This window comes from Nymphaea colorata, chromosome 2, assembly GCF_008831285.2.
Source record: "Nymphaea colorata isolate Beijing-Zhang1983 chromosome 2, ASM883128v2, whole genome shotgun sequence".
Taxonomy (NCBI): domain Eukaryota; kingdom Viridiplantae; phylum Streptophyta; class Magnoliopsida; order Nymphaeales; family Nymphaeaceae; genus Nymphaea; species Nymphaea colorata.
In genome coordinates this window covers 20,414,997-20,487,085 of record NC_045139.1, presented here as the reverse complement: position 1 = coordinate 20,487,085, position 72,089 = coordinate 20,414,997, and the positions used below count along the sequence as shown (strand labels likewise).

Genomic DNA, 72,089 nt, shown 5'->3' with positions numbered 1-72,089 from the left:
TCCGACTCAGTCCACCTAGCTCATCCTAGGTTGTCCTCCGCTTCTCTCCATGCCGAGCCCACCTTCTTCTAGGCTGAAGTTGCCTAGGCCGGCTTCACCTAGACATAGTGAGTCTAGGACTCCTAGGTTAGAGTCACCTAGGCCTTTTTCAAACCTCGCATTCTTAACCTCACAAGGGTTTTCAATGCGTCTTCCACTTTCCACCAAACCGCTCCACACATGAGGGTCAACCTCACAATACAAAAGCATGCCATAGTCGCTTGAAGTCATTCTCGCCTTACTTGAAGAGTTAACCACACATGAGAAATCACTGTCCTTCCCTGCAAGCGCCAAAGAGGAACTAGACAAGTTAACCTCCCTAGACTTTTCACCTGTCTCCGAAGCCGCTCCCGTGTTCTCTTCGTCAAACTCATAAACAAGAAAGTTAGCCTAACAGTAAGATAAAGCACCTTCGGTGGAGGTACCCACCTGGAATGTACGGGCTCTAGGTAGGCTCATATCAACCCCACCCTCCTCAGATCGAGCTTGTCCCTGGTAGGATTGAACTCGTTGTGGCCAATGAAACACAAGATGCTGACGCTGATCCCTCTCTAAGATCTAGGAGAAGGTTGTTGCAAATAGGGTTTGAATGTTAATACAAAGGATGGTTCCCATCAGACAGTCACCCCGGCTTAAAATAGGTCAAGTGAGTACAAGTGTGTCTTCACCAAACCTGGCTTGAACCTACTACAAGAAACTAGAATGTAGGTGAGGCTTAATACAACCGTAGCGTACATAAAATTCGCTCCTCACTCAACATACGTTCCATTCACCAAACCATCCTGTCATGCAATCCCTATCCTTCCAAACCACACCCTTAACCCTAGGTAGGCTTAGTGATCCAAGAATCGTGTCCTCATCCAAAGACGGCTTCAAACAAAAACACTCAGCCCATGGTTCTATAGGGTGAACCGGAATATACCTCCCAAGGCCATGCTTGGAGTCTCCACGTGTTCACCGGAGATGAGAAACCAGCAACGAGTAGGTTGCTCTCCAGCATTCCGCTTCCTTGAAGATCCGGGCGGTGGTCTCCTCCTTGATTCGAATCAAAAGATACAAAGGATATCACTGATCTATCAAGGAAAGAACCTAAAAGAGAAGTGGTTATATTCACCAGAATCCCAATCAACCCCAAGAGTAGAACAATGTGTCGTTTGGTGGAAGCTATCATCGATTTCGCCCGACGGATGCGGTTCCTTCTCTTCCGGGCAGCAACATACCCACGGATAGGGGTTGAAGCCTCGTGTTCCCTTGGCTGGAATCAATATAACGTAGGAAAACCAGCAAGTATTAAAGTTTAGAAGGTAACAAGAAATCAACTTCTAGTAGAGGAAAGCCTTCACCCGTGAGGCCAATCAAACCCCGAACTCTGTAATGAATGGTGGATGTGATTGCCGGAGTGTCGACGGACGTTGAGGCTATCCTCAAGATTAAGCTCTTTCTCCACCTTACACAACCTCTTCTAAACCCACGAACCAGCCACGTCCATCCTCAAGGATCAAATAATAAATACGAAATAGAAAGCAATCAATTTTTAGATGAACATGGAATTGAGTTCAAGAGTGTAATTGCACTTCACCGGTTATGCACGACCCCTAGGAAGTGACGTAGATAGGGAAAAGTAAGTCTATTAAGTGCCTAAGCACGCATGTCTTCCTCTTTTCCGACGAAGGGTAGAAGCTCTGGCAAGGTATGTAGTTTGGATTCTGGTTGGTATGCTCACTTTTCTCCTCGGCTCCTTGGTTGATTCACTCGAACTCCAATGGTGGACACCTCCTTCCTCACACGAGCTATGGATAGAAGCTCCCAAACTTGGACGAGATTCCCTTCCTCGATTGCTGGTAGAATCTCCTTATTGGTTGAAGATGATCTCCAAGGATCGCGCAAATCTCCTTGCCTTAGTTGGAAGAAGTCTAGGTTCAATGCACCTAGCCGGTGGATTGATCATTTCCTTAATTGTTGGAGACGATTTAGGAAAGTTGATCTCCCTTAATTGTGCGAGCTGATCCCCCTCTACGTGGCACTCTAGGATGTCGCCACTTAGCTCCTTCCTTATCCTAATTGGTCCTGGTTCAATGAACCTAGGTGCATGAGATCTCCTTCCCAAGATAGTAGAAACCGGTTGAGCAAGATTCGTTCCTTCCTTTTAGGAATAGTGGTGAAGTGGCGTGTGTCCTTCTTTCTTTCCTATTCCACTGCAAATGAGTTGACCAGCTGGTTGGCACTCTTCCCATCCAAGTGACACTTGTCTTCCATGGATTTAGCAGCTAATCCCTTGCCAAGAATATCGCCAAAGGGATGACGGAGGTGGAGCAGTGCCCAAGGGTTTCCTTCTTTGGCGTGAAGCACTTTCCTTTTCAAATGCGGCGCTAGGGTTGATGCAACCTAGCTTGGACAAATTTGACCTTACAATATGTTTAATCAAATAAGAAAATTAACTTTAAGCAATAGAATAGGAATTATTCACCCAAGGTCACGAACTGGCTGGAAATGGCTTGATCTGGTCGGGATGTTTGCCAGAATTCTCGTTCACTCCATGGATTCCAGTGATCAGGCCAGCGACTGGCAGCAACTTGCAGATGAAGTTTCGACAGGCAAACGAACTCCGATCACCGTGAAATTTTAGAATGTTGTAGCAGTTTTGATTACAAATCCAATGGTATATGACTCGCCTAAAAACTCTTAGTGGTTTGCCAGAAACAGCCGATTTATTTGGCGGTACTGCGGCGACTTGTTTGAGTGGTGGTGGCAAAAACAGTCAACTTTCTCTCCAGATTTGGATGCCTTTCTGTGCTCTGATATCCCTGAAGTTTGAGTATGTCAGAGAGGCTGACGAGAGCTTTCCAACGAGCTATGGCACACGCTGAATCTCCTGGAAAATCTCCAGAAATTGGTCTCTGATCAGGGATTTGATCTGGCGCACTCCTGCAGAAAACCGAGATCTTCTCTCCGCGCGTTTTCTCTACTCCCTTCTGCGAGTTGTTTCCTCTTCCTTTTTTCTTCTTCCTCATTCCACATCCTTCCTTCAAAAGATTGGATCTTCAATAAGGATCTAGAACGCCTTATCCCATCGGTGATATTCCTTAGGAAAATCAGAATTTAGGAATTATTCAAGATGAACAATTGGATGCTTCCTTCTTCCTTTGGAGCTACCCACGATAGCATCTCCCTCTTCACTCAATGCCGCATCTTCAATCGTAGTTAGACAAGATGAACTCGAATGCAAGAATGGAAGATACGTTGATGTCGTGAACAAGCTGAAACCGAGAACTCTTCCGCTAAGTATATAGGAAGATGGAAAACCTAGCTTTGGGATGAGTTCTCGCCGGATGCCAAGGTTGAAGATGATGCTGTCCAGAACCACGGACTGAACACATTCTTCAACACCTTATAGTGCAGATGCCTCTCCATACCTTCGTGCTCAAGGTGAAGGAACGACTGCCTATCCAAGGACTCCTTGGTTCGGGAACGATATTGATCTTCGTTGCTAATGGCAACCAGCAGCCATTAATCGATCGAAGAACTCCATTATCCTCATGGCTTTGTGAGTATTGCGGTGTAGTGTTCAAAGAGCCCTGGGGCCAAAGAACTCTCCACGCGTGAAGGAAAGAGAATGCTACTTTTTCATTGATCAAAAATGAGAAAAAAGTCTCGGTTTTGCCTTATATACACGTGCCAAACCGGTTCTTACAATGTCACGAGATGAGACACAATCTAAACCGAATCAAATAAAGAAAATGGTACAAAAGCAATAAAACGAGTCTTTGAATCAAAAGTTTAAAGGAAAAGTCAAAGTCTAAATTTGGGCCGAAGCCCCACCTAGACCAGGTTCCGCCTGAGCTTTGCAATGTGAACCATGAAATGGGTCCGAGCCCACCTTCTTCTACTCTGAACTTGCCTAGGTCTTCTTCACCAAGACATAGTGAGTCTAAGTCTCCTAGTTTATTGTCACCTAGGTCTTCCTCAAACCTCACTTTCTTAGCCTCACAAGGTTTTCAATGCATCTTCCACTTTGCTCCAAACCGCTCCATGCTTGAGGATTAACCACACAATGCAAAAGCATGCCATAGTCGCTTGAAGTTGTTCCCGCCTTACTTGAGGAACTAGAAATCACCATCCTTCCCCGCAAGCGCCAAAGAGGAACTAGAAAATTTAACCTCCCTAGACTTTTCACCCGTCTTCGAAGTCGTTCATGTGTTCTCTTTGTCAAACTCATAAAAAAGAAAGTTAGCCTCACAATAAGATAAAGTGCCTTTGGCAAAAGTACCCACATGGGATGTACGCTCTAGGTAGGCTCGTATCAACCCCACCCCCCTCAGATCGAGCTCCTCCCTAGTAGGATTGAACCTGTTGCGGCCAATGAAACACAAGATGCCGATGTTGATCCCTCTCCAAGATCTAGGAGGAGGTTGTTGCAAATAGGATTTAAATGTTAATACAAAGGATGGTTCCTGCCGAACAGTCACCCCGGCTTAAAATAGGTCAAGTGAGTACATTTGTGTCTTCCCCAAACCCCGCTAGGACCTACTACAAGAAGCTAAAATGTAGGTGAGGCTTAATACAACCATAACGTTCATAAAATTTGCTCCGCACTCAACATACATTCCATTCACCAAACCATCCTGTCATGCAATCCCCATCCTTCCAAGCCACACCCTTAACCCTAGGTAGACTTAGTGAATCAGGAATCGTGTCCTCAGCCCACGGCCTTAGAGGGACCCCAGCCAATCACTTTATCCAAAGACAGCTTGAAACAAAACACCCAGCCCACAGTTCTATAGGGTGAACCAGAATATCCCTCCTAAGGCCACGCATGGGGTCTCCACGTGCGCACCAGAGATGAGAAACCAGCAACGAGTAGGTTGCTCTCCGGTATTCCTCTTCCTTCGAGATCCGGGCAGCGGTCTCCTCCTTGATTAGAATCAAAAGATACAAAGTATATCACTGATCTATCAAGGAAAAAACTTAAAAAGAAGTGGTTATCTTCACCTGATTACCAATCAAACCCCAAGAGTAGAACAATGTGTCGATTGGGGGAAGCTATCATCGATTTCGCCCGACGGATGCGGTTCCTTTTCTCCCGGGCAGCAAGACACCCACACCCATGGATAGTGGTTGAAGCCTCGTGTTCCCTTGGCTGGAATCAATATGACGTAGGAAAACCAGCAAGTATTAAAGTTTAGAAGATAACAAGAAATCAACTTCTAGTAGAGGAAAGCCTTCACCCGTGAGACCAATCAAACCCTGGACTTTGTAATGAATGGTGGATGTGATTGCCGGAGTGCCGGCAGACGTTGAGGCTATCCTCAAGATTAAGCTCTTTCTCCACCTTACACGACCTCTTCTAAGCCTACGAACCAGCCACGTCCATCCTCAAGGATCGGATAATAGATACGAAATGGAAAGCAATCAATTTCTAGATGAACATGGAATTGAGTTCAAGAGTGTAATTGCAATTCACCGGTTATGCACATGACCCCTAGGACGTAGATAGGGGAAAGTAAGCCTAGGAAGCGCCTAAGCACGCATGTCTTCCTCTTTTCCGGCGAAGGGTAGAAGCTCTGGCAAGGTATGTAGTTCGGATTCCGGTCGGTATGCTCCTTTTTCTCCTCGACTCCTTGGTTGATTCACTCGAACTCCAATGGTGGACACCTCCTTCCTCACACGAACCAGGAGACGCCTTGCTCTCCAACAAAAACAGTAAAATCCTAGACCCTTGTGCTGCTCAATACCCTATGGGCCCTCCAGTGCAGACAAAGGAGTGTGCGACAACAGTGTGCTCACGTGCACCACTACCTCTTGGGACGAAACCAAACACTGGGCAAAACACAAGCTCGCACTCGCATATACCAATGCATACACAGTCCACGTTTCACCTTCGAAATTCGAATGTGAGGGTTTATCATCACTAGACATCATCTATTACCTCTTACAAAAAACACCCTCAGGCTCTATTTCCTAGACAAAAGCAATAAGTCATTTTCAATTTCTAGGAAGTGGTAAGTGGGGACAACCTTTGTAATATACGTATGAAGTATATTCCCCCACCACCCAAACAAAGCAAAGTAGAACAACGAGGAAACAACACAAGGAATATCACGTCCAGAAATCTCAAATAATAATATTATAATAATCATTTAGAGGCACAACTTTAAATTTTTAAATTCTCAAAATCTGACTTTCCTCCTCTAATTTTTGACTTTATTTTCAGAACCCTTTGTTTGAAATTTTAAACCAAACTAAGGGCATCAAGGAGCAATGAAACATAAAATTTTGTTTTTCCACCGAAATTGCAAACAAATTTATAAAAAACTCTTTTTATGATACAAGTACTCTAATTTTTTTTTTTGGTCGGAAGGACCCCGATGGACTTACGATCAAATCCCAAACCTGCCCTCCAGCAGAATTTGACGAGGGTAGGCACAAGGGACAACTATCCTGTCGTCGGTTCTTCAGCCGTTGCAGAAAGCTCTCTAGTGACAGGCGGTCATTCAAAAATTCATATCTCTTCATCGGTTTCTGCAAAATTTTTGAAATTTTATAGAGATAATCTTCAGAATCGGATGAATCCAATGAGATCTTACTCGACATTTTCTGACACCGGAGCTGACAGCATCGGTCGCCGAAAAATGGTTCAGTTTCTGATTTCACAGAGAAGCATTCCAACGACATGCAATTACTCAAAAATCTGTATCTCCTCAACCGCTCACCCAAAAATTATGAAACTTTACAGGAGTAATCTTCAGGAGCAGACAAATCCAAGGAGTTCTTACTCGTTATTTTCTGATACCGGAGCTGACAACGCTGGTCGCCGAGATCCGATGTAGTTTTCAGACTTTCATCACAGAAAACACTCCAGTGACAGACAGTAACTCAAAAATTCATATCTTTTTATCGGCGGCTCAAAAAATTATGAAATTTTATAGGAACAATCTGCCCAAGTTTCTTTAGAATGGGAGATAGCATTGATTTTTAAATATTCTGCGATTTCTGTCCTCCCTGAGTGACGCCTGAAACAGGAGTCGCCTGAGGGCATTTAACTAGGCCGAGTTTCACGGTATTGCCCTCAATATACCTTGTTTACTTTCTGTACACATTTAATTTCATCTCATACATGCATTTATATATTTTCATTTTCAAGAAATCAGAGATAGCTGAGACCAAGAGCACTGCTTATCAGTTCCAGCATACGATACCTCACACCTCTATTCATATCTATTCTATATCCAACGTGCATATCTATAAAACATGCATATAGGAAATCAGAGATAGCTAGAACTAAGTGCATGAAATATCATTCCAACATGCAATGCCTCACACGTCTATTTCTTTCTAGGCGTATAGATACATAGATTCACATGTATACATATCTATAAGAACTCAAAATACACAGGCTTCATGATACATGCATAACTGAATATTCCCCATACCTTTTTAAATCCGAGATAAATTTCCAGCAGCAACCTCTATGCTTTTGGTTCTTTTCCTTGATCTCAACCGCAAGAGAGCAGAAGTGAGAAACTCTCCTTCCCTTTCTCTCGAATTCCCTGCTATTGGACGTTCCCCTCTATAGCTGCAGCAAAAGGAATGATTAATTGCTGTAAAATAGGGTTAAATACACCCTCTACAAGGCCTCCCTCCTTGTCATACAAATTTTGTTTTCAGTTTCTCTCTAGAAATGAATGAGTTTTTAGTTTTCCCTCTTGCCATTTAATCTTTTCAGTTACTTACTCTCAATCAGGTTTATTCTAGGCAACACATTCGTTTCTTTCCAACATTTTCCCCTTGATAGTTTCAATCATTTAGTCTACCATTTTTAATGGTTTCCAAATAAATAAGGAAAGAGAAATCGTGGGTCTTACATCTCCAATCCTAGTTAGACAAGATGAACTCGAATGCAAGGATGGAAGATACGTTGATGTCGTGATCAAGGTGAAACCGAGAACTCCTCCGGTAAGTATTTAGGAAGACGAAAAACTTAGCTTCAGGATGAGCACTCGCTGGATGTCAAGGTTGAAGATGATGTTGGCCAGAACCACGGGCTGAACACCTTCTTCAACACCCTATAGTTGCAGACGCCTCTCCACACCTTCGTGCTCAAGGTGAAGGCACGGCTGCCTATCCAAGAACTCCTTGGTTCAAGAATGATGTTGATCTTCGTTGCTAATGGCTATCGGCAGCCATTAATCGATCGAATAACTCCATTATCCTCACGGCTTGGTGAGTATTGTGGTGTAGTGCTCAAAGAGCCACGTCCTAGGGACCAAAGAACTCTCCACGCATGGAAGAAAGAGAATGCTACTTTTTCATTGATCAAGAATGAGAGGAATGTCTCGGTTTTGCCTTATATACATGTGCCAAACCGGTTCTTACAATGTCTTGATATGAGATGCAATCTAAACCAAATCAAATAAAGAAAACGGTACAAAAGCAATGAAACGAGTCTTTGAATCAAAAGTCAAATAAAGGAAAAGTCAAAGTCTGAATTTGGGCCGAAGCCCCACCTAGACCAGGTTCCGCCTGAGCTTTGCAATGTGAACCATGAAATGGGTCCGACTCAGTCCGCCTAGGTCGTCCTAGGCTGTCCTCCGCTCCTCTCTATGCCGAGCCCACCTTCTTCTAGGCTGAAGTTGCCTAGGTCTTCTTCACCTAGACATAGTGAGTCTAAATCTCCTAGGTTAGAGTCACGTAGGTCTTCTTCAAACCTCGCATTCTTAACCTCATAAGGGTTTTCAATGCGTCTTTCACTTCGCTCCAAACTGCTCTACGCTTGAAGGTTAACCTCACAATGCAAAAGCATGCCATAGTCGCTTGAAGCCGTTCCCACCTTACTTGAGGAGTTAACCTCACATGAAAAATCACTATCCTTCTCTACTAGCACCAAAGAGGAACTATAAAAGTTAACCTCCCTAAACTTTTCACCCATCTCTGAAGCCGCTCCCACGTTCTCTTCGTCAAACTCATAAACAAGAAAGTTAGCCTCACAATAAGATAAAGTGCCTTTGGCGAAGGTACCCACATAGGATGTACGAGCTCTAGGTAGGCTCGTATCATCCCTAAGCTCGTGATTCAGGGAAACAGAGGCAAATATGATACAACTCCTCCCATGGTGTCCCACCATTTGGACCTTCCCACTCAATCAACACTTCATGATGTTGCCTTCCATGTCTCAAAGCATACTGGTGTTTAAGGATTCGATATGGAGTAGGCTGTTGGTCTGGAATTGTTCTGTACATCCTGGAAGAGGTCCATGATGTGGCTTCAATCGAGTTACGTTGAATATGGGATGTACTTGGGCAGCCAGTGGCAAGGCGATTCGATAAGCAGTCTTCCCAATACATTGAAGCACTTGGAAAGGACCATAGTATTTTGGGAGAAGCTTTGAATAGGGCTGCCCCAATAAAGATTTCTGTTTGAACGGAAGTCACTTCAGCCATACATAGTCACCTACACTGAACTCCCTGTCTTTCCGACCCTTGTTGTAGAACTGTCTCATTCGGTTTTTGGCCTTCGCAATGTTCAGTTTAAGTGATCAAGAATCTCTTCCCTAGTGCGAAGAGTGCTACCAAGATCATCATCTGTGGCTGTCCCCTTCTCATAACGTGGGATAGTGAGTGGTGGAAACCCATACACTGCCTCGTATGGAGTGACTCCCATGCTCAAGTGGAGGCTGGTGTTATAAGACCATTCCGCCCATAATAAATGTCTAACCCAAGTGTTGGGCTGCGTCCCAGCATAACATCTCAGATACATCTCTTGCGTCCTGTTCACTACCTCACTCTATCCATCGGTCTGTGGATGGTGAGCAGTGTTGAAATGTAGAGTGGTCCCTACTAGACACATGTATTCTTGCGAAAATGTCCCTAAGAAGATCGAATCTCGATCACTCATGATGGTATTGGGCATTCTGTGGAGCTTCCCCACGTGATCATGATACACTGTTGCAACTAGGGGACCGGGTACAAACATGGTAAGGGTACGAAGTGAGCATACTTTGTTAGTCGATCTACTACCACCATCATTGACTCTTTCCCTTCGGACCTCGGCATAGCCTCTATGAAATCCATAGAGACAACTCTCCATGGCTACGTAGGAATGGGCAAAGGAACTAGATGCCCTGGAGGTCTGACCGCCCCATATTTCTCCCTCTGACATATCTGACAGTCACGCACAAACCTTTAAACATCAGCCTTCAGGCTCTCGCACCAGAATTGGGGTTTGATCCTGCCTATGGTCTTGGTCACTCCCTCATGACCAGATGTGGCCGACTTGTGAAAAATGCCTAATCAGTTCGTCCCTCAAGGTGGACTGCTTGGGTATCACAACCCGGCCTTTGCGGCATAAGAGTCTCCCACGCATTGTGTAGTTGGGAATGGATCCCAGATTCTGTGTGATGGATGCCTTTAGCAATCTAGTGCTATCCTCAGCTTCTTGATCTAACGTGATCTGGTCCCATAGATTTGTGCTCACAATGGAAAGTGTCAATAACATGTGTTCACTCAAACATGATAGAGAATCTGCCGCTGTTTTCTGGACCCTTTTTGTACTCGATGGTAAAGTCATATCCCAACAACTTAGAGAGCCATCGTTGTTGGATATGAGTGGTAACATGCTGGTTCACCATGTACTTTAAACTGTTGTGGTCAGTCCTAACCACAAACTTTCATCCCAATAGGTAAGGATGCCATTTGTCTACAGCTAACACCATAGCAAGGAGCTCTTTTTCATAGGTGGAGAGAGGCCTGGCCCGTTTGGTAAGGGCCTTGGACATATAGGCAACGGGATGCCCTTCTTGGCTCAAAACAGCCCCAACTCCCACATCGCTAGCATCTATCTCAGTCGTAAACTCTTTCTCAAAATCTGGCAAGGTCAACACTGGTGCTGCCATAAGTGCTGCCTTCAACTGAGTGAAGGCCTCCCGTGACTTCTCGGACCACTGGAATGGCTCTTTCTTCAACATATGAGTCAATGGTGTTGCTATTGACCCATAGCCACTGATAAAGCGCCTATAATAACTGGTAAGTCCCAAAAATCCACGTAGTCCCTTGGGGTCTTTGGGCAATGGCCACTGCTCTATAGGTAATAGTTTCTCTGGCTCTGCTTTAACTCCATTCTTGGACACGATGTGCCCTAAGTATCCCACTGATGACTCGCCAAAGGTGCACTTAGACATCTTAGCATATAGTTGGTTGTCCTTCAAGATGGTTAGGACGGTGTCTAACTGTCTTGCATGCATCTCTAATGTTGGACTATATACTAGTATATCGTCGAAGAATACCAACACATAGTCTCGTAGATAACTTTGGAAGAGGTCATTCATGCACCTCTGGAATGTGGCTGGTGCGTTAGTCAATCTGAATGGCATTACTAGGAACTCGTGATGCCCATCATGTGTTCGAAAGGCTGTTTTATGTATATCCTCTTCTTGCATGCGAATTTGGCGGTAACCGACTCATACGTCCATCTTCGAAAAATAGGAAGCTCCATTCAACTCATCCAATAACTCATTTATGACTAGAATATGATGTTTATCTTTAATGGTGGCTTCGTTGAGAGTACGATAGTCAACACAAAATCTCCAAGTATCATCCTTCTTCTTGACCAATAAGACTGGCTAAGAAAACGAACTATTGCTTGGCCTAATAACCCCACTGTCGAGCATTTCTTTGACCAACTTTTCAATTTCAGCCTTTTGGCTGTATGCATATTGATATGGCCTCACATTGATGGCCTCCGCCCCTCTAGTCAAGGTAATACGATGATCATAAGACCGTGTAGGAGGTAAGCCCTTAGGCTTCATAAAGACTGTAGAAAATTGATCCAACACACACTGAATAACCTCAGTAATCTCCTCAACACTTATCGTGGCCGGTACAATGTCCTTCACCATGGACACTAACCAATATGCAGGCTAATTAGCAATGAGTGCCTTTAGGACCGGTTTAGGATCCACGTCTGGTTTGATCACCTCTAGGGTGACTTTGCCTCCACCCTCCTTAGGAAATGTCATGGTCATGTTGTCAAAGTCTCATGATATTTTTTCCAAGGTCCTCATCCACTGGATTTCAAGAACCACATCTACACCTCCTATTGGGAGAAGGTATAGATCCACTTTGAAAGGAACCTTATGCATCACCAAATTTACATCTTTGCAAATCTCATTACAAAGAGCTTAGATCTGTTCCCTATCATAACATTGAAAGAAGCTTGCGGATTGGTCTTTCCTTCTACTAGATGAGCCAACTTCGAATTGAGGAAGTTGTGGGTTGCTCTGGTATCGAGAAGAACTACCACTCGTTTGTTGTTGATCTTACCCACAATCTTCATAGCATTAGGCCCAATATTGGTGAGTGCATGACACAAACCCTATTCATTTTGCTTTGCCTCTCCTTCTACCTTGGCTGCCACAGTGCCCTCGGTGCCCTCATCTTCTTCCTCAACATCTTCATCACTATCAATGACCTCATAAAGCTGGAAATGTTTACACTTATGACTTGCGTGCCATTTGTCGTCACAATTGAAGGATAATCCTTTCTTGATTCTTCCCACTCTTTCTTGGAGCGAGATATATTTGTTTGGGATATTGTTATGGAAAGCTGGTCTATTTTCTGCATTCTTGAAGTTTGGAACGTTTTTCACCAAATTGGACTTGAGTTTAGAGGGAAACCTCATTTTGATAGACCATTTCCATGCCTCTTTCCTTCTTAACTTCTCTTCTATTTTCCGTGTCAAGGCAAAACATTTCCTCAACTCTGTGGGTGGATCCGTGAGCATTTCAATTTGGATATCTTCGTTAAGACACCCGATGAAGTGAGAAATCAATGTTTCATCCTCCCTATTTCTCACCATGCTTGTAGGAGTCTCAAACTTGCGTTGGTACTCTTGTACCATAGATGTTTGGAGAAGGTGTTTGAGCTCTATCTCATGGTTAATGAAAGATGTATCACCAAATTGCAGCAACAAGTCTTCCTTAAATAGGTTCCATGTGGCGCCTCTATTCAAGTCTTCCCACCAACAATACCATTGCATGGCATCCTCTTCTAAGTACATCTTTGCTAACATGATCTTTTGGCCTTCAACGATGTTTTAGCACACAAAATATTGTTCGGCCTTATAGATCCATTCTCGTGGCCTTTTTTCCATTAAACTTAGGAAAATCCATCTTAGGCATAGGGAGCCATGGCTCCTCATGATTTCAGCCCCTCCGTCCGTGATTGAAACCATCATGGTGCTGGCCTCCTCTTTGGCCGTGCAACATATTGATCTCACAATCCAACTCTTCCTCAAAACCGCCCAAAGTCATGGTATGCTTGTGATCTCCCCTCGGTTCCTCATCATGCTGCCCCATGTTTGGAGCTCTTCTTGATTTTGCCTCATCTCTATGAAGGCTCTCTGGTTGCCCATTGTTTCTCCTGGCTCTCTCCCCAACATGGATTGGCTCCCCGGGTTGAGTTGCCCCATTGGTCAATTGAGGGTGTTCAATTTGGCGTTGGTTAGGAGGCTGGTTTTGGGGATATGAGTATGGGCTCGTGGTTGTGGAACTACCCCAATGCCTTGTTGGCTTGCCCTCCTAGCATCATCTAAGAAAGCATCACTCACCGCTCCTATGGGTGCCCCCCTACGATAGTAGGAAGAAGTATGAGAACGGGGTGGGTCCTTCTTATTCTCCAATGTGTGAAGCCGGCCATCTAATTGGGCTATGGATTGGGTCAAAGCTGGCTAATTGGCTCAAGATGAGGTCCAACTTGGAGTTAGTGCCTGAGGAAGTACCTTGCTCAACTATACGGGTCTCCTCTACCATGACTTGTTCACCCTCCACCTCATGGGTTTCGGGTTCTACTGTTTTTCCCTTGTGTGGTGCCATGTCTACGCAACACAAAGCAAAAGCGAACCAAATGAAAGGCAGCTAAATGCTGAACTGAAAGCTACTGCAAATCTGCTAGAAAACTGAAGTGAAGTCTGTCATAAACTATTGAAAAACTGAATGCTAAATCAGTCAAAAGCTGCCTCAAAAACTGATAGAAACCCGTGAGCAAAATCTGCCACAACTCTGCCCGAAACTGCTCTTACGCCAGCCAAGACTAGCAAGCTGAAAACCAGCTGTCCTCCAATGGTCTCCGAGCAGCAAAACAGCAACAAGAAATCCTCCTATGGCTCTGACATCAACTGGTAGGATCCGAAGGCACTTTATCTTATTGTGAGGCTAACTTTCTTGTTTATGAGTTTGATGAAGAGAACGCGGGAGCGGCTTCAGAGACGGGTGAAAAGTCTGGGGAGGTTAACTTTTCTAGTTCCTCTTTGGTGCTTGCGGAGAAGGACGGTGATTTCTCATGTGAGGTTAACTCCTCAAGTAAGGCGGGAACGACTTCACAACATTGTAATGAGGCAAACAAGGTTTCGATTCCCAAGTTTTATTTTTGTAAAGGGCATATATTTCACTAGACATGCCATTGACCTACCTAGAATCTTTTTGAGCTGCTTGTAAATTTATGGGTTTAGAGTCTTCAATAGGGGTTTTGGTTTCACAGAGGTAAGAGAAAAATTTGGGTCTTCGTGTCTCATCTTGAGATTTAGTGATTATAGGGTGATTCCTGATATTTTTGGCATGTGACATGGTGGTTGAAGGTTAGGTTGATGAAGAGATTCATTGTGTTCAATATTGATTTCAATGCTAGTGGATGTAGGCTCGGTATCTTGATTGCTAGGATTTTGGTTGCATGGTTCAATAATTTTGGAACAAGGGTTTGGCAAAGAAATTAGAGGCTTGACTATTGGTGGATCAGGTTGGCTGGACGCAAGCCATTGGACAATTTCTTTGGCTGTGGTAGGTGGTGAAATGCCAGAGTAAAGAAAGGTACTTTCATCAAATAAGACATGTCCAGATATTATGCCACGTTTGTCTAAGGGATTATAACAAATGTAACATTTATGACAATTAGCGTAGCCAAGGAAAATGCAAGCATAAGATTTTGGCGCAAGTTTAGATTTACATTGAGACCCAACAAGAGGGTAAACAGTGCATCCAAAAACCTTAAATGCTCAAGTTGAGGTTTTTCACCAAGTAACTTTTCATATGGAGTCACATTCTGCATGTCAATTATAGGTAACCTATTGATAATGTAAACTGCCATTTTGAATGCATCAATCCAAAAATGAGTGGGCATACTTGCCTGAGCATACCCAATCCCATTTCCACAATATGTCGACGCTTTCTCTCTGCAATGCCATTTTGTTGTGGTATGTGCGGACATGGAAACCATCGTCGAATGCCTTGATTATTACGATAATCAAAAAAGGCATGACTCAAGAATTCTCCACCAGAATCACTATGAAAGATTTTTTCACTTTGTGTTCAAGTTATCGCTCAACAATCTTGTGAAAGTTCTAAAAACAAGCAAAGGTTTCAGATTTTTTTACTAAAGAAAAAATCCATGTAAAACGTGAGTAATCATCTACTATTACCAAGTAATAACTGTAGTCTTCCCTAGATGTGCAAGGAGAAGGTCCCCATAGATCTGCATGAAGCATTTCTAAAGGAGCAGATGCCTTGAAATTTGCTTTAGGGAAAGGTAGTTGATGCATCTTGGCTAAGGCACAAACAGAACACACTTTATATTTATGCATAGAATCGGCAGGAATTAATCTTAATGCAATCATCTTATTCATCAAACGAACATTTGCATGTCCAAAGTGTGTATGCATAAATCAAATAACTTATTAGAGTCCCCTACAGAAGTGTCAACAACTCCCTTTGAAATAGAAAAATAGCTTTTCCAACCTTCATGTTGCGCTTTGTTCCTTGCCCCTGTGACTACAGTGTCTCCAAGTGCACTCAACCACGAGTATAATCCTCCTTTAAGAAGTCCTGAGTGCATTATCCTCCCCGTTTGCATATTCTTCACAGTAAAATCATGAGGTGTGAATTCCATTTTGCAAGAGTTGTCCTTAGTAAACTTTACCACATAAAGTAAGTTCTTTTGTAATGTCGGCACATGCAGAACATGCTTTAAGGTAAATGAAGTATTTTTAGATGATAACAACAAATTACCAATACTTTTAATAGCAAATCTTTCTCCACTGCCTACAACAACAGAATCAGATCCAGAGTAAGGAATAGTACCTTGCATAGACTGATTGGTGTTGGTCATGTGATGGGTGGCTCCTATATCAAGATACCACTCTTGACTATCAACTGTATTAGAGCGAGATGCATCAGTATTGGCTTGACATGTGTTAGCTCTAACATTAACTGCCATAGCCATAAACGCCTTTGGTATATCGTAACACTGACAAGCCGTATGATTTTTGCGACCACAATATTGGCATAAGATTGCTTGAGTAGATTTGAAGTTGGTATTGTTTTCACGCCCACCATTGCCATAAGTATTATTGGTATCATTGTTTCCACGTCCACCATTACCATAAGTATTATTGGTATCATTGTTTCCACGCCCACCATTGCCATAATTATTACGGTCGCGGCCACCATTGCGACCAATACCTTTTCCTCTTGCACAGTTGAAGTTACCTCGGCCTACATAGTTGAAGTTACCTCGGCCTTCCCCATGTTGGGCAACAAAGGCGACAGCAGAGGAGTCATTGTTATTGTATGATGATGGCATAAGAATGCGAAGACGATTTTCTTTCTTGAGTGACCAGCATATCAAAAATTTTGGAAAAACTTGGTAATTGCTTGAAGGTGGTAACTATAGTGATAAACGCTTCATATTCACTCAATAAGCCATTAAGCATATAAAGGACCAGATCTGAATCAGAAATCACATGATTGACAGCAGCTAAAGAGTCATGCGGAAACTTAACGTGATTCAAGTAATCAGCCATGAGCATGTCTCCCTTTTTCACATTTTGTAAATCACATTTCAACTGAATGATCCTTAAGTTAGACTGAGAGGCATATTGTTGTTCAAGAGCACACCAAGCTTGACGGGCTGAGGTGTAAGAAATTAGCTCAGGTAAAATGGGTTCAGACACAGTCGCCATAATCCAACTCAAGGCTAACTGGTCTGCACGTTCCCATGTATCATATTCTGGATTCGGCTTAGTTTGATCAGCATCAAGGTATTCAGATGGAGCATTAAGAGATCCATTAACGTACCTCAATAAGCCTTGACTTTTCATCACACTGCTAATTTGTGAGCACCATACCAAATAATTGTTTTTGTCCAATCTGATAGAGACTAGGCTGGAAAAAGCATTCCATTGAGTTCCTGGATTAGGGGCAGAAGCTACGGAGCTAGAAGCAGTTGAATTTGTAGCAGCCATGACACCCGCAATGATTCGCCTCACAGATAACAGAGTTTTTAACCAAGGTGACAGGGTCCAGAGGGGATTAAAGTTGTTTACCCAAGATCTCTGTCGATATTGGGGAAACAATGAGCCTCGGCCTCGATGTTTGAACTCAAGCGCGTCTCTGCTTCAAAAGCTGCTCAGGAGGAGAGTCCACTCGCATAATATTTAAAAATCACACAGAGCTTTGATTTCGATGAAAATTGGACAGCAGCTGGTATAGGTAGGGAGGATGGGATGCTCAAATTTGCAGCTCCAAATTCATTCCAGGGAGAAAATGTGCTCCAGATGAAGATCCCTGTCGCTTGCGATTTTCTGCTTCAAAACAGGGACACTTCACAGCGTGGCTCGAACTCGTCGAATTTTATAAAATCAAGGAAAACTCTGATTGTGCTGAAATTTGGTCTATAGGAAGTGCAGCTCGGGAGGATTGGGCACCCCAATTTCCAACTCGAACGGATGCTCCTAGATAAAACGTGTTGAGGATGAAGATCTCAAGCACCTACGATTTTTTGCTTCAGAACAGGGATACCCGATTGTGCAGCAGAGGTCCTTCCTCAATTGATTGCACCTCAGAATGTCAACAATTGATGATAAAAATGACTTTAAAACTTGAACAACTAGTGTTGATTCACCAAGGAAAGTTAGAGTGAATCACCAGAAGGAATTAGGCAGAATAGCAAACCAATTGATGTTGGTGATTGACCGAGGGCAGCCATAGGACAAGCGATAACTTCCTCTGTTCTTCACAGTTGCTCTAATGGCTCTGATACCATGAAAATAAACAGAGAATAAGAAAAGCTCAAACAATTAACGTGGTACGGCTAAACTCAGCCTACATCCACGACAAGGAGAAACCTCTCTCTTTTTTCAATGCTTTTGAGAGAGTTCTTTATTGATATTTATAGTTGGAGTTACAGCAGAGATCCAATAATCATGGATCTTGATTTGGATAAACAAGGTAACTCTTTATGCTCAGCCAGTTGGAATTGATTGTCCATCGTTATCTTCATCCCACTGCTTGATTTTGGGAAATGATCTTTCATCTTGATCTTCAATTGATTGCTTGATTTTAAGAGGAGATCTTTCATCCTGATCTTCAGCTACCTTTATTTTATCAGTTGCAGCTCTATTACAGCAATATGCAATAGAACCTAGTGGTCAAAATGAAGTTAAGTTATGTGCAACAGTGCAACCCTATAAACCTCAATCAGGCTAATAATGAAAGAGATGAGTATACCCCAATATCTGATGGAAAAGCCATGATCTCTTCTTCTTTTGCATTCTTACTGTGGTTTGCAGCTTTAAGAGCAGTCTGAACATGTTAGGAACTTCATATCACAGTTCATAAAATAAAAACTAAAATAGCATGTCATCCAAACTTATATTCTGTAAGCTTTGTGTTCTACACTTCTTTTAAAAGATTGGAATTTAATAGACATCCGAGCATGAATATAAATAAATTATTTGATATACATTTCCATGACCGCTTATAGGACTGATTATACCTTGCACAAACAAAAGGACAAATTGGGAGTAGTAAAAGCCTCCCATTATTTTAGGAAGATGCCAGAGATGCTAGATACTTATTTAAGACAGGTTTTCAAATGGTATATCCCAATAACTCTCTTTTGCATTAAATAGGGTGTCAATAGGTTGAGATGAAATCAAATGAAAGACATTCCGTATGCAGTATAATATATATACCTTCTCTGTAATCGAGCCTCTAATGATACACCGTCCCCCAAGGCAGCAACCTAGTGAAGCAAGGAACATTCAATAGACAACTTGGTGAACTTAGTACACTAGAAACAATAACGGGGCAGCTCTCTACAAGGTCAACACCATGAATCGATGGGCTTCTGGTAAAGGCATGTGGTTCAAAAGAAAACTCATGACTACACTCAGACCCGAGTTTGGTTTGAGAAAACATCACATCCAAATCTGTACAGAAGACCAATTCCATTTAAGTCAGACCCAATTAAGGCCCGATTCTGAGAAGCTCAAGATAACCCAAGTAAGGTCCCATGACAAAAGTTTAGAGAGAGGGTTTTTGGGTGAACAAGGAGACCAACTGCTCAACAAAAGCTCCTACCCAACCCGTCATCTCTTTAAGGTAAAGGGCAAACTTTTGGTACCTCAAAATGCCGCCTCCACATGTTTTGACTTACTCATTGGTGGCTTCCTTTTGCTGCCTAGAGAATTAATTTCCAATGAGGATTTGAAACATCCCATCCATTACGCTAACCTTTTTGGGGATAAGCCTATAGAAAGTCTCGTTTAAGCTGTTTTCAGGGTTTAAGTAGCTAATATGGGAACTCATGTTCCTCCTTTTCATTGGAGGGACATTTTTGTCTTTTTATATGGAGACAATATTTTGGGATTATGCTTTTGCCCTTAAGGGGTCTTCGCCATTTCGATGTCACTAATTAGGGCCTTATAACATATGAATTTTTATGCCTATCTGAGAAATTTCAGCAATACTAGCACCTTCCAAAATTAATAGAAAGATAATGGATCTAAAATAAAAAAAAGCCCGCAAATATCTTTCTTTATGAGGATCATTCTTTCTTGAAATTTTTTATTTCCGTAAGGGCAAATGTGAATGTGACAAAGGATAAGATATGGATCGTTCATCAAAATTTATGTAGCGACTGTTCCAGAATGCAATCGTTGAAGCCTGCCAAGCCATGAATCACTCGTCTCTCTTCTTTTGTTCTTGTTGGGCTAGCAGAATGACTTCTTCCTCTTTGTAGTAGGCGCTCTGCGTCATTTGTTGATTGATAAAGATGGTGGACACCATTACTGCGACAAGTTTTGCTGTCCATCTAGTTTATCCGCCTCTCCATCTGTCGAAAGAGTCCCCAACTTTGGTTTCTCCTTCTTCTTCTAGATGGCCTCATGTTCGACCTTTACCCATTTCTCTAGTTCAAGAATGCAAGAATTTGAACCACATCAAGCAAGTCCATACCAGAATCATAAAAGAAAACCATGCTCACACCGATGTTCTTCTTGTTAAGCTCGTCGAGCATTTGGTCAATTTGTCTTATGTACACTATGCCCGAGAAGTGTTCGACAGAATCCCCGAACCAACACCTTTCCTGTTCAACACTATCATTAGAGGGTACGCGTCCAGCGACGCTGGCCAAGAAGGGATGCGCCTCTTTCTTCAGATGCAGGAGAGAGGTGTCTTGCCTGATAATTTTACGTATCCTTTCCTTCTCAAGTCATGCGGTGGCATCTTTGAGGGCAGAGAAGTTCACGCCCACATTTTCAAATATGAAAATCTAGCATCTGACGTATTTGCGCAGACATCACTCGTCAGTTTCTATGCGAATAATGGAGATCTCGAAGCTGCACGCATAGTGTTCGATAAGATGCCAAATAGAAACACGGTCTCGTGGACGGCGATGATTACCGGGTATGTGCAGCAGCAGCGGTTCAATGAGGGACTGGCTTTGTTCCATGAGATGTTGGTTTCAGGGATCGAGCCAAATGAGTTCACTCTTGTCAATGTGCTATCTGCTTGTGCACATTTGGGGGGCTTAGAACTGGGCAGATGGGTTCACGAGTACATTGGTCGAAATGAGATATGCATCAACCAGGCAATTGGCACAGCCCTTATAGATATGTACATGAAATGTGGGTGCATTCAAGAAGCTGCAGATGTGTTCAAAGACATGTCTGACAGGAGCGTTTTCACATGGAATTCCATGATTGGGGGGCTGGCTATGCATGGCCATGGAGACGAGGCTCTGGATCTCTTCTGGAAAATGCAAGAGTGTGATGTAATTCCTGACAATGTCACATTTGTTGGAGTATTATCTGCCTGCAATCATGCTGGTTTAGTGGAGAAGGGCAAAGAGTTATTTCATAGTATGAATCATAAGTACGGTGTCGTGCCTAACATCAAACACTACGGATGTTTGGTGGACCTTCTCGGGAGGGCAGGTCATGTGGATGAGGCTTATGAGATTGCTAAAGGCATACCCCTCGCGCCCAGTGGAATCTTGTGGGGAAGCCTTCTCAATGCTTGTTATATCCACAAAAGGGTGTCGCTGGCGGAGGGTGTAATGGAAAAGCTCATGGAATTGGACCCTTATAATGGTGGGAATTACGTGCTTATGTCAAATATATATGCAGCTGCAGGAATGTGGGAGGACGCTGCAAAGGTGCGGAAGTTCATGAAAGATAGAGGTATTCAGAAGACACCTGGTTGTAGTTCAATTGAGGTGGACAACATGGTGCATGATTTCATGGTTGGAGATGGCACTCATCCTAGATCAAAGGATATCTACTTGATGCTAGATGAAGTTGCTGCGAGACTAAAGGCTGAGGGTTATGTGCCAAAGACTAGTCTGGTAGTGCATGATATCGACGACGAGGGTAAAATGAATGCTTTGTGCCATCACAGCGAGAAGTTGGCTATCGCCTTTGGGCTTATAAGCACAGGTCCTAACACTCCGATAAGAGTAGTGAAGAATCTTCGAGCTTGTGATGATTGCCATCTTGCAACCAAATTGATATCTAAGATTTACAATAGAGAGATAATTGTGAGGGATCGAAACCGTTTCCACCATTTTAAGGATGGAGTCTGCTCTTGTGGCGATTACTGGTGATCAGATTGTGAATCAGCTGTTGTAACCGTATTCAATGGCGAACAGTATGAATCTCTGTGGTGCACATGTCTGAGACCCTACGGAAGCATTTGGAACTCAAGGGCCTCTGTAGCAATGGCACTGGTGGTAGGTTGACTATTCACTTTGGGACATTCACATATAAATACTATGATCAACGCCATTTATAAACCGCAGGACTCTTTCATTGACGCCAGAAACTTAGTTTGATGTTTGTTTCATACATTAGAACACTATGAAAACTAAGAAACAGCATCCTGAGGCATGAAGAATGAACCACGATTGAGAAATCTGGGGAGTTGTATATTTGATACATGTGTATCACCACGAACAAGCATTAAGAAAAAAGATTGTATAGTTTATTTTATTAGCAAGGCTTTCAACAGCAGTTTACCAATAATCTGAGCACGAACAAGAACCATTATTAAAATGGTGATATCTGTTGCAGTCCCTAAGAATTATATTCCTATCATAGTGTTGGGATATCATCTTCATCATGACATGACAGTCTTCACAAACACGGAGATTTTTCACTATCCGAATTGGAGTACCAGGAGTAGTACTGAGGAGTCCAAAGGCGACAGCTAGTTTTTCACTGTGATAAGAAAGGGCTTGCATTTTCTCGTTCGTGTCCACATCATGTAGCGCAGAAGAAACCTCAGGCACATATCCTTCCCTCTTTAGTCTCTCGGTTACTTCTTGTAGCGTTCTATATATTCTTGCACAATGTGTATGTGAGTTATCCCCAGCAATGAACTCATGGACACTATTGTTCACCTCAATTGAACTGCATCCAGGCTTCTTGACGACACCTCTATCCTTCATCATCTTTCTCACCCTAACAGAATCATCCCACCTGTTGGCTTTTGCATAAATATTGGCTAACAGGACATAATTCCCACAGTTGGTAGGGTTCAATTCTATAAGACGAAAGCCAACCGTTTCTGCAAGCTTGACATTCCCATGAATTCTGCACGCATTAAGTAGAGCTCCCCATACAACAACATGAGGTTCCATTGGCATACTTTTGATAAGCTCAAAAGCCTCGTCAAGATAACCAGCACGGCCGAGAAGGTCTACCATACAACCAAAGTGTTCAGACTTAGGCTCCAAATTATACTCACTCTTCATCATGTTGAAATACATGCGGCCCTTCTCCACCAGTCCTGCATGGCTGCAGGCGGTAAGGAGCCCAACAAAAGTGACACCATTCGGCTTTAATCCATGACTCTGCATATATGAAAATATCTGAAAGGCCTCCTCGGCCTTTCCGTTCAATGCCAAGACCTCGATCATGGTACTGTAAGAGAATGCATCCTTCTCCTTAGCCATCTCAAAAACCCGGCGTGCCTCCTCCACATTCCCGCACTTGCCATACATGTCTATAAGTGCTGTTGTCACATACACATCCATCCGAATCCGGTTCTTGTCAATATAAGCATGAATCCATTGTCCTAGATCCATTGCTCCCAGATGAGCACAAGCTGGAAGCACCGCCACCATAGTGACCTCATTCGGCCTAACATCCGATCTCTGCATCTTGCGGAAGAGATCCAAAGCGTCAGTAAAACGTCGGTGATGTACACAACAAGTGATCACCACATTCCATGAGACGACACTTCTCCTAGGCATTTCATCAAAAAGAAGGCGTGCTACTTCCATGTCTCCAATGTGCACATACCCAGATATCATGGCATTCCAAGAGATAATGTCCTTCTTGGGCATTTCATCGAACAATCTACGAGCAGCCTCCACATCACCTGCTTTGCAGTACATATCTATGAGAGTGTTCCACGATGACTCATCCTTCTCAGGCATTTTATGGAAAAGTTCCTCAGCATTTGCAAAGTCTCCGCATCTGCTATACCCTGCTATCATTGTGTTCCAACAGATCACATCTCGTTCCCGCATTTCATCAAACACTTGACGGGCGGAAGCTACGCACCCAGACAGCGAATAGAGATCCATCAGGGCAGTCTGCACGATAACATTCGTCGCGTACCCAGTCTTCAAGACCAATCCGTGTATTCCCTTGCCCTCGCGAATTCTCTTCAAAGGGGAACACGATCGGAGGACGACCGGAAAAGTGAAGGCGTCAGAATCAAACCCACAACTCCTCATCTGAAAATACAAGCGAAGAACCTCCATATGATCCCCATTCTGTTGGTACCCCTTGATCATGGCATTCCAAAAGAAGACACTTGGACTGGACATTTCGTCAAATACTTTCCGCGCGTACTCCATGCAATTCGAAGACGAGCAGCAGATGATAAACTTCCCAAGCACCAGATCGTTTCGGCGCAGCCCAGTGGTTATCATCCGACCGTGTAACGCTCTGAGCTCGCTCAGAGACTTTGGAGATTGGAACGCAGATACCAATCTATTCTGTTGCACAAGTTTCAGGGGAGAGGGAGAGAAGCCATCAGCAATGGCAGGTGGCGGTGGCACCAAGCAAGCCATCATCCTCCGCCAACCGCCACTCGCTCGACTTCGTCGTTTCAGACGACTGTTTTTAAATTGATTGTATCCGCAAAGTTTGGTCCGGAAAATTCAGTTCAATGGCGAGCTCTCATTGGATCCAATCCGCACCGGACTATTTACTCCGTCCAAATTAACCCAGTTCAGTTCGCTTCGGTATCCTTTGCTCGGCTTTATCTTTGCTTTTTGAATTATTCCTTTTTTCCTAAAAAAGAAAAGAAATATGAATCTAAATTTGATTTATGATAACGTAAAGGGAACGCGTGTATATGACACTTTATTTTTCCGAGGGAAGGGTTAAGCATTGAGCAGCTTTTAGCTTTCTTATTTTACTTTTGAAATTTAAAATTCACTGCCGGAACTAATTCTTGGAATTATACGGATCTGATATTCTTAATAATAGCAAAATTAAGAGTTTAAGCCACTTTTTACAAAGTTATCAGTTTTATCATTGCAAAGGTATACACATTTAGTTCTAGTTTGGAAAACTTAAATTCACTAAATGTGTTACCGTCGTTTTTCAACAGCTAATACAAAAGAAGGAAAATTTTCATTCCCCAAGTGAGCAAGGAAAAATTTTACTGCCACATAAAAGTGGTGATCGGGCCTAAGCCTGGGCAACGGGCTGGCCCGGCCTGGCCCTACTCTAGCTCCCTCTCCCTCTCCCTCTCCACTCCACTCCACTCCACTCCGGCTCTCCCTCTCCACTCCCCCCTCCCCCTCCGTCTCCCTCCCTCTCTGCTTCCCCTCTCCCTCTTCCTCTATCTCCCTCCCCCCTCTCTCCCTCTAGCTCCGTCTCCCTCCCCCTCTCTGCTCCCGTTCCCCCTCTCCCCCTCCCTCTCTGCTTCCCCTCTCCCTCCGTCTCCCTCCCCTCTCTCCCTCCCCCCCCCTCTCCCTCTTCCTCTTCCTCTTCCATCCCCCTCCATCTCCATCTCCATCTCCATCCCCCTCCCCCTCCCCCTCCCCCTCCTCCTCCTCCATCAAACTTTTAGGGCCTGTTTGGTAGGAGGGAAAGGGAGGGATTGAGCAATCTCTCATTTGTTTGGTTGGCTAATTAGAAAGGAAGGAAAGGGAGGGAAATGGGCAAAATGTGTTTCGATGCAAAGGGAGGGAAAGGAAAGAAAAGAAAAGAAAGGGATTGTTTAGTGTAAATCCCTTCCCTTCAAATCGAATGATTGAGAAGGAAAGAAAAGAAAGGTAAGTAGAAGAGTTTTTTATTTCCACACTACCCCTCCTTTTCTTTCCTTTCTTTCTAAATTCATGTGTTCTTTAGTTTTTTTTTCCATTTCATTCACTTCCCTTCCCTTTCTATCCAAACAAACTTTTTAATTAACTCTTTCCATTCCTTTCCTTTCCCTTCCCTTTCTCTTCCCTTCCCTTCCCTTCTCATTTCCTCCCTTTCCATCCCTTTCATTCCCTCCAACCAAACGAAGCGTCAGAGCACGACCGGAGGGCAAGGGAAAGGGGCAGAACCCGGGCCGGGCCGGGCTGAGCGGCCCGTCGGGCCGGCCCGGCCCGATGCCCAGGCCTAATCGGGCCTCATACCCACCTATCAGTAATGGCAGGGACTGAGTTGGTTATTTGACCTGTGGGGTAGTCTTGTTAATAAAAACTAGCGGACTAACCCAGTTAGGAATCAGGGACCCAATTTAACCCAATCCATAGTTTGAACTTTATCGTTTGATTATATACACACACATACTTGTATGTATAGAAAAATTGGTATATTCAAGACCACTCAAATCGGAGGCAAAACCCATACCTTTCAAAATCTGTTAAATGATATTTAAAACATATGGACATTCTAATGTCTTTATAAATACTACTTCAACACAAAATAAATCTAGTTGAAGTAGTTTTTATGAAAAGCATTGATTTTTCTACAATTAAAAAATTGATGTCCGAAGAGTCGTTCATTTTTTGTTACTACAGAACATACTAAACTTAAAAAATGACATTATGTTACTGTACTACTCTTATCAATAAATTCATAAGATTATATTTATATGGTTATATTATACAAAATGTAATTCAACAATCAATTTTGAGTGGTATGGTTTTTGTCTCTAGCCTGGCAGTTTCTACTTACTTATATATATATATATATATATATATATATATATATATATATATATATATATATATATATATATATATATATATATATATATATATATATCTATTTTCCTTGGCGATGCTGTGAGCCAGCTCCCTTTCCCAGCCATTGGTTGTTGTCAGTAGGTATGCTTGAGAGTTTTTGTTTCTCTCTTTCCATCTCTTATAAAAAAACGGAGACTATTAGTGGGCTATTGGTGGTTTCTGAGATACTAACAACTGGAGATCAGGTTGGGTAACTAACAGGTATGAAGTCACTATCATGCCCAACCTAATAATTAGGTGGACTGAGTCTGACTGGAAGCACAGTCTTCAGGCCTATCCGAGTCTATCTTTGTCAAGGCTTGGACAGCCCCAACCCGATGCCTTGCCTTACTACTTGAGTGAGTGAGCCGAATCCCCTAGTTAATTTTAAATTGATAACATTATATATGTTAATTAAAAGGACAAAATGAAGCATCATTTTTTTAATCTCATTTAAAAAAATTCTTGCCATGAATAAATGCCATAATCTTTTCACAATATTAATGAATTTTTGAAAATCTATTGATGAGTAAAGATTTTAGAATATAAAAATACAATAAAATATTAAGATTACAATAAGTAATTAATCTAACATACTTTGAGAAACTTTATTCGCTTAAAACAAAAAACAGACGTTCATACACGTAATTAGGGTATATGGGATGTCTACTGTTAAAAGAATTTATTTTATTCCCTGAAGCTTGCACCTCCTCCGTTTCACTTTAAATTTGAATTTTGGTGAATATTTGTGCCTCCATGATATTGGTTTTGAGTCTGTCAGTGTGTTTCACATCGACAAACTTAATTCAACACGAAGTTATAACCTGTTGGGAAGTAAAGGGATAAGATTTCGATTTTTTTGAGATGTTCATTTATTTGGATTCCAATTTTTATCCGAATACGGATGAAGAAAATTTTGTATTAGATCTAAATTTACAAATCTTCATCTGACTTTTAATCTATGTTCAAACCTCAATGGCATGCTAAGATACAATTTAAAAAATATAGACATTGGATATAGGATATTTATTTAAATTATCTGATCCGAATCCAAATATTTCGATCAGACAAATCAGAATGTAAATAGAAATCTGATCAGATGTTACTTCTTAAATCTGAATCCTATGCTGTTTCTTAATCGATATCAACTTTTTTCCATATCCAATTATTGTTAAAGCAATTGGGTCGGAAACCAAAAATAAATCTGATTTATTGACAAGAGCTGTACACGTCTAACAAAACGTAATTGTGGTAACTTCGGATATTCATTATATAATTGGGAACTGAATTATACATGTTTCTCGTTAGGCTAGGCAGTGACTCATGAATTATTACGTTAAGACATTTATTACATTTAGAGAAAAAAGTCAGGATCGTTTGAACCACTTTTAAATTCTTTTTCTTCCTTTTGTACCCAGTCACTCAGATATTGGTACATGTATCGGTACCGTATGAAGATAATGGTATGGAGACAATAATTTTGGAAATTAAGGACATGTGGATCCGACAAGGTGTGTATGTATCTGTGTACGTAAATTCCACAAAAAATATGGAAACTTCCACAACAATATGAAAAATTCTGCAAAAAACTTGCAAAAATCAAAACTTCTGAGTCCAAGTATGTCGCCATACCGGGTCAGCATGTCGACATGGATACAGCAGCATTCCAGCTGTGTTTGAGTTACTTAACTTTTGTAAACTGAGTATGACCATATGCATATATCCTAAAGGCCTAAAACTGCTTCCTAGCTTTATGCAAAATGCCCCATAGGTAGGGGCGAAGCTACAAAATTTTTTTCATGAAGCACTAAATATATAATTAACAAATTTTCAATTGGTCTTGAAGCAGCAGCCCGGGTCTCATGGAGCTACCCCATATAAATGAACCCAGCTCCATGGAGATCCAATATGTAAATTCAACGTTTTAAATTGAGCTACGTGGGGCATACGGCCTACAGAACCCCCACCTATCTAAGCCGCCCCTGCCCATGGTGAGCCTCCAAGTTCTCGCTCAATTTCTTTCTTCTTTGACAAAAGTAATCACATATAGGCTTTTTTAGGAGTTAAGACTGTAGTAACGAGCTGCTCAGTTTGTTTGCAAGCTGATGCTGTGGGAAATAAAACTTGTGGCTAAAATAAAATTTATGTAACTGACTGGACCAAAGCATACCCAAGTACGTTTCATTAAATGACTGGATATAAAAAATGGTTCTACATATACAAACTTTTAATGGCAAAAGTCCTATTCAACTCCTTATGAATTTTATTCTTGTAATCGTAACGTGACCCTTTCTAAATATGATGGCGGCTGTTTCTCTCTATACACGGCTAATCACTAGGCACATCACTACAACAATACTATCTATTGCTGATAGCCAAGACCGCCGGCAAAGACTAGCATTGGTAGTTGGCAAATGCATTTGACTTCAGCGATAGACCCCTCCACTTGACTTCGATTACACACATAACCTTTTAGTATAGATAAGTACTTGTTGCATAATACAATAAAAATAAAATCATAATAAAAACTGTTATGAGATGCACAAGATGAATACTTCATGCAACATACCTCTCAATTGAGTACATCCAACAATACTGCACTGGTCCTTCCAATCTCACATCATCAACAAGATGAATTGTCAAATGTATCGTGATGTCAAAAAATATGGTAGAAATATCATTTACATGTGACACAATATGACTGCACCATGTTCCTCTAATGGTTTAACTCAGATTCTTGTAATGTCTTTGAACATATTTTTCTAAAAAATATGCACAGCTCAATAAGAACAACACTAACTTTGTAGAAGAATATTCTTCTCACAGCTAAAGGAATAAATTGATATAACAACATATGAGACTCATGACTCTTTAGGCCTGTTATTCTTTTTTCCTTCATGCTTATATGATGCAAGATATTAGTTGCATCGTTATCAAGAACTTTTAGACAGTTCAACACTTCGCAAAAAATATATTTTTCTTCTTTGCTCATATAGTAGCATGCAGCAGGTAAATATATTTTTCTTCTTAAAAATTGTGGATGCCGTGCATGATTTATGTTCATGTCTTGTAGGTCTAATGTACATTCAAATGATCTTTTGTCTTCCCCTTTATATCTAATAGTGTGAAATAATGTTGTCACATGTATTTCAATTTATGTGCATTACATCAAAATTGTGACACAACATATTATGCTTTCAATAAGGTAAAAATATGTTTTTCCTTTTCCAAGTATAAGGTAAATTACTATCTGCCTCAATCAATTGTTTCATTACATCTTTCCCAGATAATGGAGAAGAAGCAACTCTCTCCAAACATCACCATCAAATAAAAATTTATTAAACCTGAGCTTATGACCTGCAGAGAAGAACCTTTGATACCCTATATAACAAATTTTTCTGTTGTGCTTCAAATAAAGTGAGCAACTATCCTTATTGCACATAGGACATATTAGTTTTCCTTTTGCATTCTAAGCTGATAGGTTTGCATAAGCTTGAAAGTCATTTAAATGTTCATAGTAATGCAAAACCACATTTGGAAGTATTGTTCTATTGATGCATCATATGTTTTAACACCTTCATCTCATAGCAACTTTAGCTCATAATTTAATGGTTGTAAAAGAACGTCTATTTTATTATCAAGTGTTGTTGGATCATAAATTAACAATATCATTATTGTTGATGTTTGCTTCATACAAACCCATAGAGGCAAGTTATATGCAACTAACAACGTTGGAGGCACTATATGACACACTTAAAATTCGAGCAAAATTAAAATCCATCACTTGCTAGACCCAATCTAACATTGTGGCTGTATGATGCAAATGTTGGATGCAGCTTATCAAAAGATTTCCAAGCTTATGCATCAAGTGGATGCACACAGTTAGTTTATATAGGGATGAGAAAAACCACATCAAAACAAGTCAAATGCTATAGAGAGAAAGAGAGAGCCGAGCGAAAGAGATGTTTTCACATGTCAACAGCAAAAAGAAGAAGCTTGTGACTATTTTAGAAATCTGCAGCTACATAAAGAAAGGGGGAGAAAATGAATGAGATAGATGGATTGGAGATGTATCCACAAATAGATATAGCTGCAGACAGAGAGGTTTCAGAGGGCAGAAGATGCGGCTGAGGGAGAGATGCAGACATTGGTAAAAGTAAATCTAGTTTTGTAGAAACTATCTATAAGGAGCATACTTTTTCTCAGATCCACAACACATGTTCCACATGTTCATGGTGTTCTGGACATCCAAAATGGGAGCGGTTTTATATTGTTCTCTAATTGATTAGGGTATATAGGAAATCAGTTTGTTGAGTTTTCTGATTGTTTTGGTGTATTTTATAACTGATTTTATGCTTTTGACCCATTTTGAACTTGTTTTAATACTTATTTGAACCCATTTAAAGTATATTTGAACCACTCATTAAGAATTATAACTAGTTCATGGACTTTATGCACTTGTTTTCATGTAAAAAATTATGTTTTTATATATTTTATGTTTTCGATTGTATTTTATTGTCTCTATGTTGTATATGCTTATTGTTAATTTTTCATCCATGTTGATAAATGGAGTAGTATCAGACTTCATTGATTTGCAGTAGTTCCCACCAAAATGCTCGGTGTGTTTTGATTGCTTGTAACTATACTACTATTTTCATCATCAGTATATATTAGACTTTTTAAAAATATTGCACCAGCCAAAGGTTGTGTCTTTATGTTTGTAGTTTAATAGGCTAAAATGAAGGAAATGTGATTCAATATATGAGATATGCAAGTTCCAAATGTGTCATATCAACTTATCCTTGGTTATATGTTCCTTTAATTTTGTTGAATAGTAGGAAACATGATGTATTTGTGTGTCATAGTTTCACACCAAAGTGAGACCGTATGTCCCCTCACACTCCCATAAAAGAAGACAAATAATAAAACACATTATATTTGTTTTTCCATTGTCTTGTTTGAGTATGAATGTTTATGTATATCTTTTATCATCATAGTGCCTAGCTCGGTTATTATTAATAACTCAATTAATATTCTCATTTTTTATAACATTAATTTCACGACTATAAAGAAACTGTATTGTTGACATTATGTTATATGGACCTAGACCTATTCCTTCTATATGAATGAGCTTGTCCGTCTAACTGAGATATGATACAGCTGAAAAGAAAGCAAGTTTCGACAAGTGGGAGTCATCTAATGACCTTAGCTTGATGCTCTTGCAATCTATAGTTGCAAAGAATATTTAGGGGCTATACCCACTTATCGAATTATGAAAGAATTTCACAATATTGTAGATGTTCTGCTTGTCAGTTCAAACAAGGCTAGGACTAGTACCCCGATGTTGAAACTGATGCCTATGAAATATACAGGTTGGGGTAGCATATGACAACATACGTTAGAAATGAAAACACGACATCTCATATGCATGATATGAAAGTTAGTATTTCTGACTACTTCTTGGTCCATTTGATTATGTCATCCTTACCTGTTGAATATGATCTTTTCAAAATCTTTTACAACACATATAATGATAAATTCGAAGTGTGTTTAAAAAAAAAGTGATTGAGGAGTGAGAAGGTGTAAAGTGCATATATGGCTTCTCATAGAGGTTAGAACAAAGTTCAACTAAAGAAAAATGTCATAAAGAAAAAGACTAAGAAATTGGTTGCATGAACTCTTAACTCAGCAAGATATCTCTTTTCCAAAATGCTTCTTTTACAAAAAGAAGGGATATAAGTAAGTAGACTATGAAAATTATGTGAACTGTTTGGCTATGAAAGTTAATTTTTCATTTATTTATCATGAATACAATTTAATTTTGATTGCAATTAATATATGGTAGGTTGATTGAGTTGTCATTGTTCATATTGTTAATACATTGGAGATATTTCAATATAAAGTAAACTAACAGAGCGTGAAAGAAGCATCTTCTCAAAAAACAACATGTATTCATATGTCAAGGCCATTAGGACATACCGAGTGGTTTTAGGGAGTGGTTCTGTTTTGGACTTAATTGATACATTTTATGTACCATCTTATAGCAAAAACCTTATTCTATTTCAAGATTTGATAAACTTGAATATTGTTTTAAACATTAAAATTCAAAAAATTTTATTTATAAAGATCCACACTTTATTGGTTCTGCATATATGAATGATGATTTGTATCGTCTAGAAACTATGATCTGTGAATCTCTATCTTGTAGTAATATGTCAATTGGTAATAAACATCACCTATTAAGTGATCAATTATACATGTTTGGTACTGTCATTTACGACATATAGCTAAAAAGAGAGTCCAAAACTTGTTAAAAAAAGAAATTTTTCTATCCATTGATTTCATATATTCAAAAATATGTTTATATTGTATTAAGGTTAAGCAAAATAACACATACAAGAAAAGTGCTAAAAGGAGCAACAACAAACTATAAATTATTTACATTGATATATGCAAACCATTTATCCCATGTTACATAGGGAGCAAATATTTTGCCACATTTATTGATGATTATTTTTAGTATACATATCTCTACCTTTCATTTAAGAAATATGAAGTCTATCAAGTTTTTGAAGACCTTACAAATGAGAAAGAGAAACAAACCGGGGCAGTAATAAAGATAATTAGATAAGAGAGAAGTGGCGAGTATTATGGTCATTTTACTAAAATAGCACAATGAGATGGACCTTTCACATGATTTCTCAAAGAAGAAACACAATGCCTAATAGAACACATCAGAATTGTGTAGCTAAAAAGAGAAACTGAAATTTTGTGTGCTATGTTGAATTATTCAACACTCCTTATTATGTTGTGGGTGAGACTTTAAGGACAACCATACACATTTTGAATAAGGCACCTACAAAAGTTGTTTCTAAAACTTTTTTTGAGTTATGGACAAGTAGAAATTTTTTTATTATTATATATGTACATTTGGGGTTGTCCTACATAAGCCAAGTTATATAACCCCCACATAAAGTCTTTTAATCGTTCAGCAACCGGTAGTTTTTTCATTATTTACATGAAAAGATCGAAGGATTATAGATTTTATTATTCAACTCATTCACTGCATATAGTAGAGATAGATAAAGGTAGATATTTTTAAGATGGTTTTGTTGCGATAAAGAGATGATAAAACTTCTCATTGGAGGAAATTAAGGATGTAATGTTTATGAATATAATGATTGGTAGACTTCTTATCATCATTCACTCAAATATTGGTCTAGTTATTGATATACCTGTCTTAGAAGAACTACCGAAGTATAATGCCGATAAACAACTACATGAAGGCAAGTTCAAATGAACTATTGGAGCCACCTATATGGAGATTCATAAGGATAAGAAGATATGTTATTCATCTAGATTATTTGGTACATTTACAAGAGCTAAGTGATTTCATAGATGATGATGATCTAATCACTTTTATGAAAGTTATTGAATATAAGCAATCAGTACACTATGTAGTAACTTAATAATGTTTCTCTACAAAACTGGTTACATTCACACTTTGTGCATGCACAAGGGTGTGTAATAACCAAAATACTCTCGATAAAGTAAAAGATAGAGATTTTTATAAGGATACTCAATCCGGTTCGGCTCGAAATGTGCTCTCCACATGATGGATCTTAATACACAAGATCTGATAGCTCAATGGCATGGGTAAGCTAAGCAAGTCTTGTAGCAGAGATCATAGAGTCTTTAATCAGCACAGCCATACAGTTCAAGAGTACTAATTTGGGTTGAGCTTGTCAAGATTTCATCAAGAGTAGCTACCTTTTTTGTTGAAAATCGGGCTCGGAAACGAGCCAGATTAGCTGCTGTTGTCCTGCTCAAGCACAGTTGACAGTTTACGCTAAGTATGTTTGAACTTATTACAGAATCTTGGTTCAACAGGTCAAGAGTCCAAAATCCTGTTACTTGGACGTTGAAATAATTTAACACTTTTTGTTAAAAAGTCAGCTTAAATCTCTGCTCATGAGCCCAAACATATGCCAACCACAAGGCACAAGTTTATCCTCCTTAATTGAAATCATCAGCATGGATTTTTCAGTAGGCTTTGAGTCTTTGACGCTTTGTCCTAAATTCCTAATATGTGAAGTCCATTAGCAGTCTAGCAGGGAAACTCGCTTCCCACTTGGCCACTTCCCAGCTTAGCTCTCTTTCGTTTCTCCCTTCACCATGCTTCCCCGCTTAATCCTATCCATTATTCTAGCATTTTCACTTCACATTATCACAAAAAAGACAAAAACAGAGAGAAGTGGAAGTGTGGAACTGAGACTGACAGACGATTAAACTAAAAAATAAAACGAAGGAAACTAAACAACTAAACAAGCGTTGGAAAAGGGAGAAAAAAATGAAAACCCAACACTGCAACGCCAATCTTATTGATGCAGCCAACAAAACAAGCGTTTAATTAATAGGAAATGGGCGGGGAAACAATTCTGGTGAATGATTGGGCGAAACGGGCCAGGAAACAATTCTAGCATGGGCGATATGTTTAAGGCTTTACGCTTGCGGTTGCAGACTTGAAGTGTTGGAGTTGCATCGCTGTTCACTGTGGGGCTTGACCCAATTCTGGCATGAGCAATACATGCCACGATTCTGCCGTGAAGCTCCTTTTCAATGGGAGCTTCATTGCACGTAGCTCCGCTATTTGCTGAGCCATAGCCCATGACCAAAGCACTAACCTGGCCCAACTACTCGAAACCCAAGCCCAGCCTAATTAGAATTAAAAAAATATTTTTAATATACAATAATATATAAATATAATTCATTATAATCCAATATATATACTTGGAAAATAAAATAATCTCAAAAAGTTATCAGCCTGGCTCAATTTTAGCATCCACACCCGAGTTGCTGTGGGTACATGGTATCCATCGAGTACCCGGCCTAATGGCTAACTTAATCAAAGTAAACACTATTTATGTTATCACATTTTAGTAATAAAATTTTATTATTTGGTTGTTGTTTATGTATTAAATATATTTATTATATTAAGAGTATTGCTTAATAAATTATAGACTGATATTGTAGACTTAGAAGTCATTTGATAGTTGTACCATAGGATAGAACAAACAAGACGTCCTGTTTATCACACTATTGTTCTGTCCATCCTGTCAATGTTGTTCTTTGTCCATTGTTTGACAGTTTTAAGAACAAACACCATATTTCTTATCACCAGTGTTTGTTTTATCTCTATCTGTACTGTCTATCTTGTTCGTTCTGTCCGATATTTGTTTCTTGGAGCCTTTTTTTTTTTCTCTCTCTTTCTCTCTCTCTCTCTCTCTATATATATATATATTTCATATCTTTTTGTTTTTGTTTTTCTAGCCATTGTTGATTTGAAAAAATCAAGCACTGACGTCGTTCTTCATTCATTCAATATTTAAGTATCCATCACTTACCAATTTCTTATTTTTATTTCATATTTTAGAAAAGTTATCATGACGTCAAAAATGAGATTCATGATTCTCAATTTTCTCACATCGGCAGTTCAAAGAAACCATGAGGCCCCATCTTGATGATAGGTCACAGATAGTATTTTTGTGGTAACAAAGAGATGCACATTATTCTCTTCTCATGAAAAATAATTTCTGAATGTTAGAAGATGCAGTGAGAAACTTTCATGGTGATGAATGATGATCAATGACAATGAGCGGATTCTAAGAAGATGAACAACAAATGACCAGCGATTCTTAAAATTCTCTAAGCAATATTTATTCATTCTAAGATTTGAGATCAACGTGGAAAACGCAATAAACATTCAGAACATTGAAATTCTGTTGAAATTTACATCCTAATCTCTCTAACTTGTTTTTCCAGCCATCCGTCCCAATTAATGAAATCCATTCTTACAAACTGGTTAATTTGATCCAAGTTGAGCTTTGATTCCCAATGTAAGTGATTTGTTCTGTGTCTGAACCAGGCCCAAAGCATGCACTCTCTGCATAAAATATGTTCCTGGCATCACAAAATCCAATGGCACAAGTAAGTTGGTAAGTTTAAGCCGAACTGGAAACGGAGAAAGGAAAATCAGTAAACTAAACCAAAATCTTTCCTCCAAAACACGTTTGGAAGCTTGGAAAATGATTGAAGTAGTTGACGTCAGGCAGATAATTAGAGAAAATTTTTACAGTGGAAAGACTTTCCCCTTTTCATGTGAAACTTTTCTCCTATGGAGGATGGAGAAACTCTCTTTCTCTATTTTTTCCATTTTTCTCAAATCAGATGTTCTTACAAGAGGGAGTTTTTCTAACATAAAATTCCTCATTGAGAGCCTCCATGTCTAATTTTTTATCACTTTTACGAGGCCAACAATAGTAGAAACAAGGAGAAAAGTAATACATAGTAGAAACAATGTGTAAAATCCTTTTTTTTTTATCTCTCATAGTTGTTCGATCAAACAGCTTATGTGCATCCTTTAGACCATGGATGATATACCTTATCACCTGTTGAAGCCCAGTCATGGTCCCATGCCTAGCTGACGGCTGATGATTTTGCATCGTTGAAGGTAGCATTGTTCGATTACTTCGGACATACACACATGGAAGCCTAGTCATGGTCCCATCGCCTTAATGCATATTGCATGAGACTCGTCTCTCTCTCTCTCTCTCTCTCTTGCCACTTGCGTCTTGGTGCCTAAGCGCCCTAACCCTACGGATGTCAGCCACTTTCGTCTGATCTCCATCTTAGGCACTCCCTATAAGATTGTCACTAAGTTGCTTTCCTTGCGACTTGAACCTCTTATGCCATCTATCATCAACCCCTTTCAGGTTGCGTTCATCAAGGGTCGGCGTTTGCATGACGCTGTCGTCCTTGCCAACGAGGTTGTTCATTCCCTTTACTGTTTGCGTCTTCCCTCATTCATCTTTAAGTTGGACATTTCCAAGGCCTTTGATTCGGTTAGTTGGGAGTTCCTTTCTGACCTCCTCACTCGTCTTGCTTTTGGTCCGTCGTTTCGTCAGTGGATCCTCTCGCTCGTCATTGGGGCCCAGCTTGCGGTCTCCTTCAATGGGTTGTGTGGCGAATTTTTTTGTCTCGGTCGCGGCCTCCGACAGGGTTGTCCGCTATCACCTTTGCTTTTCAACTTAGTTGCCGAGTGCTTTTCTGCCTTATTTCGTCATGCGATTGTCGTTGGTTTCATCACTCCACATTCACTACCTCACTTGCAGGCCTTCTCCACCCTCCAATATGCAGACGATTTTCTCTTGTTTGGCACTGCTTCTCGCCAACAGATTGTGAGAACTTGGCTCATCCTTCGAATTTTTGACCTCGTCTCTAGTCGTTCTATTAATTCCTCGAAGTGTCACCTTTCTCTCATTCAAGCGGATCAAGCCACGGTGCTTCTTGCGGAAGCTTGTTTTGGGTGTAAGGCTGTTGGCCTGCCCATGGACTACTTGGGTCTTCAGATTAGATTGTCGCCTCCTACGCCCTTCTTTTGGGATGGTGTGGAGAAGAAGTTGTTGGATCGCCTCTATTGTTGGCAGGGGAAGCTGCTTTCCTTGCCAGGACGTATTACCCTTGCTAAGCACTGTCTTGCATTTATCCCACTTCATGCCTTGGCGGTCTTTCGACCTCCTGCGGTTGTACTGAGAAGGTTTGACAAGATCATTCGTAATTTTATTTGGGATGGTGATCGCCCTTTGGATTGTCTTGCGCGTTGGGATATGGTTGTCCTTCCACGTCTTCTTGGGGGTGCTGGGATTACCAACCTTAGTCGGGCGTGTGAGTCCTCTTTATGTTCTTGGTGGTGGCATCTGGCAACTGAGTTTTCTCTCATCTCCATTTTCATTTGTTCCAAATATGACATGTCTTCCCCTAGTGATTGGAATATTTTCATCTCTCACACCTCTCCTTCACACTTTTGGAGCGGTCTGCTTTCTGCCCTTCCTCTTTTCATTCGCCTTGCTGACCTCCCACCGCTTGCCCCCCCTTCCTGGCCTCTTTCGTCTTCCCGTGAATTTATTTTTTCCTCTTGTTACCTGGCCTCCTTTGGTTCTTTCGTTGCGTCGCTTCCACCCCGGTCTCTTTGGTCTCCTGGTCCCTCTCCTCGTGCCATTGCTTTTACCTGGCTTCTTTTTGCTGGTCACATCAATGCTTTTGACCACCTACAGCGTCTTGGTATTAGTTTAGCAAACCAATGTTCCCTCTGTCTCGTCGCGGCTGAATCTCGGGTTCACCTTTTTACCTCTTGTCATTTCTTCTATAGTGTCCTTACTTCTGCATGGCCTTCTTTCGTTAACAACCTCTTAAACCCACCATCCATTCGCCTTTTTTTCCTCTTTTGTCCTTCTTCTCACTTGTCTTTTACCTGGGGTCGTGTTTGGAGGTTGTGGCTCATTTCTTCTTTGTGGCGTATTTGGGAAGAGCGCAACAACAAGGTATTCAGGGACACCTTCTCATCGTCGGAGTCTGTGGCACGCCTTGTGCAGGGAGATATTCACTTTGCTATTCGGCTACGGTGCCGTCCTTCGTCTACTGCTGGGTGACTCTGCTGTTCCGTCTGTCCACTTTCTCTCCACCTCTCTTATTACGTTTTATTGTGATACTAACTTGTATATTCTCTTCTTATATTTCGTTTCTGCGGTTTGCTTATGTACTTAGGGAACTTCTTGTCCCCAAATTTTGCTATATATTTTCATTTTATCAGCTATCTCTCAGCTATCTCTCTCTCTCTCTCTCTCTAAGCCTTGACTTGATCAAAATCCTTTTTATGGTTTCCAACAGCTGGTGGAGGTTGCCGACATCACAGATGTTCATGGTGGATGGAATGCAGTTTGTTTCCTTCAAACCCAAGCCAATACCGATGAATTGCCTGCCCTTCTTCGCCATTAGGGCCAGTTCGAGAGTTGAGGAAGAGGAATAAACCTTCCCAGCACATGAGAGAGTGAGATGTTGTGCCGGAGGCAAGAGAATGGGAGAGAGAGAGTGAGGAAAGGGAAAGGGAGAGAGGGTCTGGAAAGAGGGGAAAGGGAGAGAGGGTCTGGAAAGACGGGAAAGGGAGAGAAACAACACAACAATGAGAGAAAAGAAAAAGGGTGGAGAGGGAGGAGAAGGAGAGGGAGACAAAGGGGGAGGCGGGATGGAGACGAAGGAGAAGAGAGAAAGAGAAAGGGCGACGAGGCGGGGCGGAGACGAAGGAGAAGAGACAAAAAGAAAGGGCGAGGGCTCAAGGTCGGGGGTGAGCTTGCAGGGGAGTGAACGAGTTCCTCGAGGGGCTGTCCCGTGGTTTACACGCTTCGACCTTTATACCCCTTGTTCTTTGTCCTGTCTGTTTCAACTGTCTGATGTTTGTGTCGACTTCATCTAAACAGAACATGTCTGTTCCATTATGTAGTGTTTCAATGTATTGAAACGACCTCTTAAGTCTGTCTATTGCATAGTGCATCCTTGTTTGCCATACGAGTCAAGTAAAAGAATGTTGGAATTAACCTGTTGAAGGGTTGAACAGTTGCAACCCTCCATTCTTTCAGCTGTTTACTATATCGAACTCTTCACTTTGCATCAGTTGGAGATGACCATTCATTCTGCAGTGTTTTAATATATACTACAAGATGATCCCTGCTCAACTTCGGGATTCGGCGCCTATGCTCATCGATGATGGCCATCGCCTAAGGAGAATAACTGACCTCATTTTACCAATCTTTATCATGACCAGAACCAACACTACATTGAGTTCGCCGACTTTCCTTGTTGAGGTTAGCCACATTTTGATAAAGGTTAGGCGAGATTAAGCCTGGGCACCGGGCCGGGCCACCGCCGGGTACCCGGTACCCGGCCCGACTCGGGCCTGGCCCAGGCCTTGAAAAATCCTTAACGGGCCAGATTTTATCGGGCCCGGGCTTGATCCAACGTTCGACGACGGCCCGACAAGCCCGTAATTAAAAAAAAAAAAACTTCTTTTTTTGCCCCTTTACTTATGTTAGGGTTTTCGATTTTCACTTCTTTTGAATGTGTTTTTCATACTTTCCTTTCATTCCCCCCCCCCCCCCCCCCCCAGCCGACGCCATGACCTCGCTCACTGTCGTTGAACACCTCCTCCAGTCCTGCCTGTTGCCCATCACCAACGGCTCTACGACAACCGAAAAAAGATGAGAAAACTTGAAAAGTGGAGACCCTACAGCCTGCAGGAGGCCAAACCCGGGCGGATAATTGGGCCTGGCCGTGCCGGGCCTCTGGCACAATCTCAAGCCCAAGGCCGGATACTTCAACGGCCCGGCTCGGGCCTCGGGCACAATCTCAAGCCCAAGGCCCGATACTTCATCGGCCCGGCCCATTTATAACCGGGCCGACTCGATAACATTAACGGGCTTAACTTTTATCAATTTTTACGGACCGGGCTGGCCCGGCCCGACCCGATGCCCAGCCTTAGGCGAGACTAACCAAAGGTGATGATGTAAAATTAACTTGGACATGTGATTTGGCATTCGAGTTCGAGTCCGAGTCAAGGGGCTGTTTGGCAATAAAGGGAACCGAGTACTTGGAGACTCAAATCCCAAAATTGCATTGCTGGTTGGGAACATATCTCCGTCATCATCTCCGGCAAGTTAACTGCCCTATTTTAAGAACACGTCTCCTTTGAGGAGGGTAATCTCCGAATAAATGTTGAAATATTTTTCGGTGCTTTATTTAACCGTCCACCACGAGAAAATGAATAACAGGCAGGCGATTAAGTGAAAAATGGTCAAAACGCGCAGCTTATTTTTGTTATCCGGTTAAAGACGGGGCCTTTTGTAAAAGTCATTTGCAGAATCATATATTTCAACGTGGAAGGAGGAGAGAGAAACCATTGCTTCGATAGCAACTTCTGCAATTTCGTAGGGAAAATGGAGGCATCTAGAAGCAACTGTCGAGAAGCATCCGGAAGCCGTTGCAAATTCCAGAACTTTCGGGAGCTCCCCCCTCTCGCCCTTCTATATAAGCGTGCAAACACCTTGACCAGTGAACGCAAGAAAAATATCAACAATTTCTGACGACTTTCCATTTTCTTGAAAGCACAAGCCCAGAGATTTATTGGCTTTCCCAACTTGCCGAGGTCCTCGACTGAGAGCATCGTCATCGCCTATGGAGAGCACGCATTTCAGGAAGCCCTGGAGGAGCCCGGCTGTGTCCCCGTACTACAGCCCCGCGGCAAGGAGCGTACCGGTCAGGTCCGCGACAACCATGTCGCCAAAGGTCGTCTCCATTCCCGTCCACTTCGTCGCCAACGAGAGTCAGAGGTTGGCCGCGGCCGTGATGATTCAGAGCGCGTTCAAGGGCTACGTGGTGCGGAAGAACGTCCGGAAGATCGCTCGAGCCTCGGCGGAAGCAGACCGGTTGGGGCAGGCGATATCGGAAAGGGAGATGAGAAACCTCCTCCGCGATGATCCGAAAGAGAGGTTGAGGATGAACGAGTCACTCATGTCTCTGCTTTTACAGCTCGACTCGGTTCGCGGGGTCGATCCCGGTGTGAGGGACCTCCGGAAGGCCGCGACCCGGAGGGTGATCGCCTTGCAGGAGGCGGTGGACCTAATACCTTCGCGGGAGACGGAGGCTGAGGAGGTACGGGACGCGGACGGAGATGGATCAAGCGGAGGTTGTACCTGTGAAGACGGCGCCGATGAAACCCTAAACGTGCCGGAGCACGTAGATGCATGCGGTGCCGGAGGCACGATGGAGGAGGCTTGCCCAGTTCCAGTTCGCGACGATGTTGGCCTCAATCTTGCGGAGGGAAACCTAGCTGAAGCAAATCTCGTCGAGGCATCTCCACGTCGGGAAGGTCTTCAACAATGCTGCAACGATCTCATGGAAGAAGAAATCCTAGAAAACGATGGAAAAGAGAGGCCCGGGAAGAGAACTTTCACAGAGAACGAGGAATCGTCACCGCAAGGCGTGGAGAAAACTGTAGAACCCGTGCACAATGCGGAAAGCATTGAAGTCCCCAAATGTGTTCACGCAGAGGAGGACGGGGAGACGAAGGAAGCAATGGAGATCCAAGTCATCGAGAGCACAGTGAAGCCCAGAGGAGACCTGGCTTCTCAGGGAGACCAGATAACGGGTGTCGAGAGGGCGATCGAGTTGGTGATGGCGGAGAACAAGAGGCTAAGGAGCCTCGTCGCCGAGCTGTGCGAGAGGAATATAGTGCAGAGCCGGCTGATGAGCTCGCTGGCGGAGCGTGTGGATCAGCTGGAGAAGACCGCGAGACAACAGGAACTGAAGAAGAAAAAGAAGAAGAAGCAGAAGCTAGCGGTCAACCTCGCCAGGACACGGACGCCATAACCGTCGCACAAACGCATTTGGTATTCTAATGACGTGCAATCTTTTCTTTTCTTTTGTGACGTGCCGACATTTTTGTTTCTTACACCAACACTGTAAAAAAGGCTATCAAATTGCCCTTCCTTCTACTTTTCTAATGGCGAAATTCCGTTCTGTAACGTCTTGTATATGTTGGTTTCTCGTACTGTTTGATTGTTTCAAAGAGTATCTAAAATAAAAAAGGCATCCACTCTTTTCTGGTTATGCCCCATTTCAGATAGCAGCAAAAGGGGAAGGAAAGAAAATCTGTTTCCTATTCTGCTAAAATTGATAAATAAACTTGTGTAAGATGTCTGATCATCTCGACACTCAAGAAAGAGATCCAGAAGTTCCACGAAAAATAAACGTAGTTCAGGTCATCGTTCGCGCCAGCCTTGTCTGCTGGTGGCGCTCTACCTTGTTCTCACCGACCATTAATTCAATTTAAACTTTTTTTTTTTTTGGGATAAATACGCAATGAGAAAGGCAACTTTTGGGTGCATATTCATTTGCTCGCTTTGACAGGAAATTAGATCGCCACGGATACAGAACAATAAAGAGGAATAACAAATCTCTTGTCTGCAAATTGATTTGACTCTTTCCACGTGAGCTTTTTCTGGAGCCTTCCAGGGCTTTCATAAACTGTGACCACCATGAGGACACTCGAATGATCAATCTCTACAAGGAAATCTCTCATTCCTCTTCAAACTCCACGGCATGAAAAATATTTGCGGTGGCATCTACGGCTCAACCCAGCTTTCTTAAGCATGCGATACCTTCTTCCTGGTAATCCTCTTTAGTGATCCAGAGCTCGGGAGCCGTCTACAAACATTATTGAAAAATCACAAAAACTTGAGTGAAGCGATGTCCATTCCAGAAGTTAATAAAGATAGCCCAATAATCTAATCAGCGGTCAATCTGCGAGGCTTCTCACATGAAGGGGCGTACAATGCCTCCTGTTTCAGATATTTAAACCGCAGTATTGAACAGATCATACCTTCATTATGCTTGCAAGTACTGCGCCTCCCAGATAGACCAGGTGCTTTCTTCTTGGGGGGTCCTCTATTTTCAGCCTTAGCTTCTGCCAGCACAATACAGTCCACTTCAACCATGCAAATAGAAAAATGGATGTGTGTATGCGTGAGAGAGAGATAAAGAGACCTTCAAACCATCCCTATTTCCTTTCAAGACGTGTTCCACATACCGCTCTAGTATCTCTTTCTCCAAGCTGCACAATTGATCACCCACTTATTAGAGAACATCTCACGTTGCCGAAAGAGAGAAATAGAGAAGAACTCAGTATAGTGTGTTTTTGAGATGCAAGCCTGACGAGGGTTCAGCCCTCCACCTTTTCTTTCTCGGAGATACAGTATTGTTTCAACAGATGAATGAAGGGCAGCAACCCCAAATTCTTCATCATGTTTTGTTAGCTAACAAGGCACTCCAGATCAATCTAGGATTACTCCTGAGGGATGTGCTTAAATGAAGATAAAGCAATTTTACCAATTTGTACCAATGATACGGTCTTGGCAAGGCATTTAAGCTCACCCATCTCTTTCTTTTGCATCATCCCTTGATTGGTTGGTGCATCTCAAGTAGCACCAAATAATAAGGTTAACACATATCAGTGTTGCCAGATTTCCACTCAGGAAACAACTGAGTTACTAGCATCATATGTTCGCTTAATATTGACTAGCTGGATAGTTTCATTCATTACCGACTAGGCAACCCAGGATACATGGTACTTCCTCCGCTAAGAACAATGCTCCGGTAAAGCTGCACAAATAAAAAAAAAAAAAGGAAATTGGTGATGTATGCTTTTATGATGGTAGCATGAATTCCTAATCCGACTTTGTTTCTGATGTCGCATTTTGTTATCCAAGGTACCAAATAGTAGAATATTTGAAGATGAGCTTCTGGCGTATCAAAGTCAACCGTGAAGCCTAAAAGGATAACTGGTCTTTTATGAAAATCTTAGAAACATGCGCTAGCCACTTAGTAGTACAACAAAAACATGATTAAGTTTGGATTTCTTCATTTAAATGAAGAAAACAATCGGTTAAATGAAAGAAAGCCAATTTTAAGTATGCTTTTATCATAAAACCTTTAACTCTTTCAGGGGATATGGGAGCAAGCCTGGGAGCCTGAGATATATCTTGAAGTTGATAACACCAATTCCTAGATACACATCTAAGTTAATTTAATACTTTATCTGCAACTCTATTATGTGCCCAGCTTTTGAATATACAGAGACACACGCGCACACACACAGAAAATAACATCAAGCAAACAAATATATATATTCATTGTTTACATTCTTCAAATATAAATTAATAAACATAAAATACCAAAAATAGATCCAAAAAATATCAGATACGTGTTGTGTTCCCCTAGTGTGAAACTATCAAACCCCAGCTATGGTGTTAACATATTTCGCAAGAAATAATAGTGAAAATACTCATAACGATGAAAACAACATTGTGTCACGTGAAAGCAATTTATTTCAAATATCACTGGTGCTACTGGTGCTATGCTATGGTTAATAATTTACCACGCACAAATTCACCACAATGTGATGTCTAAAAATCTCGTGGCTTTAAGTTAACCAATCTAGGAGAGTATCTTTAACAAATATTGACAAGAAAGTAATCTCAACAAATACTGCCAGCACACATTATGTGGATCAGATTTACTACAGTAAAGTCGTGGTAAATTCATATGTGTGTGTGTGTGTGTGTGAGAGAGAGAGAGAGAGAGATTAGTACTGTAGATTCTTCCAGAGGATCCTAATCGTTAAAGCACTGTCCAATAGAAAACTAATGGGCACTAGTTGATAAATAAACATGGTATGAATTATTAACATGTTACCGTCACAGCAGGGGTATAATCAAAGAATAGAACTCTCTACCAGCATACGGTTGTCAATGTCCATCTCTTGTATACAGTGAAATACCATATCAGCAATACCATCGCCTTCAACATCTATAAGTTCCTGACAAGTAAACAAATTGACATCACATCGAAATATAATTACCAGCAAACCCATGGTATTGTTACGACAAAAATGCAACATGACAGAACAAGGAAAGAGACAAGCAGACTAACTGGAGTGAAAAGAGCTTCAGGTGCTTGGAAACGTTCTGTACCAACTTTTATGACCCTTCCATCTGGAAGCTGTTACAGAATAAAATTACAGAACTTCAGATGAGTATAACAAATGCCTCAACATTGTTGTCCAGAGAGTACATAATATGCTTAGAAAATATTGTATAACAGGAAGCACATGAATAATAATCTTACTGTGTAATTCTTAACCAGGATGGTGGTCTCCAAACCCAATTGATACTCGCGTTTATAATCATAACTGCAACCATGCTAGAAAAGGAAGATTTAGCAGTAAACTGTGGAAATACTAAGGTAAATTAAATAATGAAGATGAATCTTACAACAGTTGCAATATAATTTTATTTAATTATAAACGATCATTTTTCAGCACAGAATTACAAACGGAAGACTATAAAGGGAACTTTGGCAAGTAAAAACTCATTTAGTTGTAGAGTTCATTTTCATGTTAAGGAGCACCTTAAGAGGGTACGACTATCAATGATGAGAGGGTACTACCTATTAAAGGTATAGAAAGCACCACAACCAGAAATTTCTCATGTTTGACACATAAATTAAGTTTTACTAGAAAGCAAACATACCGGAAGAATCATTTTGGTAAAAGCGCTAGGCAGGCCTAGTTGGCAGACTCCATAAAAGAGCCAAGTAAGGGCCTAAGCATACTCAACAGGCAAAAGGGGGACAAAGGAAAGAGAATAAAAGGGAGAAAAAAAGAGGACAAAAGGAAAAATTGGGGATTTTGAAAAAAAAAACATCTCAATCAATATAAGAAGACAAAATAGGCACAAAATAAGTTAAATTTTAGAGTAAAGACTAAGATTTTTATATATATACTTTTTTTTGCTTGTACACCTACATGTTTCAGCCTAGATATGGAGGCTACCACTTAGAGCCTAGGTGCACTTTTAACTAAAAAGGCTTCTAAAGGAACAAGCTTCTTCATGTAGTGGAGAAAAATTATGAAGTGAAGGTGTTGAAAAACGAAAAGACTAAAGAGACTATCGTACAAAAGTATGACAAGGTGAAACAATTTTCAATGCAAGAAAAAGAAAATGGAGAGAAGCTCCTATTTAGTAGACCACTATTATGAAGGCTGAGACTCTTTTCATTAACAATCAAAAAGGAGGGTAATAAAAAGTAGAGATACAACTTGCTTGGTAAGAGTCTCAATCGACCTTATATAGCAGAGTTTCTCCTTGATTTCTCGGACAGTTTCAAAGTCAACTGATCTATTCATTGCGTACCTGAGAAACAAAAAGAGAAGAATGTGTAAGAGTAATGAAGTTGGCTTCATAAATATACCTACCTCACCAAACATAGCTTCTTACCCCCTTCGCAGCAATAGGTCCACAAGATAAGATGTTATGTGCCTTCCAGCTACATTCATTCGCTTTGTGAGATGCGGAAACGAGTAGCCATCCACAACAGGAACCTAACAAGTGAATGTCAGTCAGTAGAGTTCCCACTGGATACTGAACTTGCCTTTTGACTACTTATAAAAGACGTACTAGCAAATCATGTGAAAGAGGAAGCTTCGAATCATGAAGATTTACTTTCACACACTCGATGGCAGTGTTCTCTAAAGGTCCAAAAAAAAGAGACAAAATGAGCAGAAAATAGCAACATAATACACAGTTTTAACATCGTGGACAACATCAAGAAAGTGTCAGCCAATTGCCAAGCTCAAAGTACAAAACAGCAAAGAGAGTTTAAGCAGCCTGTCATCTGCACTATTTTGCTGCACATAAGAAGTATGCAGCAGTTCAAATACTTTGGATATCGTAATCCAACTCCTTGCCATAGACAATTTTCTGCCACATCTTGAGAACTTCCGCTAAAAACAGTGTCATGCAGGAAACTATCCAACTCACAGAAAATTTCAATAATAGGATAATGCGGAAAAGAAACATGCTGAACCAAACACTAGATTAATGCCCTGAGGCCATTGGCCTTTCATGTGCAGGTTTGGGCTAAAGCAATAGTCCTAGTGCAAAATGCGACTCAATAACCATAATTTATTGCTTGTGTCTTTTTGTTATTTAACCCAATAATTTTCTCTGTTTTCATTGTCTTGATGTGAGTAGATGAATAAGCTTCTTGAATATTTTAGTAAATAATCCTTGTATTCAAGCTAATATGAAGCTACTTGGCTAAATGGTCTGGGCTTTGAATATCATGGTTGTCAGAGGGCAGAGTTAGACAGGTGGTTGGAATTTTTGAAACTGGCCATCAAAAGAAGGAAAAAGAAGAATATAAAGAAAAGGAGTTGGACCTACATTAATAGAAGCTTGAAAACCTGAGTACCCTTTGGTGGTGACCTATGTAGTCAAGAGTGCATCTAAGCAGCCATCTTTTCATCTGGGTTGGCCCACCTAGGTGCTCAAGTGAAAAAAATGTCATAAAATTCCCCAATATCATTTTTTATTCCCTTTCTTCTTCTTCTTCTTCTTCTTCTTCTTCTTCTTCTTCTCTTTTCCTTTCTCATGTTTTTTGTTCTCCTTCCCCTTCCTCTTCCTCTCTTATTGTTTTTCCTTTATTTATTGCTTTTGGCCCGTGCCTAATCCTTTAGGCCCACCTAGTGATTTTGACTCCAAAGGCAGTGCCCATGGTAAGAGTAATTTGAGGTCATTAATTGCCAAAAAAAAAAAAAACCAAAAGAAAAGTTAAAATCCAAAAGGTCAGTCATAGGTCAGTCATCACTTGTTCCAAATCTAGTTCATCTTGCCAGTAGTATATACCTAGAGCAGAAGCATTATGTCATGCTGGTAAATAACAGAAATTTCATTTTAAGGCATCATAAGAAGATACAATAGAATTTTACTTTTAGAAAACTGAGTAGGTTATATTCTACACCAGGCACAGGATAGGGTCACTTACCACATGGGTGACACCATCACCAGAGTCAATGACAAGACCATGCAGTAAACCTGCTTGAAAGAACATAATGTTAAAATTGCAATTGAAACCATTGTCACATATATAGTTTACAGGTATTATAGGGCAAGAAATTTCTCGGGTATAATATAGCAAAGTTGTATATCTCGGGAAAAAATCGACAAATTTTTTAAAAAAAAAAATTAAAAATTTTAAAAAATCCCAAAATTTATATAAAAATAAAATAAGTCAGAAATTAATAAAAAATACTAAAAATGCGAAGAAACCCATATAATACGGAGTTTTTTACGTTTTTTATATTTTGCAATTTAAAAAAAATGTGTCTTATTGCCGTGTTATATGGCTAACTTATTTTTGGCGCATTTAACGCGTCATTTTTTACTAAGACGCGACATTTGTGACAATGATTGAAACCAAGTAAATGTCAACTATTAGCTCGAGGATATGAAAGAAAATGGACCCCAGAACAGATAAACTGACTTTGCAGGGTTAGGAGACCTGTGTCACAAAACAAGGAATTGAAGAACATAAACTGAGACAAACAACCAGGGTCTACATGTACCTATCCCAGTCACCTGAATGGACAACTAACAAGAACTATAAAAACCAAGTCTACAAAGAGTGGTATAAGATGCCCAAAATGGAGACGGATCTAACTCAACCTTCAACATCATGTTATTTGGCATTATGAGCTACATACTAGTTGATCATTAATTTCAATAAAAAGTCTGAATTAAGCTTGAAATTTCTATGATAGCCAGCAAAAAAGAAGGTTCTGAGGAATACTAAATCTTGGATGCTAGAATGAGCATCAGTGCATGTAGAATGACGTACAATCAAAGATCTAAACCAGGAGGACCAGTCAGAAATGATATACAGATATTTAACTTTTTGTGTATACATCACAAAGAGTCACTAGCTAAGTCGCATTCAGTAAGGTCTACGTACCCATGTCGCCGTACCTGTACCTAAAGTGAGTACTTGAACACACTTGGAGACTTTTTAACTTGAAGCTGATCCAAAGTATTCCAAACTACTTAATTTACTTGATTTCTAACTCAATTTTCATTCTATTTTGTAGAGTTATTGTTCATTAACAGATAATGGTTATTTATACCACTTGTTTATTTAAAAGTTGCTTTCATCTTTCATTTTATTTTTTTTGTTTATACACACACACACACACACACGTCATACCCACATTTTCTAAAGTTACTATATCCATACCCGCATCTCCGTACCCATGCCCATGTGACTTAAGTCACAAGGCAACAAGCTACTGAAAGTCAAATAGTCAGCCATCCATCCATCCATTACAAACATGTGATTAAGCTATCATCGAGAATAAAGATAAGGGTATAATAAGAAACAAAAAAAAAGTAAGGAAACGGAGTATAGAAGAAACCACAGGAGAGAAAATATTATCAGGTCTTAACCTCAAATTATCTTGAAATGCACCTTGAGCATACAATGTTAGAACGGCCTGGATTTGGATGAAGACAGCATTGAACCCATACTTCTCAAACATTGTCTCAATCTGAATATATTTCAGACAACAGCTAATAAGATTGAGACAAAATACAGTTTTTTTCCAACATGACCAACAATGAGACACAATAGCATTCAGAAAAATATTTGCTAATGGGAAATAGTACTATGCTGACTCTGGCCACTGCACTCACCATTTTCTCTCTGTTTTTTGAAGGGTTGAGAGGAGGATCTGTAAGTAAGATCCAACATTCCGTTGGATCTACCTGTCACAAGCCAGTTCAATATAAATATGTTTCAGATTCAAGTGGACAAGAAACAACATTAACAAGTCACTGTTAAAAAAAAGTAGAAAACTAAAATACACCAGAAAACAATATTACTTTTAACTCGTTAAAGAAGGCATGGTCCCAAACATGGCCCATGTCATCCCAGTTCTGAACTATGCCATTATTCACAGGATAAGACACGTCAAGTTGATGCCGCCATTCTGCACATGCAGAGCCCACAACAACATCCTGAATGACAAAAAAAAGTACAGCCATTTGAGCCACATCAAATCAGCAAAACCCTGATACATAACCATTCTAAATTTCTAATCTTCGAAATGAGTATGTTCACGAGAACATTCCTCCAAAGTGAATTTGGACTCTATGAACAGATTGTGTGCTAAACCAAGACAAAACACACCTTAGACATTAAGATAGGAAATCTGGAAAAAAAAAAAAAAAAACATTTGAATGACAAGCCAGGCAAAGGTCAATCATGTGGTTGTGTTCTATCTTTACAAAGAAAAAGACAAATAAATTAGAAAGATTGAGACCAATATTCATCAAACCATGTGAATGAGATTTCATACTACCATTCTACTGGAACTTTGACATAGAACATTGCGGGTTGTTGACGTATATGTGTGTTCGGGTTCGGGTCTGGATCCTGTCCGACCCATTTTTTTTATGTATTTCTTTTAAGTACGTGTGACCCCTTTTTCATTTGAATGAAAAAAATTAAGAGAGAGTGAGGTACCGGCAGCTAGTAGGCACCGGAACTCCCCCCGTTTGTGGTTTTTCTCCCCTCGAGTTCGAGAGTTTTCCACGTTACATTGATCTTCGATTTCTTTTGCACTCTCGATCCTACTTTTCTACATGGTATCAGAGCCAACGAGCTTTTGGGCTTTAGTTTAATCTTCCATCGTGTTTCCTCTCACCAGCGATAACCTGGTCGTTGTTTCACGTCATCGTCGACAGCATCTTCCCACATCGCCCATCGCCAGCATCTTCCCACATCACCCATCGCCAGCATCTTCCTGCATTGACTGAATGGACGCCCACAGTCGCCAACGTCTCCAGCATTGGCAGAACTGCTGCCCAGCATCGCCAACTCCTCCTACGTCGCCAGTGCTGTCGTCCAGCTTCGTCGGCCCTCTTGCGTCACCTGTGGTACCACCCAGCCATCGCCTGAGTTGCACGGCGTCTGCTGGTTGCCGACCACCACCAGAGTTGCCATCGCCTGGGCCGAAGGAGCAAGTTTTGGTAAGCTCTTCATTTTTTGCCGTTAACCCACAGCAGTTGCTGCTCTTGCCCATTGCTCTTGTCTGGTCAGCCGTCGCCTGAGCAACTGACACCGTCAAGCAGCCCTCTTTGCTGGTGCCGAGGATGCCCACCACCGCCACTGCTCTCTGCTCTTGGTTTTCGCTGCCCTCCTTCTTCTCTGTCTCTGCCTTCACCAGGTTTCTCTACCGTGTATTTTTGTTTCCTTCGTCCCTGCCGAAGACATTGTTGGTGCCGCCCCTGCACTGCTGCTCCTGTTTCTGCCATGTGCCTTGTTTTTTTTGCTGCACTGTTGAATCTTGATTATGGCAGAATCCACCTCCTCTACTGTCAATACAGACCAGGCTGATGTTGATGCCACTAGAATTGAAAATATCCCCATTCAAGTTACCACTATTCGCCTCACTAAAGAAAATTACCTTCAATGTTCTGCTGCTATCACTATGGGAATTGCTGGTCGGGGCCGTATTGCCTATGTAAATGGGAGGAAGATTAAACCTGTTGAGACTAGCGCTGCATGAGACACATGGTTTCTTGAGGACAACCAAGTCAAAACTTGGATTGTCAACTCTGTGTCCTCCGATATTCAACCCCTCATCCTTCGTAAGAGGACTGCGAGAGATATGTGGGTTATTTTAGGAATAGATGTATGACCAGAAAAAGAATGATGTTCGTGTGTATCAACTGATGAAAGATGTCTATGCTATACGGCAATGAGATCTCTCTATGGCAGACTTTTAAGCGGCATTGAAATCAAAGTGGGAGGAACTCGACTACTATTCTGATGATACTTGGGATTGCTCCCAAGACCAGGTGCGTCATTTAGCCAAGGAGTAGAAGAATAGGGTATTCTTATTCTTAGCCGGACTGAACGACGACTTTCAAGGTATAAAGAGCCAAATTCTTAATTCAAAAGAAAAGTTTAGTATTGAAGATGTTTATTCCCGTGTTGAGGCTAAAGAGCAAGGACGTTTAGTTATAACTGAAAAAAAGGGGGATCATACCTCATATAATGAAAGGTCTGCTCTTGTTAGCCGAGCCCCAATGGGAGCTGCCCGACCTCCTCGAAAATGTACTCATTGCAAGAAAACTGGACATACCATGGAGTTTTGTTGGGACCTGCATCCTGAAAAGAAGAATAGTCGATGGAGGTCTTCTAGTGGGAAGAAGCCTGTTCCTGACGCTACTAACCCTAATGGTAGGAAAACTCTTATCTCTACTCAACAAATTCGTGAGCTTCGTGCATATCTAAGTCAGATTGAGATCAGTCAGACCGAGGCATCAGATGATGTGAAAGTTAATCGCACCTTCGCTATTGCTGGAGAAAAAGGTAATTCTTATATAAGAGAATGGATTGTTGACAGTGGTGCCACCCACCACATGACCAGCAACCCTAAGTTTTTTCACGAAATATAAGCTTTTCTCTGGGAAGGAAAGTGTTTCTCTTGCCGATGGTTCTTCTATCTCTGTGGCTGGGAAAGGAAGTCTCTCACTTTTGAACAAATTTTTAGTTCACAATGCTCTAGATGTTCCTCATCTTCTCGTGAATCTCTTGTCAGTTAGCAAGATTACGAAAGAGCAATATTGCGAACTTATTTTTTCTGTTGATCGTTGTGTTTTGCAAGACTTGGTGACAGGGAAGAGGATTGGGATTGGTTTGGCTTCTGAGGGGCTATATCGTTTACCCGTGCGTGTTACCACAGCTCTCATGACGGAGGTTAGAAAAACTAAGAAGAATAGAGAGGACCTCCTTTGGCTATTTTTGTATTGGCATGAACGCCTTGGGCATCTTCCTTTTGGAGTTTTGAGACAATTATTTCCTGATTTATGTTCTAATTTAGATATGAATATGATATCTTGTGATGTGTGTTAGTTTGGCAAACATGTAAGGGCTTCGTATCCTATATCTTCCACTCATTCTAATGAAGTTTTTGCCTTGAATGTGTGGGGGCCTTCGGGCATTCATTCTCGTCATGGCTTTCAGTACTTCATAACCTTTATAGATGATTGTTCTCGCAACACTTTTGTGTACTTACTGAAAGACCGTAATGAAGTGCTTTGTGGAGTCCCAATTTGAGAACTCTGTTGAGACTTTTCGGTCTGACAATGCCCATGAATATATGTGTCAGTCTATTGATAATATCTTTCGAAAAAAGGGGATTGTTCATGAGACATCTTGCAGTTATACTCCCCCCCCCCAAAATGGGGTGGCTGAGAAAAAGAACCGTCAGTTAATGTCACCAGGGCCCTCTTGTTTCAAAGGAATTTTCGAAAACAGTATTGGGGTGATGTTGTCCTCACTAGTGCATATTTAATCAATAGTATGCCTAGTTGTGTGCTTAATAGGCAGATTCCCTTTTCTATGCTACCAGAGAGTCGTCAGCCCTTTTCTCTTCCACCTCGGGTCTTTGGTTGTGTTTACTTTATTCACAATCACAATCATAATGTTAAAAGCTAGATCCTTGGTCGATTAAGGGTGTTTTTGTAGGCTATTCTCCCACTCAAAAGGGGTATAAGTGCCTTGATCCCTCTACTGGTTGTATCTATGTCACCAAGGATGTCACTTTTCTGGAACATGCCTCCTATTTTGGTGAGAATCCTCTTCACGGGGAGAAGTCTATGTGAAGGGCAGAGTATTCTCCGAGTCAAAAAATTCAATTCACAGATTTTCTGGATTACAAACGGGAAGAGAGTCAAGCTACAGTCACTGATGTTCCTGAACATGAGAAGGATGAAGGTTGTTGGACTAGGACTGTAGAGGAACGTAACCACTTGTTTGGGTAGGTTTACTTTCGGCAAAGATTGCCTACGACTGGAAAGAATTCTACTCTCAATCCCAATGCTACATCTTCCTTGGATGACCCAAGTCGTGCTTGGGAGGAGTCAGTTAAAAATGAGCTCCAGACAGAAGTTGTCAATGAAGAGCTACCCATTGCCCTTAGGAAGGGTGTCAGGTCAGGTACTCAACACCATATTGGCAATTTCATATCATATTCTAAACTGAACAATGACTACAGATGTTTTATTACTTTATATCATCTCTTTCTTTTTTTTGGTACATAGGAACGGTTTAGAACCACATTAACTAACTATAGCACGAGGTCGAGCTACACCAATCGATCCTCCTCAAATCTTTACCATCTCTTTCTTTGGCTGTGATTCCCAGGACTGTTGCTGAGGCTCAGAGTGATTCCAAGTGGACCCATGCAATGCGAGAAGAGATGGAAGCTCTGAAGAGGAAGAGAACGTGGGAGGTGGTAAAGATCCCCGAAGCGACTCATCTGGTTGGATCCAAATGGGTTTACACCATTAAGTACAAGCCAAATGGAGTGTCGATAGGTACAAAGCTCGCCTTGTTGCCAAGAGATTCAATCAGAAATATAGAATTGAATATTTAGAGACTTTTGCTCCAGTTGCAAAGATGAAGACCGTTAGAGTTGTTACCTCTTTAGCTGTGATAAGGGAGTGGAAAATGTATCAACTTGATGTTAAGAATGCGTTTCTTAATGGCGACCTTGAATAAAAGATGTATATGGGTATGCCTCCAGGATATGAGGAAACAGGAAGATGTTAAGAATGCGTTTCTTAATGGCGACCTTGAAGAGAAGGTGTATACAAGCACGGTTTGAACGACTTAGGCAAGTTATGAGACGATATGGGTATAATCAAGAAAATGGAGATCATACACACTTTGTGAAGAGGAAAGAGTATAAAGTTACTCTTTTTTAAGTGTATGTTGATGATATGATTGTTACAGGTGATGATGAGAACGAAATAATAAAATTAAAGAAGCTATTGACTGTTGAGTTTGATCTCAAGGACCTTGGCAAACTAAGATATTTTCTTGGTATTGAAATTGCTAGATCGGGCAAGAGCCTAGTGTTAAATCAACGAAAGTACACTTTAGATTTACTAAAGGAGACTGGGAAACTAGGGTGCAGACCGACCTCTACTCCTCTAGATACTGAGCACAAGCTCAGTATTAAAGTTGGAGAACCTCTCTGTGAAGAGGCCAAGGGGAGGTATATGTCTGGTTGGGAAGTTAATCTATCTTACTCTAACCAAACTTGATATTATCTTTGCTGTGAATGTTATGAGTCAGTTCATGCATGTTCCGACCGAGACTCACCTGAAGGCAGTTGACAGGATCTTGTGTTACTTGAAGAGGAATCCCAGCAAGGGGCTCCTATATGCAAAACAAGGTCCTTTCGAGATTGAAGGGTATTCTGATGCTAACTGGGCTGGCTGTGTTGATACTACGAGATCAACCTCAGGGTACTGTATCTAAAGAGACAAGATGTTTGTTCCCACTCTAGTGCAGTGGATGAATACCTATGTCACACGGATACGGGTACGGGTACGGGTACGGGGATACGGCAAGTTTCAAAATTTTAGGATACGCGGACACGGCGAATATTAAATTCAAAAAAAATAAAAATGATAAAAAGATGGAAAAAACGTATAATGAACATAAAATTTATGAAACAGTGAAATAAAACATCGCACATAAGATGAAAAATATGATTCTAAACCGTCCAATCTTCAAACCAAAACATCCCCAAATCGGCAAGAAATATCCAATATACATTAAACATAAAAAAAAGATGGAAAAAACGTATAATGAACATAAAATTTATGAAACAGTGAAATAAAACATCGCACATAGCATTGAAGAATATGATTCTAAACCAAAAACATCCCCAAATCGGCAAGAAATACCCAATCTAAAAAATCCCCAAATAAAAGTTGAAACCCTAACTTCTAATATCGAAAATAATAGACAAAAGAAACACTTACCTGTCTGTCGCCGGCTGCCGCCGGACGCCACCGGAAGTCGCCGGAGGTCGTCGCCGTCGCCCGCCATTGCCGAACTGTGCTGCCAGCCTGCGGCGGAAGCCGTCGAGGGTAAAGGAAGGTCGACCGTCGAGGGTAAGTGTTAATGCGTAAAACAAAACGGGTTAAAAAATCGGTTATAAAAGTGGTTTGGATCGGGTCTGACCCAGACCCGATCCAAAACGTATCCAGCCGTATCGCCGTGTCGGGATCCCCGTGTCGGCGTGTCGACGCCGGTACTTGAACCATTCTGCCGTATCCGTGTGACATAGATGAATACAGAGCTGTTGCTATGGGAGTGTCTGAACTACTATGGCTGAAAGTATTGTTGACTGATATTGGTATAGAGATTGAAGGGCCAATGAAGATGTATTGTGATAACAAGTCAGTGATCAACTTGGCCAACAACCCTGTGTTACATGACCGAACAAAGCATGTTGAGATTGACTGTCACTTCATTTGAGAGAGAATTGATGCTAAAGAATTGGTTCTTCCATACATGAAGTCTGAAGACCAAACTGCTAATGTTCTGACTAAAGCTTTACCTTCGACTCTGTTTGAGAGGAATGTATCCAAGTTGGGCATGTTCGATATTTATGCCCAACTTGAGGGGGAGTGTTGACGTATATGTGTGTTCAGGTCTGGGTCTGGATCTTGTCCGACCCATTTTTTTCATGTATTTCTTTTAAGTATCGTGTAACCCCTTTTTTATTTGAATGAGAAAAATTAAGAGAGTGAGGTACCGGCAGCTAGTAAGCGCCGGAACTCCCCCCGTTCGTGGTTTTTCTCCCCTCGAGTTCGAGGGTTTTCCACGTTACATTGATCTTCGATTTCTTTTGCATTCTCGATCCTACTTTTCTACACGGGTGCAATTTGAAAAAGATTCTCAATGTCCTGAACGTTATGATCAAAATCTTCCAATAAATGATGGTAACATATTGGTATAGGCATTAACAAAATTCACCGTGGAAAGTAAGTACTAAATTTCTACGTTATAAGGGGGAAAATTAACTAGAACAATGTCATATGTTTGATTTTACCAGAAAGGAAAAGGAATCAGTGATCCTTATCTTGAGAGAATCATGAACGTTAATCTAAGTTGCATGTATGCTGCCATTGTGGTATATGAGTCAATTACCAAACTGATCACTCATGAAATCAAGTAATAAATTGACAGGTATCTCTGAATTTCATGTTCAAACAAGTATTAGTAATTCAACTCATAATTGTTCCTTTTGCAACCATCTACCACATAAGCTGTTAGCACTATTGGAACTATGATACAAAATCTGGATAACCCATGATCTTGTAGAAATTTTAAAAGTCACACTTCCACCATATTTACCAGCATTTGTGGCAACTTTTCTATGTTTTATATATTGCTGGCATACAGGAAAGTTAGAAAGTAGCTAATATAAATAGGTAACTACCAAAAAAACCTTTTGAATTCCCTGATCAGGAAAATACATATATTATCTGATCCTGATGTGTCTCCCTACTATCATGTAAAATCAATTCCCAATTTACATGAAATGGTTCTAATACATACTCTGAATTTAAGCTAATGAGGACAAGGTACTTATATAGCTGTCAAGACCTCTTATAAACAAAATATTGGGACTGTAGGAAAAAGGAAGTTAAATGACCTTCAATTCTTGTTCTGTCAATGATTCTTCATACCGTAACATGGGATGACCTACTGCACAAGGGAATACAGATGTTGGGAAGTTTTCTCCAGCAAATCCACATTTTACATACTGCAGAAATACAAATGAACTAAGTTAAAGCATATACAGACTTTATGTAAATCCTAAAGTACAGGTAAATTGTCATATCTGACAAAGTAATGACTCAAATAAGCATAATGACAGAATCATGAAAATATTTACAGAAAAAGAAAAAAATTGAAAGGTGCTACGGATTGATTGAATCCTTTTAGTGACACGACAATTTATGCCTCCACCTGAGTAATGGATCAATTTGGGTTACACGAATTGTGGAAGCACATAATCATATAATATAGAAGTTGATGCAGTGATATTCCCAATAATGTTCCAGTTAGGCCACATTTTTCCCTTCTCCTTGGAGGAATTGTGGCAGAAGGTTAAACCATATTTAACATACTGATAAACCAAATTTAAAGTTTCATCAGCTAAACATCCCAGACTTGGTTTAATTACATCACTGAGACCATTAGAATGTGATCCCAGTAGAAACTATTTCAAGGGATTGCTCTTTCAAACTTCAGTGTGAAAAATCAAATGCATATCAACTGCAGGTGTAAATCGATTCACAAAACATGCTTGTCTCCATTTTCTACCAGCAAGCTACAACAGCTGGTCAGGGGATATGAAACCATTGATAGGTTAATCAAATGTAAGTATAACTGAATGAGTATGTTACGAAGACCAACCGTTCACTACACTAGTAGTAGTAGTAGCCCACTGTGTGATTTTTCTTGTTCGACTTATAGGTGCATAGAACACAGTACGCAGAAGCTGAAAGAAGTAACTTTCTGACATATAGAACTAAAACTAAACTTCGTGGGATGATTAATAACCTTGTCCCTCCCACCCCACGTACTGTAATACGTAACCCACTTTTGACCCTGATAAAGATAGACTTCACAGGTCACCACAATGGTGACGTTAAAAAACATTAAGACAAGTCTGAAAGGATTAAATTCCATCGCCGATTTAACAAAGACATCAATAATAATCACTTTGTATTGCATACCCAATTAAACAACCTACTGAACAAGACGCAAACAATCTATATTGCGCTATGTAAGATTATGATATAAACTGAAATGATGCAAAATTGTCCATCAAAAGATAAGCAACTAAAACCCATCCGCCGACAGCACAGGCAAACTCAACCAAATGCATAAACATCATAATATATTAAAGTTTACACGAATTTTGTATGAACTCAAAACTAAACCCCTTCGCCAAAGAAAGCTAAACTCACGAAATATTCTGAAAAACCAATCCACACAAAATCAATGAATTCCTGCAAAGAGAAAATTCAGCACAACAGAGAGGAAACGTAAGCTATTCATGGTTTCCTATAATTCGACCGGGTCCAGTGTCAAACAGAATCCATTGAACCCTAGAATGATCAACACCTTGATAAAGAGGATATCCAAAGCTTTCATTACCACGGAATACCAGCAAATCGAATAATCATGATAAATGAAAATCCATCTTCAGATTTCCAACACCACCCGCAGATAGATAAATACCCATATGTTGAGAGACAGAGAGAGAGAGAGAGAGAGAGAGAGAGATTACGCCGGTGCCGTTGTCGCACACTACCACCGATCTGTTGTCCATGGTCGATGATCCCGTCGAAGAAAATGAGAAAGGAAAGAAACGAGCACTGGCTTCTGATTTCGCCTAGCAGCTGGGCGCGGCGCAGTCTTGAAATATCGTAAGAAAACGAGACCCTCCCCGTCACAAACTTTCCCGTCTAAGCGCGGGGCAGGGCATTTGGCGTAGAACCCCCTTGCGGCTATCTCGGCGCTCGAGCGCGTCGACTTCTCGCGTCAGCTAAGCGTCTGATCTCGATGCCGCAATGGACCGTTGCATGTCCTCTTCCTCCATTGTCCTCCTCCATCCGTTTCAATTTTTAGTGCTTCGAAAATTTCCATTGCCATCAAAGCTTCTCCAACTTCATCGATATAATTCTCTTTGGAGGAGTCCAATTTCGTGTACGATATTTCGTGTACGATATTCTCCTCAGTGTAATCTTGCAATTACATTTTCCTTTTACATGTTTCTACAATATATATCAGTTCATTGTCTATTCAAGAGAGTTTTTTTAATTGCTTTGCTTAAATACCATGGCAACTTTTTTTGTTAAACACAAAGAAAAAGGGGTGAGATGCTTTCTAACATGGGATTCCCACATTTTAATAGCGAGGCATCTTGGTAATTTATAAGATGCAACTTTTTCATATTTCATTTTTACCCTTATAGGGAGAGGGGTCTTTTGATTTAATTAGCATGAATATTTTGGCCATTTCTAGACATCGTTCTTTGTTAGGGTTCATACTTACATAACCCGAGTAGACTTCTCTATTGTCGGGAATTGTTTGGGCATAGCCAAATTGCCGGAAAAAGTTGGGGAGAACTAACATGTGTCGTGCTTGAAAGTGAACTAACATGTGTTGGAATACATTGTTCTGTTGGTTCAAAAATATAGTTTCAAGTGTTCGTGGTTGATATGGAGCTTGGTGAGAGATCAGTCATCAATTTGATTCTCATGAGTGCTACTCTTCTATACTACAGAAGTTGGTCTCTTGAGTTGAAGAAAGTAAATGTAAGTTCATTTACATCTTGCTGCTGCTCTAGGGCCCTAGGATTAGAAAGAAGGAGGGGGGCTTCAGCTTCTCACTCGGTGGTGGGGTTTCATCCCGCCCACCTAAAAGTGTTTCTGGTTGATTTGGAGTAACATATTTCCGAGTTCAGAAACTTTGAAATTCCCGAGAGGTCAAAATCTTGGGTTTGGGGCCAACCTTGTTTTTATTGATGTGTTACAAAGAAAAACGATCCACCTTTTAATTAGATTTAGGCCTGGCACAATTTTGTACTCGTCTATATATATCAATGTAAAACCAGTTGCGCATATGGTGTTGATTTCCTTTATATTTATTTTCGATTGCATCTACCATGTGTGTGTGTGAATATGTGTATCTAAACTGAATCATGGTTCAGCATTTATTTGTCAAATGGATAGCTGATGAGGGCAATAATGTCTGGCTCTTTTTGTTTTTCATTTTGTTTCTCACATGGTAATGAATTTTAAATTTAAACATAGAAATACCAAAAAGCAAAGATAGAAAGTTTACACTTTTTTATAGAAACATGTGCTCCAATGGAAACAATCTTTTTCTTTAACTATTCATTTATATAATTTTACAAAGTTTCCAATTATGTGTAAGTTGTTTTACAATATCATGTGCAGCACAGTTTCTCAGAACCTACTAAGGCTCAATTTTTTGTTATATAAGTGTGGGAGAGGGCCATTTTTTTCTCTTTCATTTGGAGAAAACAAGAGTCCAGTTGCGTGTAGAATATTGAATGAGATTTGAAAACTTGGTTCATAATCTTTTCTTTTATGCATGCTCATACTCAACTTTTCTTGCCTTCTATTTCTCTCGTGTCTTGTCTAAGTTATTCTATCCATCTTTTTGCATCAAGGAAGATGACCAAAAGCATTGGCGATGATGGTAGGTGGAATGAGTTGGAAAAGTTGAGTATGGAAGTATCAAAATCCTTGCACTTAACGTTCTCTGGTTTAGCTTGGTTTTTGATGCTGCCCATACTTAGATTTTCTAGCCCCTCATTCTTTCTACCTGTCATTGATACTCTTTGATGGGCAAACTATGGTTACCCAACTCATGACTGATCCTGCCACCACAAACACACTCTTGTGCCACTACAAACACAGTCTTGGTATTGAACTCTCCACTATTTCAACTTCAAAATTTTAATCCTAATTCCAACCTGGGTGGGCATTTGTTTGATTGAAGACCTTTATGGGATTCTTTGCTAGCTTGTACATAGACGTTCTAAGTCATTCATCTTGATCCCATATAATTTCATCTTAGAGTTTGTTTTCTCATTTTCATTTGATATGCCTTTTTAATGCAAGTCTAACATGATCTGTGCATGTAAATTGGGTTGTAAAGCACTCGTATTTCATGGTTCAGACTACTATTTGCTAGGTTGAACCTAGTTGATCTTCGTTCATTCGACTCACACAGGAGGATCATAACCTCACTTGCAATTCAGTTGGATCCTTGTTATCACAACAAATTTTTCCAAAAAAAAATGTATTCCATTTCACTCAAACAAAAGTCTCAGTTATTTGGATTTAATTTTTAGACCCTAAGCCCAACAAAGACCCATAACAAATTCATGGCCATTCGATCCAAAACGCATCTCTAGACCCATGTCTGAGTCCAAACGTAAGATTCAAATTCAAAATCCAACTCTCAAATTAAAATTAGATCTAAAACCAAAGCCTAGATCCAAATTGAGAATTTTAAACTCAAAATCCAAAGCTAAGATCAAAACAACAAAATTTGAGTGCCGTGCACGTATAGGTGGACATTCCCTTTGTTTTATGTTTCGTTCTCATGCCAAAATGTGTTTTTGAGTTTAAACCATGCACTAGAACGTATCGACGACCAATCAGACCCAATCCAGATTTAAAACGAGCCCAGAATCACTCAAAGCGGAGTCAGCCTCATTTGTAACAAAAACCATTTTTATCTTTTTTAGATACACATTTAAAAAAATGATTTTTATGTTTTTTTTATGAATGGACACCTTGGAAGCCAAATTCACCCCTTATTGGTCCAAACAAGACAGTAAGGGGGCATTTCGCCCCCTATCTCATTGGGTGCTGGCGCACATCATGCTCGTTGGAACCATGCGAGTGACGTTGAGCTTGTGCGATTAAGCGTGACGTGATCACGTGTCGCTGGCGCGTCGCATGCTCTGACCACATGCGCTGTGCATGGCAGAAGCGCTAGACGCAACTACGCACTTGTCATGCATAATAGCGTCGAGCTAGGGTCCTCTTTTCAGCTAAAAACCGCCCTTTAAGGGGGGTTGGTACTTTTGGATGGGCGTTAGCCCTACCCAAACCCCAAATGGGCATTTGCAGGCTAAGGGCAATTCACTTGGTCAAAGCCTATTTAAAAAATAAATAAAATTATTCAAAAATACTTGTAATTCGCATGAAAATATTGATAAATTAAAAAAAAAAAAAAATCAAATTTTGAGTTTTAGCTCCAAAACTCTCTATAAATACTTTCACAATCTTGGCATGAACTAACTCTTGGAGAACCTCTAATACTTTCTCATTTGAAGATTAGAGGTTTTCTCTAGCTCTCTCTCTCAATTTTTCTCTTCTTCATCTCCAACCTTGGGAGCAAGCTTCTCCAAGTTTAAACTCTTCAAGGGAGCATGATAATATTATTATATTGATTTTGAAGTTGAGATTTTTTCAATATGAGAAACACCATTTTCAAATATATACATGTTAAAATGCACCTTTATAACATTCTCACATTTAACTTCTCTCTTAATATCTGATTAGGGACTCCAATGAGTGCTTTCTTACGTTGCTCTCTATTTCATGTGTGTTTGGTTTTCTTTCATACCTAATGGTGAGAAAAATATATTTTTTTGTAATAAACATGGTTTTATGCTCACGTATAAAAATATTTGAAATAATGTTTTTCAAAATACTTTCGGAAGTAAGAACCCTCTTTGATGAGGCATTGGAGACTTAGCCTAAGCTTTTGCACGAACCCAAGTTCCTTTCCAGCCTACATGGAAAAATTGAAGTGGGATATTTTCATGTTATTTTTTTTATTCCAACTCTCATAAAAGCATATGTGTATGTATATGTTATATATACATATATATATATATATATATATATATATATATATACACATGACTATCTCTCTTTATGATTTAACATATTTTTTACAAATTTTTATATACGTGTACATATAAATGAATGTCTCTTTTTAAAAACGTATTCTTCTCTTTCTCTCTAAAATCTTTCTCTCTCTAAAATCTCTCTCTTTCTTTCTGAAATCTTCTTCTCCCTCTTCATTAGTGTTAATACTTTCTTTTCATGATTTTTTATATACCTATGTGCATACATATGTCTATATATATATATATATATATATATATATATATATATATATATATAAAAGTGCGTATAAGAATACACATCTCTCTCCCTTTTAAAAACATTTTATTTTGTGATTTTCAAAATATTTTTCTGTTTCTCTCTCTCCCTATTCCTCTCATATTAAAGCTTTTCTTTTTTCCATTCTTTTGAATATTTTTCTCCCAACATCTAAGGTTTTAACTTTTCATTTGCTGATTTCATAAAGTACAAAATTTAAGTAATGATCCAATATTGGAATCATGTTTGATGACTTACAACTCTATTCCATTTTCAAAATTTTTTCTCTTTTCATAAAAATATTTATGACAATTATATAAATAAAAATGAAAAACTTAGATGTATGTGATGGTAGGAATGCTTTTATATGAATGTTAGGGTAGTAATGATAGTAATGAGTAATTCGCTTATAATCATGCAGGTCAATGCATTCATACATTCACACTAGTAGAAATTACGCATGATCACAAGCACCTCTCTAAAAGAACTTAAGATGAGATGGAGCTCTAGTTAAGTGGTAACTGAATTAGAGCAAAATCTCAAATCTACTTAAAGTTCTTAAGAGAATACTAAATTGGCTTCAAAAAGTGATCTTCAAAGGTTTTCAAATGATATTTGTAAATATTTTCCAATTCAAAATTTGCTAAATCAAAATGTTTTACACTCTCAAATGATTCTTCAAAACTTTCTCAAGAATTTGAAACATCGAACCTTCAATACTTTCTCAAACACCACACAACATTTAGAAGAAAAAGATATGTAAGCAAAAATGAAATGCATCAAGAATAAGCATACCCTTTGAATTGATTACCCTTGATAAATGTGTCGAGAACGGTTAATCCTTGTACCGACTGACAAGTCCCTTTTTCTCTCATTAAAAAAAAATAATTTTTTTATGAAGCACTTCAGAGACCAAAATAAATTTTTGAGGTTGCGAACAATCCTCCTTAGGTCTCACATTTGGGTTTGGAACCGGTCATCTAGCTGCCTTAGTAGGATTTGGACCCTTTTCTTTTATTGATTCTATCTAATTCTAGCTTAGAGTCAATAATCAGATTCTTATTAACCTATTGGCATCCCTAACCAGTGGTACTATCTTTTGATAATACTGAGCATTATACATTTTAAAATTGTATCCTATTTTGTTTCAGATTTTTTTTTGAGAAATAGAGAAAAACCTTATTCATTATTGAAAAATTCTAGAAATAGTTTAAAAATAACTCACAAGTTTTAAAGTAATTACAAATCTTAAGCTTACTAACAAATAATCAAAGAATAATACCTATTTTCAGTAAGCAAGTAAGAAAAAAAAAACTACCATTAGCTATAGAGTCTATTGACCATATTTAAAAAGCAATAACCGTTCAACTTCTTCTTCCATTATTTCTCATTCTTTTGAGAGCATTTTATGAAATCTCTACTGTTCTATTTTGTATATTCTTGAGGGCATATTCCATTTAAATTTCTCTCTGCATTGTGCTAACTGATTTAAACTGTCATTTTTTCTTAATAATTTTTGACCTTGCGTTTCTTTCTAATGCATTGGACTAGGCTTAGGATGCTATGGCCAAAATGTTCAAACATCCATAAGAATCCTCAGTGCATTGTGCCCCAATGCATTGCACCAGGCCACACGCATTGAGGGTACCTGCCCAATGAATTACTCATTACGTGGATGAGAGGGGGTGGAAGCCCCCATGATATCATGGGTTACTCACACACACACACACACACAATATTTGTTCAATGCTGTTGTGTGTCGGATAGTTAAAATTTAAAAATTTGTTGTTAAGAAAAGTCATAAAATGATATTAATATATATTAGCTACTATATATGATGTGCAATGGTTATGGTGGCTTTAGCAATGATTTATGGTCATTTTAAAGATATATTATTAAATTTTAGCCTCTGATGATTATTTGACACACAGAAGCATTCACTTTTCACACACACACACACACACATATATATATATATATTGATGGGGGGGGGGGGAGAGCTCTAGTAGAGCACAACCTACGATTTACATATTAAAATGTTACAGAAAAATAACATAATAATATAAAAAAGAATGGCTCTATGACCATTCTTGCTTCTATCTTCTTGGATATTGTAGCAGTAGTTTTGTGTCTGAAGTCTCCTTCCATGTACTATCTGCCACTGCAATTTATTTAATAAGCACACTAGATAAGAATTAGGAGGTGGATGAATGTTTAGAAAATCATTGATTTGATGTGTGCAGTTGCATGCATTGCAGTAAAACTATTTTGGTGTATCTTGGTCTTCTTCAAAAACAATGGCTACCTAGAACTCTCAAATTGTTGTTTTATGTCACTACAATTCCCAAGTCAAGGAAAAGAGAGGAAGGAAAAAAAGCAACAACACTTGAATTTCCACAACATTCATGATGCATAATGTCTTGCATTGGCACAGATAGTCCCCTGATCGTATAGCAGATTGCTCCCTTTTGTAGGCAAATTAAATCAGAGAAAAAAAAAACACTAAAGTGGAATTTTTGAGAAGCAGCAGAGAACATGGGCATGCCAATTAAGCAGAAGCCTTGAACAATGAGAGTTAAACTGAAGGAAATCATTCGAATTGCTCATCTAGTGTGCCTTGTCAAATCTGCAATAAAGTGAACAATATTGCGCTTAACTGTTGGCATAAGTTTAATAGATACTTTCAACCACAATAGATCCCTACAGCCTTGAGAGTGTTGAAAAGTTGTAGATGACCACGACCAACAGTGGTTTCCTAATACATGTGTATTAAACACATTTGAATTCCAATTAAGGAAATCTTCAACCTTTCACCCAGTATTATGTTTAGAAAAGGTTACAATAGGAAATAGGAAAAGCTTGACATCACATATGGAAAAGTTGCAATGCACAATGGGCATAATAGTAAGCATCTATTATAAAGTTTTGTGGCCCCTGAAATTAAAAAGAGCTTCATCTCTCTTAGTCAATTAGTTGTCAACATGCCATACATGTTTGAATTTGTGATATCAGGCAATAAACAAAGCAACCTTCATCCTTGCATAATATAGTCTGTAAAGAGGATAAAAAGCACATTGGTTATGGGATGGGCAATGAAGAAGTTTTCTTTTCCACTAGGTTACAGGATGTAGATACAGAAACTTCACACCAACTTTTGAGCCATTGATCCACATTAACAAGTAGTTGTTCTTCTTGCAAATAAAAATTTGATTTGCATAATTAGAAACTTCAAGTTGTTAAAATTGTCAATCAGAAAAAATGTGTTGATTACCTTATTTACCTATTGGTCAACGTTACAAGGAGCTTTTTCTCACATTGTGATTTATGGGGTCCATCCATTGCAGTAAAAAGGACCTCTACCTTGGACAAGATCGCTGGTGTAGTCACTGATATAGTCTTATACTATTGAAAAAGTTTAATGCTAATCTCTCATTGTTGTTGCTAGTCTTAGAGCTGAACTGTGATGAATCTGACGTTACCACTAGAAATAGCTATATTGGTGAGCAAGCTTCTCGGTATTGATATATATCACTATGGTCCTAATATACATCTAAACTGGTGATTTTTCTTGCCTCTACTGTCTTTTTTTCTAGACCAGTCCCCATATAAACCTAAGAGTTGCATGTGTTTATATATTCTGCAGTGTGACATTATAAGATAAATTTGATAGACTAACAATGGGAAAAATAACAACTAAACTAAATTTAACATTTAACTATAAGATGCAATTGACACAAAAGGAAATCCTATAAGCAACAAACCAAAGAATAACTAAAAAGTATATTAAGATAAATTTTGCGGGACTAAATTTAACATTTACATATAAGATGTCATTAACATGATAGGAAATTCTATAAGCAACAATAACATTCTTGCAAAGAGCAATTAAGAACTATAAAATTAGAAACAAGAAAAAGAATAGGGATTCATTAACATTCTTGCAAAGTGCAATTAAGAACCATAAACCACTCTCAAACTCTCTGATGCACCCACATATGACAATGATGAATATTAGTTCTAAATGGTGCAGTCATGATCATAATGTTGTTTGGGTTAACTTGCAAGCATGAAGTTGAAACTGAGAAAACAGCATGTAACATAACATTCTCAGAGTATCAAGAAAAAAAAGGCTTTCCACTTATCACGATAATTATGATTGGCACTACTGTCTATGATCAAGTACATACTTATCAATGGAAAAAACAACAAAGGCAGTGGTATGCCACCCAAAAGATCCCATGGTTCACACTTACTGAGATGTATATCTCCAATTGCAAGCCCAATGGATTAAATGTAATCCCATAAAGTTATAGATGTGAGACATCCTAATGATAGAAGACCCTCAAAGAGAACCTGCTAAAACAAAGGCTATGTGGAAAACAATAGTCACAGACATAACCTGTTTAGCATTATCGGGCATAACAACTTTGTTATCAAACTTACTAGCCTTTGAGTAATTAGAAACTGCACTCCAGAAAAGTACCATCACATACCACAAATATACAATTTACTGCAGTGTAAGATTTCTTTTTTTGTTAATGCCTATGAGCTCTTAATTAAATTTCTAAATGTGCCCAAAGCAAACAAAAGTAAACTCATCTTAGTACATAACGGAACAAGACATTGGGTCATAATTTTCGAATGACAAAAAATTGAAAAGACATAGTTAATGTCAATTGAGTGATCAATAACCTAGAGGAAGAACACCATTTAATGAAAAGCTCCAAAGAAAGTTAAATGCGTCAATCTGACAGTTCTATTGATGATAATATATATATATATATATATATATATATATATATATAGTGAAATGATAGGTCATATTAGGCTGACTTGTTTAACACAACATTACCAAGGTGAGGTGATTAGGGGTATACTTGGTCTTCACTTACACAAAATGCAGTCTACTTGTATTATGAGTAAGGAAAATTGCTTTCCTATGGAATACAAGTATCCTAGTTGTGGAGGTGCTTATCTCTATATAGTGAAATGATAGGTCAATATACGGTGCCATATTTTTGCTTCCCCAAAATTTATTGGTTTTTGAAATGCTCCAAAAAAATGAGGTTTTATTTTAAATGAGAGAGAAAAAGAATCGCCCATCAGTACGAGGATTGACCATTCCTAGCGCCTTATCGGGGTTAACCAATCCAAGGGCTATGTTTATTCTTGATGCATTTCATTTTGTTTTAAACATTTTTTTATTCTAAATATGGAGTGGTGTTTGAGAAATTTTGAATTGAGAAATCTTTATAAGTATCATTTGAAAATTTTTAAAGATCACATTTTGAAATCACTTTAGCGTTCTCTTAAGACTTTAAATAGGTTTAGGGTTTTGCTTTAATTCGGTTACTATCTACTTAAAACTCCGCTTAATTCTTTTAGAGAAGTGCTTGTGATCATTGATGGTGTTAAGCGAATGTGGGTGCATGAATACATTAATCCTATATAATTAGAAGGAAATCATTCATTCCTACAATAACATTCATCTAGAAGCATTCATACCATTACATGCATTTAAGTTTCTCATTTTATAATTGTCATACATATTTTTATGAAGAAAGAAAAGTTTTTGAAAATGAAATGAGATTGTAGACCATCAAACATGATTCTAATATAGAGTCATTACTTGAGTTTTGGTCTTGATGAAGTTGGTAAATGAAAAGATCTTAAGAGAAAAATATTCAAAAGAATGAAAAAGAGAAAAGACTATAATGTAAGAGGAATATAGAGAAAGAGAGACAGAAGGAGATTTTGAAAAACACAAAATGAAGGATTTAAAAGACAGAGATACATATACATATACATACTTGTATATACATATATATGTATGTATATACGTATGGACACGTATATGAAAGCTTGTGAAAAGGAAGTTTAAATCAAATAGAGAGGGGGAAGAAGATTTTTGAAAGAGAGAAAGAAAGAGATTTTTGAATGAAATACACATATATATATTCATATATATGTATACGAGAGTTTGTAAAGAATATGTTAAATCATAAAGACAGAAGAACAAAGATACATAGCCAACGCTGGGCGGAGAAGCAACTGGGTGGCAAATAGAGAGGAAGAAAAAGATTTTAGAAAGAGAGAGAGAGAGAGAGAGATTTTAGAATGGAATATACACGTGTATATATATACATATATATATATATATATATATATATATATATATATATATATTCATATATACATATATATATATATATATATATATACATATATATATATATATATATATATATATATATATATATATATATATATATATATATTCATATATACATATATGAGAGTTTGCAAAGAATATGCTAAATCATAAAGAGAGAAGAACAAAGAGAAATAGTCATGTGTACATATATGTATATAACATGTATATACGTATATGTCTTCATGAAAATTGAAATCAAGAAATAAATTAAAAATATCTGACTTCGATTTCTATGTAGCCGGAGAGGAGCTTGAACTCGTGCATGAGCTTAAGCTAAGTCTCTAGGGCTGCATTGAAGAGAGTTCTTGCTTTCAAAAATCTTTTGGAAAACATAATTCCAAATATTTTTATATGTGAACATAAAAATATTATTATTTTGTTTGCTACAAGAGAATATATTTCTTCCATCATTAGATATGGAAGAAAATCAGACATACATAAAATGAAGAGCAATGCAGGAAAGCACTCATTGGGGTCCTTAATCAGGTGATTAAGAAAGGAACAAAGCGTAAGAATGACATGAAGATGCACTTTAACATGTACATATTCGTGGAGCGCTTCCCCCGTTTGGAAATGTCTCAACCTAAATAATCAACATAAGAATGAAAAAATCCCAATCCATGCACTATTCTCACCATGCATTTTCTCATTAATTAAAAAAAATAATTTATCACACATGGAAATCATTTCAAACAAAAATGATGAATAAAGAAACATAACAAATATATTTTTTGGTAATAAATGAGGAAATGAATTTATTTTGCCTTATTCATACTCCTGGTGCACTCAATAGTAGTTTTTGATTCCGAAAATGAAATCTTTTAGAGCCTTTTGCAAGGCCATGAGGAGGCGGGAAATGAAAAATGAAAACAAAATGAGGACTACATACCTCTAATATGTTCTCATGCTCTCTTGAAGAGTTGAAACTTGGAGAAGAAAAAGAAAGAAGAGAGAAATGGATAAGAAGAGCTAAATAAAACTCCAAATTTTTAAGTGAAGAAGTACTAGAAATGCCACAAGGGTTAGCCCAAGCTGAAGAGGGAGGATTGTGGGGGTATTTATAAAGACTTTTGGAGCCAAAACTTAAAATCAAATCTTTTTGAATTTGACAAGATTTTCATACGAATTTTAAATATTTTTGAATAATTTTTTTTTTTAAAAAAATAGGCTTTGACCAAGTGGGATTAGCCATTAGTCCTGCAAATACTCCTTTGGGGTGTGGGCAGGGCTAATGCCCACCCAATAGGCCGTGGTTTTGACATTCAAAATGGGGGCCTGCGCATTGCGCAGGCCTCGGCTCGGGCATTGGTGCAACAGTGCATGGCGCTTTGGCGAACGGTGCGTGGCAGCACGCAATGCGCTGTCATGTGCATGCGATCACGTGGCATGTGA

At 39.7% G+C, this 72,089-nt stretch overlaps 4 protein-coding genes across 4 annotated transcripts; 2 read left to right on the top strand and 2 right to left on the bottom strand.

Moving 5' to 3' along the window:
• Positions 1 to 19,975: 19,975 nt before the first annotated feature.
• LOC116247956 (pentatricopeptide repeat-containing protein At2g02980, chloroplastic-like) lies at positions 19,976 to 22,219 on the top strand. The gene has a single exon (XM_031620444.2). The coding sequence runs from the start codon at positions 20,136 to 20,138 to the stop codon at positions 21,963 to 21,965; it is 1,830 nt and encodes a 609-aa protein (XP_031476304.1). The 5' UTR covers positions 19,976 to 20,135; the 3' UTR covers positions 21,966 to 22,219.
• A 101-nt stretch (positions 22,220 to 22,320) lies between these two features.
• LOC116247955 (pentatricopeptide repeat-containing protein At3g62890-like) lies at positions 22,321 to 24,590 on the bottom strand. Its single transcript, XM_031620443.2, has one exon. The coding sequence runs from the start codon at positions 24,444 to 24,446 to the stop codon at positions 22,374 to 22,376; it is 2,073 nt and encodes a 690-aa protein (XP_031476303.1). The 5' UTR covers positions 24,447 to 24,590; the 3' UTR covers positions 22,321 to 22,373.
• A 16,803-nt stretch (positions 24,591 to 41,393) lies between these two features.
• LOC116248011 (uncharacterized) lies at positions 41,394 to 43,097 on the top strand. The gene has a single exon (XM_031620556.2). It carries the CDS (start codon positions 41,664 to 41,666, stop codon positions 42,855 to 42,857), a length of 1,194 nt encoding a protein of 397 aa, XP_031476416.1. The 5' UTR covers positions 41,394 to 41,663; the 3' UTR covers positions 42,858 to 43,097.
• Positions 43,098 to 43,428: 331 nt separating this feature from the next.
• LOC116248012 (actin-related protein 2) lies at positions 43,429 to 60,423 on the bottom strand. The gene is made up of 15 exons (XM_031620557.2): positions 60,055 to 60,423; positions 58,408 to 58,518; positions 50,762 to 50,896; positions 50,573 to 50,644; positions 50,349 to 50,427; positions 48,873 to 48,922; positions 47,324 to 47,427; positions 47,171 to 47,239; positions 46,173 to 46,236; positions 45,978 to 46,046; positions 45,781 to 45,864; positions 44,590 to 44,648; positions 44,034 to 44,100; positions 43,870 to 43,953; positions 43,429 to 43,694 (listed from the first exon to the last, which is right to left on the bottom strand). The coding sequence occupies exons 1-15, from the start codon at positions 60,094 to 60,096 to the stop codon at positions 43,620 to 43,622; spliced, it is 1,164 nt and encodes a 387-aa protein (XP_031476417.1). The 5' UTR covers positions 60,097 to 60,423; the 3' UTR covers positions 43,429 to 43,619.
• Between the last annotated feature and the right edge of the window lie 11,666 nt (positions 60,424 to 72,089).

Bases quoted from the DNA above. Each gene is read 5' to 3' on its own strand.
- LOC116248011 (XM_031620556.2), top strand. From the start codon at position 41,664: ATGGAGAGCACGCATTTCAGGAAGCCCTGGAGGAGCCCGGCTGTGTCC.
- LOC116248012 (XM_031620557.2), bottom strand. From the start codon at position 60,096: ATGGACAACAGATCGGTGGTAGTGTGCGACAACGGCACCGGC. The intron at 50,428-50,572 runs GTGAGTGCAGTG...AAATATATTCAG, and splicing joins CAAAAAACAGAGAGAAAATG to ATTGAGACAATGTTTGAGAA. The intron at 46,047-46,172 runs GTAAGATTATTA...ATTCTGTAACAG, and splicing joins TCCTGGTTAAGAATTACACA to CTTCCAGATGGAAGGGTCAT.
- LOC116247955 (XM_031620443.2), bottom strand. From the start codon at position 24,446: ATGATGGCTTGCTTGGTGCCACCGCCACCTGCCATTGCTGATGGCTTC.
- LOC116247956 (XM_031620444.2), top strand. From the start codon at position 20,136: ATGGTGGACACCATTACTGCGACAAGTTTTGCTGTCCATCTAGTTTAT.